The following is a 72,089-nucleotide window of genomic DNA, read 5'->3' on the forward strand; positions in this document are numbered from 1 at the left end:
TTTGAGCTGCAAACAAGGGCTGGAAATCACGGTTTTTCTGGGGTAATAGAGGGCCGAAAATTCTGCTGAACATCAACCCAAAGTAAGTGATGATCCACTCTTGGAAACTTGAAGTTTGGAAGCTATCTTACCTTGTTAAGTTCATGCATGCATTTGGTTAGCTTGATATGGATGTAAAATGTGATAGTGGGCTCTTTGTATTCCCACACTTGGGTTGTTGTTGCTGATTTGAGGATCAATGTTGGATTTAATGGTAGTTTAATGGTTATAATGATGAATTTATGGAGTGTTATTGTTGGGAACTCAAGTAGAGGTCATGACCAGAAATTGCCGAATCTGCCCCTGTTTTGTTCGACCATGATAAGGCCCATTTTTGGTGATTTATTGGCATGATCCTGATGTGTATATGTTATATTATGTGTGTAGAAATTTTCGTTGGAAAACATTAACGATTGGATGGGCAAATGAATTTATTCATGAACTAGGCATGCTGGAAAATTATTTTCGGGTAAAACTGTCCAGTGGTCGTATTTTGGCCATAACTCTGTCCTCGGGTGTCAAAATCAAGTGCCGTCAGTGGCGTTTGAAACTAGACATTCCTAGCTTTAATTTGAGATAAAATGCACGTTCTGATTCTTTGTGAGTGATCCGAACCAAACGTTTTAAGTTAGCTGTCCTGTCTCTCGGATTTGCTGGAATGGCTTGTTGAGGCAGCAACTTGAGGCTCAATTTTGAGCTGGTTGCTTGCCGAATTTCAGAACATTTCCTTCTGTGAACTTTTAGTCCCGTGAATGTATTTTCTAACGCCATAAACCATGCCTCATTCCGAGTTAAATTGATTGAGTTGTGACTAAAACAAGAGGACTGCCCTGTTTTGGAAAAACGTAGTATTTGGACTGATTTGGGGCAAAACTTGGGAATGATTTTATTAATTGAAGTTCTTGTTGGAATGTATGCCCTAAAACAATGTATTTGTTTTTATCTTATACATTCCTTATTATATGTTTTGTATTTTAATAACTTCTTATTTATCTGTTAAATATTAGATACAACCGATAAAGTCCTTATAATATTACTAATGTGATGATAGTCACAAGAGTTGGTGACTATGAGATATCAATCACATTTATAGTAATATTATTAAAATGCCCTAGTTTTTGTACTAATGAAATAGGACATCTTTAGTACGATAAAACTAGTACACAGTTAGCCTCTAATTAATGTAATTAGTGGTTGTTCTCATCAACTATGGTATGAAGATACTTAGGCTAATGTGTAGATGATTTGAAAAGTACAAATGCATTGGATGATCCGTTTAGAGATCCCGTTAGGATATCTATCTAGTGCCAATGGTGTATCTCTAGTGAAAATTGTGTAAGTGATCCTACGACTTGAGATCACCATAGTATCTTGAGTGTGAATCGCTACATTTTGACTCTATTTACTTGTTACTCTTCGTGAGTACCTTAAAATGTAGAAGTTGGATGTAGTGTGAAGCACGTAAAGAAAATGGGTGATCAAGACAGGATTTACCACTCTGATAGAAGGAGTTGATATCCGGATGGCCACTAGTGAGAAATTAACCCTAAAGTCGACTATTAGGTAAATTGAAAAATGTCTTCAATTTAACCTAATTAAGGGTAAATTTCGGGAACTAGAAAATTTAATTAGTCATCAGGGAATTGGCACTTATTCCTTATTCCTGACTAATTGGATATCTTTGGTGAAAGGATAATAATTACACGGTAATTTTTCACGGAAAGGTTAGGTCAAATTCCCTTGACTAATTCCGAATAATTGGGCAATCACGATGTGTTGCTAGACACCGCTCGTGATTTATAATTATGGGTTAATTATTTATTATAAGTTATGATAAAATAAAGTCGTTTATTTTATCTAATTATTAAACCATAATTATTACCAATACATTCGGGACCTATTGGGTCACACGCAATAGAGATTTAATCCTGGATTGAAACTATGTGAATTATCGGGGTTTAATTTTAAAAGAAAATTAATCCCAGGCCTATTTGAGCAGATAAGAGTAAATGGTTATCTCTTATCTATCAGATGATGATAGATAGAGTCTTGAGTGAAGAGAAGTCTTAGGCTTTTGATTTTGAATCAGACAAGGAGACTTATCATCATATATTATCAGGTATCCCTCTCTCTCTCCGTTAAATAGTTTTTTGGCTGAGATACGAGAGGGTGAAGGTAACAAATAGAAAAAGGGAGAATCTGTGAGTGTCACATATTTTTCGAATAAGAGTAAGAAGGGCTAGCAACTTTTTCTTGCTCTTCAATACATAGTTCGTGAGACGACTCAGGGTTGCTCTAGCGTGGATATCAGTAGAGGCAGGACGATTGGACTGCTCAAGGGCTGACCATCCTCAAACAACGCTGCAGGGAGACGCTGCTTGGATTAAGGTAATCCTATAACCCTACTTTTTATACATCATACGTAAAATCTAGGGTGATTCCTGGATGGTTTTAGGGAAAATTTTTTATTTTTCCGCTGCGTAGTGTCCCTAAAACCCAACAGTGGTATCAGAGCCATCCCTAAGAATTTTACGTATGATTTTAGGCAATTTTGGATTCATGGATTAATACTACTGATTGGATTTAATTAATATGCGAAATTATGGAAAAAATTAACTTTCGTTTTTCAAAAAAAAAAAAAAAAAAAAAAGGGTTTTCATGAAAGGTTTTGAAAACCTGCGTTAAGTGCATGAAGCAGCCGCGGCCGCAGCTGCAAGTTTTCACAAGCACCTGGTTTCCCCTTCTTTCGTGGATTTGGGTCACCCATAGTCATAGTTGATCATCTGCAAAAGTTGCAGGATGATCATTGAAACAAAAAAAAAAAAAAAAAAAACCTGCAAACTTGCAGATGCTGCGATATCGCGGCTGCAAATTGCTGTCACCGGCCGTTGCTGCCAAATGAGCCATGGTAGCTCACCTTGGTGATGGAGAGAGGTTAAACCCCTCTTGGAAGTTGCTGGGTAGAAGAGCTATGAGCTCTGTGGGTTAAAAGAGCAGCGGCCAACATCTGCAAGGAAAATTGCAGCATGGTGAAGCAACCGTGAAGTTGCGTCCTGTGACCACTTGGTGATGCCGCTGGGAGTTGCTGCCATTGATGGTCAATGGAGACCTCAGTGGTGGTGGCTAAAACAGTGGTGGCTTGTGGTGGTTGCCGGTGCTGCTGGAAAAAGAAGTGCAGCAACAAGACAGGAGCAGCGGAAGCATGGTGTTGCAGCCGAATGGTTGCTTCCAGTGAACACCCTGGTGGCTGCCGCTGGGAGTTGCTGCCATTGATGGTCAGTGGAGACCTCAGCGGTGGTGGCTGAAGTGGAGGTGTCCAGTGGTAGCTGCTGGTGATAATGGAAAACGATTGCAGGAGAGGTTTAAGAAAAAAAAAAAATTTTTTTTTCTTCCCTGAAACTTGAAGTTTTGAACTTTTGGCAATCTTCTGAATTAAATCCCATTTTAATTGTTAAAATGTATTATGGAATCATTTATTTCATATATTATTAGGTTGGGAATTAATTTAGAACTAATTTGATTAATTTGAATTATTTTCCCATTATTTCCTCAAATTAGTTGAGGATAAAGTTGACCTAATAAAATTTAATTTTACCAATATTTCTTGCGTATGCATGGACCCAAAATTTGTTTGGGACCTTAGGAATTAAATCCAATTAATCCATGAATTGAGATTGCTTATTTTACATGCTTTTCTTTTATTTAAAGTTGTTTAAATCGTGAAAATGCATGGTGGATGGTTGTGGATATAGTACGCAATATGATTGTGGTATTTTGGATGGTTGCAATCATTCTAAGATTGAATGGTTGTAATTAATTTTAAAATAGGGCCTGCGTGTCCTGCCTTTCTTATTTTCTAATTGTAAATTCTTTTCTCATCTAAATTCCCCCCGAATGTAACTCGGGGTTTCTTCTATACTATTTGTAATGTACAATAGATAGGAATAGATGATAGAAATTTATATTATTTATATAGAAATTGTAACTTTGAAAAGAAGAAAGGAGGCATACTACAACGAAGGGGTTCGTCGCGGTATTAAAGATTTTAGTCTCATGCTAATTTTCCTAATGGCCGGGGAAATTAGTCTAGGAATATCCACAACCATCCACGATTTAAATTCATGTTTATAAGTTTGATATGGTTATATGCATGTTTATTGATGAGACCAAATGAGCAATTTTTCCAAAATTTAATTATAAAATATTTTTGGAAAAAAGGAGACAAATCCCTCAACAATAATATTAAATCAATAAAATGCCTTCCATCATTATAGTCTAAAACTAGAGTAGTTATTAAGTGCTAGTTTGTTGGGATTCACCCAAGGCTGCCTTACTTACTATGTGTTTTTGCTATGCGAAATGTTCTCAAGAATGATGGGTTTGATTTAACTAAAATTATGATTTGTTGGGATTCACTCAAAATCATTAATTTTAGAGGCAAGTGTTGGGTTGATTCATAGAGATTTAAAGTCAAGAGTTGACACCCAACTGATCTAGGAATTACAATAAGTTGTAATTGGTAAAAGTACCTACCTTTCATAATTATTTTCGATTTGTTGGGACACACTCAAGGTCGAAATAAATTAAGATAGGATTCTAGCCACTATGGAATTTTAGAAATTCCCGAATCAATTTTGGAGGGTAATTGATTTGAAAAAAAAATAGTGGAAATAAAATCATAATTTTGAAGTTTTTATGATTTTATTAAACAAAACATTTTTCTAACAAATTCTATCCTTCATTTTGTTGTAGAATGAGTAACAATTTGAGCCTTCGTACTATTCTTACTGATTGCAAACTCAACGACACAAACTTTCTTGATTGGCATCGTAATGTCCTTATCGTTCTCACTCATGAGAAAATTGAGTATGTACTTGATGGTCCTATGCCTCAAGAGCCTGAACCTACTGCACCTGCTGCTGTTAGAAATGCTTATAAAAAACATAAGGATGACAATAGGGAAGCTTCATGTATCATGATAGCTTCTATGACTCCTCAGCTTCAACAGCAGCACATGAACATGGGGGCGTATGATATTATACAACACCTGAGAGAGTTGTTTGAACAACAATCGAGGACGGTTAGATATGATACCTCTAAAGAATTGTTCAGGTGCAAGATGACGGAGGGAGCACCTGTTGCTCCGCATGTCTTAAAATTAATTGGGCTAATTGAAAAACTGGCCGAATTAGGTTTTAAGATGGATCAGGAGTTGAATGTTGATTTAGTGCTCCAATCTCTGCCAGATTCTTTCTCACAGTTTGTTATGAACTATCAGATGAATAATCTGCAGCACACTTTGTCTCAATTGTTGAATGTGCTGAAAACTGCTGAGAAAGAAATCAAAAAGGGAAAAGGCTCTACTGGTGTGCTTGTTGTTACTTCCTCTAAGAAGAGGAAGAGGCAAGAAAAGGGATTTAAGAAATCCAAGAACAAGCCCACCCAAAAGCCCAAAAAGGCAAAGGCGGACCAGTCCAAAGCAACCTGCTTCCATTGTAATCAAACTGGACATTGGAAAAGGAACTGCAAGTCATACTTGGAAAGCCTGAAGCAAAAGAAGCTTGCTGAAGCTTCATCATCAGGTACATATATGATTGAGATTAATGTGTCTACTTCCAAATCAGACTCTTGGGTATTAGATACCGGATGTGGTTCTCATATTTGCACATCTATGCAGGGTCTAAGGGACAGTAGAAAGCTGGGAAAAGGAGAAGTCACCCTACGTGTGGGCAATGGAGCAAAAGTTGTTGCTTTAGCTATAGGGACTTATTATATCACTTTACCCAGTGGATTGATTTTAGAATTATTAAATTGTTATTGTGTTCCAGCACTTACTACAAACATCATTTCTATTTCCTGTTTGGATTTAAATGGGTTTCGGATAACCCAGGAGAATAAATGTTGTTCTTTTTCTAAAAATGGTGTGTTTTATGGTTCTGGAAGTTGGAATAACGGTTTATATATTCTAGACCTTGATCATCAAATTCTCAATGTGAGTGAAAAAAGAATGAGAACAGATAAACTAAATAAAACCTACCTCTGGCACTGTAGGCTTGGTCATGTAAATGAAAAACGCATCTCCAAGTTATACCAACATGGATACTTGGATTCATTTGATTATGAATCGTATGATACATGCGAAGCTTGTTTACTTGGCAAAATGACCAAAATGCCCTTTACTGGAAAAGGGGAACGAGCCAGTGATTTACTTGGGCTAATACATACTGATGTATGCGGTCCAATGTCGATCACTGCTAGAGGTGGTTTTTCATACTTCATCACCTTCACAGATGACCATTCGAGATATGGTTACGTGTATTTAATGAAATACAAATCTGAATCCTTTGAAAAGTTTAAGGAATTCAAGAATGAAGTAGAAAAACAAACCAATAAAAGTATTAAGACACTACGATCTGATCGTGGTGGAGAATACTTAAATGACGAGTTTGGAGTTTATTTAAAGGATAATGGAATAGTTCCACAATGGACTCCTCCAGGTACACCACAGTTAAATGGTGTATCTGAAAGGAGAAACCGAACCTTATTGGATATGGTTCGTTCTATGATGAGCCACTCAAGTGCCCCAAAATCGTTTTGGGGATTTGCATTAGATGCAGCCTCTTATACTCTTAATAGAGTACCCACTAAAGTTGTCGACTCCACACCATATGAGATATGGAAAGGAAAAAAACCAAATCTGTCTTACATGAAGGTTTGGGACTGCCCAGCTTATGTGAAGAGGGCAGAGTCAGACAAGCTTGAAGCTAGATCTGAGAAATGTTTGTTTGTAGGGTATCCAAGAGAGTCTATAGGATACTATTTCTACAATCCAATTGAGCAAAAGGTGTTTGTCTCAAAACATGCTATTTTTCTAGAGAAAGAATATATTCTAGAAAGAAGCAGTGGGAGTAGAATAGATCTTGAAGAAATTCAGGATCATCCAACAAACATTGAGCGACCTGATGAAGAACAGCTTCAACCACATAATGATGGGGCAGATATTGAAGCTGTTGATACACAAGGGCTTCGTAGGTCAGTAAGAACACGCTCAACTCCCAAGAGATACCAATTTCTTGTGAGTCATAGCAATGATGTTCTAGTCATTCAAGATGACGAACCTACTACCTACCAAGAGGCAATAAGCAATCCAGACTCCTCTAAATGGTTAGAAGCCATGAATTCCGAAATGAATTCCATGTATGACAATAAGGTGTGGACCTTAGTTGATCCACCTGAAGGGATAAAACCTGTAGGGTGTAAATGGATCTTCAAGAAGAAGACTGACATGGATGGTAATGTGGTTACCTATAAAGCTAGACTGGTAGCCAAAGGCTACAAGCAGAAAGAGGGAATCGATTATGATGAGACTTTCTCACCAGTAGCTATGCTTAAATCCATTCGGATATTGCTTGCCATAGCAGCATATCATGACTATGAGATTTGGCAGATGGATGTAAAGACCGCGTTCCTTAACGGGACATTGCATGAGGATGTGTATATGACACAACCTGAAGGCTTTACATCTACAAATCCTAGTCAAATATGTAAGCTACAAAAGTCCATTTATGGACTTAAGCAGGCATCTAGGAGTTGGAACATCCGATTCGATGAGACGATCAAAGAGTTTGGATTTCTCAAGAATCCGGATGAATCTTGTGTGTATAAGAAAGTTAGTGGGAGTTCAATTGTTTTCCTTATTTTATATGTAGATGACATATTAATAATGGGAAACAATATACCGATGTTACAATCGGTAAAGGGTTGGTTGTCGAAGAACTTTTCCATGAAAGATTTAGGAGAAGCGGCCTATATATTAGGCATTAAGATCTATAGGGATAGATCTAAAAGGCTACTGGGTCTTTCACAATCTACATACATAGAGAAAGTGCTAAAAAGGTTTAGCATGGATCAGTCTAAGAGGGGTAATTTACCTATGACTCATGGTATAAGCCTTTCTAAAAACATGTGTCCAAAGACACAAGTTGAGACTGACAAGATGCACAATGTTCCATATGCTTCAGCAATTGGATCAATTATGTATGCTATGTTATGTACAAGACCTGATGTCTCCTATGCTCTGAGTGTCACAAGCAGATTTCAAGCTAATCCAGGTGAGGGTCATTGGATAGCCGTTAAGAACATTCTTAAGTACTTAAGAAGGACCAAAGATTTGTTCTTAATATATGGAAAGGGTGAGTTAGAGCTCAAAGGCTATACTGATGCGAGTTTTCAATCAGATAAGGATGATTGTAAATCACAGTCAGGCTTCATTTTTACTCTTAATGGAGGTGCTGTCTGTTGGAAGAGTTCCAAACAAGACACCACAGCAGATTCTACAACAGAGGCTGAATACATTGCGGCCGCGGAAGCAGCTAAGGAAGCAGTTTGGATCAAAAAGTTCGTAACTGAACTTGGTGTGGTTCCAACCATTGTTGATCCGGTCACTTTGTACTGTGATAACAATGGAGCTATAGCTCAAGCCAAGGAACCTAGGTCTCATCAGCGATCCAAACATGTGCTTAGGAGATTTCACTTGATTAGAGAAATTGTTGCTAGGAATGATGTAAAGATAGAGAGAGTCTCCACAGAGGATAACATAGCTGATCCTCTTACTAAAGTTCTTCCTCAAAAGAAGCATGATAGTCATGTATTATCTTATGGGATGAAAAACATGGATAATGTGTTTTAGTGCAAGTGGGAGATTGTTGGAATGTATGCCCTAAAACAATGTATTTGTTTTTATCTTATACATTCCTTATTATATGTTTTGTATTTTAATAACTTCTTATTTATCTGTTAAATATTAGATACAACCGATAAAGTCCTTATAATATTACTAATGTGATGATAGTCACAAGAGTTGGTGACTATGAGATATCAATCACATTTATAGTAATATTATTAAAATGCCCTAGTTTTTGTACTAATGAAATAGGACATCTTTAGTACGATAAAACTAGTACACAGTTAGCCTCTAATTAATGTAATTAGTGGTTGTTCTCATCAACTATGGTATGAAGATACTTAGGCTAATGTGTAGATGATTTGAAAAGTACAAATGCATTGGATGATCCGTTTAGAGATCCCGTTAGGATATCTATCTAGTGCCAATGGTGTATCTCTAGTGAAAATTGTGTAAGTGATCCTACGACTTGAGATCACCATAGTATCTTGAGTGTGAATCGCTACATTTTGACTCTATTTACTTGTTACTCTTCGTGAGTACCTTAAAATGTAGAAGTTGGATGTAGTGTGAAGCACGTAAAGAAAATGGGTGATCAAGACAGGATTTACCACTCTGATAGAAGGAGTTGATATCCGGATGGCCACTAGTGAGAAATTAACCCTAAAGTCGACTATTAGGTAAATTGAAAAATGTCTTCAATTTAACCTAATTAAGGGTAAATTTCGGGAACTAGAAAATTTAATTAGTCATCAGGGAATTGGCACTTATTCCTTATTCCTGACTAATTGGATATCTTTGGTGAAAGGATAATAATTACACGGTAATTTTTCACGGAAAGGTTAGGTCAAATTCCCTTGACTAATTCCGAATAATTGGGCAATCACGATGTGTTGCTAGACACCGCTCGTGATTTATAATTATGGGTTAATTATTTATTATAAGTTATGATAAAATAAAGTCGTTTATTTTATCTAATTATTAAACCATAATTATTACCAATACATTCGGGACCTATTGGGTCACACGCAATAGAGATTTAATCCTGGATTGAAACTATGTGAATTATCGGGGTTTAATTTTAAAAGAAAATTAATCCCAGGCCTATTTGAGCAAATAAGAGTAAATGGTTATCTCTTATCTATCAGATGATGATAGATAGAGTCTTGAGTGAAGAGAAGTCTTAGGCTTTTGATTTTGAATCAGACAAGGAGACTTATCATCATATATTATCAGGTATCCCTCTCTCTCTCCGTTAAATAGTTTTTTGGCTGAGATACGAGAGGGTGAAGGTAACAAATAGAAAAAGGGAGAATCTGTGAGTGTCACATATTTTTCGAATAAGAGTAAGAAGGGCTAGCAACTTTTTCTTGCTCTTCAATACATAGTTCGTGAGACGACTCAGGGTTGCTCTAGCGTGGATATCAGTAGAGGCAGGACGATTGGACTGCTCAAGGGCTGACCATCCTCAAACAACGCTGCAGGGAGACGCTGCTTGGATTAAGGTAATCCTATAACCCTACTTTTTATACATCATACGTAAAATCTAGGGTGATTCCTGGATGGTTTTAGGGAAAATTTTTTATTTTTCCGCTGCGTAGTGTCCCTAAAACCCAACAGTTCTTGATGCTCATCACTTACCAAAGGTATCATGGATGTGTCTTAGACCTTTGTTTCACAAATAAACCATGTTCGGATAGTTTTCTTGGTTAAACGATTTGAAATTGTGAAATGAAAGTCACAAGGCAGATTGCCTTAGAATTTTTCCTGAACTTTGGTTGACTAATTAACTACCTTCCCGAGGGTATTTTTCCCTGAAATTTGATAGAGGAATACCTTGCATATAGGAGTAAAATACTGCCAATTTTGGCACGAATTCAAGTTCGTTTCGATACCGAATTAAATTGCTAGTGTTGGAGGTTCAAAACTGGAAATTCTTCTTCAGTCTTGAATCTTCCTCAACTTTGAGCTACCGTATCTCGGTACTCGAAACTCCGATTCTTGATCCGCTTGTTTTGTTATAAACCTCACTTGTAACACTAATTGAGCTGTAAATTTTAGAGGCCGGTTTACAACATGTGAATCGTGCCGAATTTCCAAAGTTGGCCGAAATCCAACTTAATTCTGCCTTGTACGCCGAACCTGTACCTTCAAGCTCATTTTTGAATACCTTCCACTTAGATTCATGGAAAAGTGTCTTTTAAGAACTTTTAGTACTTTCTAAGAGGTTTCCAACGGTACCAAGTTTTATAATTTTGGACCTACTGAGTGCAAGATCTGATATTTCTAAATTTGACGCGCAAAGCTGAAATTTGCTGATTTCTTAGAAAATGAAAATTTGAAAACTTGTTACTCCTTCTTGATGATAATTGATCGCTTTAAACTTGATTTCATGAAGGAAATCAGTTTTTCTTGTGTTAATAAAACCTCACTTTTGAACCTTTATTTTGAGTGGCTAAGGTTCTTGGTTTGAGGTATTGACTAGTCCAAATAAGCGTAACTCCTTTCTTGATTAATACGTGATTGTGAGTGAAAAATACTTGTTAATTGCTTCAGGTGCTCAAGCGAGTCTTGAAAAGAATCCCGGAGGGGACAACTAAAGATTTTCTCGCTCAATTACTTTTGAATTGGTGAGTGTCAAGTGCATGACTTGTCGTGTTTACTTGATTTACCTGCTTATATACGTGAATATCACTTGATGAGACGAGTGTGTACTTTATCGCACTCGCTCTCCTTTACTTGAACTTTACTTGTATTAACTTGGTTTTCAAAGTCGATTGAGTGAATCTCGTCGACTAAAATATACCCGTTTTCGTGTGCGTGTCGTGTTGCCATGCATGTCGTGTATGTCGTGCGTGTCTTGTTGTCGGGTGGAGTGAACCTCCTCGACTTATGGGGACGCCCAATTCTCTTAACCAATCCTACAACTCGAGCCGGCATGGGCTTGGTCGAGAAGTTTGATAAACCAAGAGAGTAACAAAACACAACTTGATCTTTTGAGATCTTGTTCGGCATACTCGTGGAGTATCGCCCTTTCCGTGCGTGTTCAAAAATCAAAACTTGATCTCTTGAGATCTCGTGTGGTATACTCGACGAGTATCGCCTTTTTCGTGCGTGTTTGGTTTCGGATCCGAGAGGGTGGAATGTTGGTCGGAGGAAGTAATAAGTAAAGTTTCTACGGATAAAATACCCACCAGGATAACGGAGTGTCATCACGAGGGGGTATCGGATCGAGCCGTGGCGAAGCAAGAGGAAAATAGCTCCTGAGAGCTCCTATATCCTTGAATTGTTTCTGTTTATTTTTCTCGCTCGAATTGTAAATTACTTGAATATTGGGATTGTTATTTGGACAACGTGCTTGCATGTGTGTTTTCTTGGCCTCACGAGCGTTTCGCTCACCCCGTAGATTTGTTTTCCTTAACAGGAATGGATGAAGTAAAACTCGTTGGAACCCTTTGGATGTACTTTTGTATTAGGGTTTCAATTGTAATTGACTAGATATTTTGGCTATTGTATATATTTGGGAATTGATGTATCTTTTGGATCCTGACGTAAGAATTGGATAACGGATGTATTTTGAACACGTGGTACAAGACTTGGATATTCGTTTATGGAAGCGATTTTTCCTTATTAGACTGGTATAAATTGTTATATATTGTTAAGTTTGAATTGATTTGTCTCGAGTCCTGGCGAGAGCTAGGCAGGCGTTCCGCGGATACCCTTGGGTTCGCCCTTGGGAGAAATGGGGGCGTCACAGATTGACACTGTAAATATATTTAAATCTCTTTTATTTACCTTCCTCTTTTCATTTACTTGTCATACAGCTAATAACACCTTATCCTTTCTATATTATATCATTGTGCTCAATTTGAATTGATTTTTTCATATTTGTTTGAATCGTTTTAAACCGGTAAAAACATGGTTAATTTTCATCGCTTTTTTTGGATTACTCTGGTATAAGAAAAAGAGAAGTAGAAGAAGAAAAGAGTATCACGATTTTAGATGCACTTTCAATCATAGCCATCCATGATATTGGGTTGAATTAATCTTGACCACATGTGGCCCCCCATCTACTATCCACGTGTCCGCCATTTTATAATATTAAAACCGCTTATTGTGCTTGGAAATTGGTAATTAGCAAAAATCAGTGAATTGGGCTCATTGTGCTTAGAAATTGAAATATTTGAGGTAATATTTGCTTTCGTCTAAATTTTAGGGATTAGAACCGCTCATGTTCTAAATATTTGGAAGAAAAACTGCAATTCTCCCAACAAAGAATTATATAATAATTTCGATCCTACCACAAGAAGGAAGAAAAGAAAGACGGTTACACGTGCCCATTTGTTTTCGCTACGCTAGTGCTCCTTTCAGGTCCAGACACATTACAGTAGGACGCAAATGCAGATGAAACAATAAACCCCATACCCCATTAAGTTGAATATGTTCAAGAATTCTACTAGCCTGCCAAGGCCCACAACCAACCAAGACAATAGTGGAGATTAGTTTTCATTTTAGGTCCTGTCGGTACTAAGTTGTCTGCAAAAGTAAAATTTTATACGAAAGTTTATGCAATTCAAGGGGTGAATGATAATGTTTGAATTTTATGATGGGTCTATCTTTTATATTTTATCTAGTGCCAACCTAAAAAAAAACTTTATTTTCTTCATTTCATACTTTCCATAATTCTTATAATTGAGTGGGACAAGCTCCAATTTGCTTCCCTACACTTGTACTACTTTATCATTGTATATCTTAAACTTCAATTTTGAGCATTTTGAATACCAAGTTTTTAAATTTGTCTCATTTAAATTCAATCAATAGCATTGGTAGCAAAATTGGCAAAATGGATAGCCAAGTACATTAATGAACAGTCGGTGAAAGTAGTAAAAAAAAGTAAAGAGATAGTAGTTATAATAAAACGATGCATTGTCATTTATTTGAACCATCCTTTTATCTTGTCAATTTTATTAACAATATTAGCGATTGGATTTAGGTGGGTCAAATACGAGAATTTAGAAAGCAAAGTGTTCAGAAGCTCGTAGAATTAGTCCTAATTGAAAACCTGTTTCTTTAAAACTTTGTCTTCTAAACAGTGTTGACTTGAACATCAGAAATTCTCCCTGAGATTCCCTTGGAAGCTTACAGTCAGATGACAGACAGGCATGCAAGTGGAGTTATTTGGTTTCAGTGACCTTTTCTTTTTGACATTAAGTAGGCCGTACGTGAATCTGTAATTGTTGCATAGGCCAGGCAGAATCATGCTCCACAATCTTCCACTTTTGGGCGGCAATATTTTTCTAGGCTCATGCATTTTCCCCGAAATTCAGAAATCGCATGAATTGAACGTGATGTACCTTCCAAACAAATTTGTACACATTTATATTGAAAAAAAAAACTCGAAATGGTAAGAACATGAGGGTTTTGAATTAAGGATCGAGTATTTAACTTTTGAATGTTTAAAAAGCAAAAAAAATTCTAGTATATTCTTTTGAGAGAAAGTATTAATAGTTGATCAAACTCAAAGTGCTTGAAGTCAGCATTTGGCAAACCATATGATTCGGAGTCTGTTTGGTACCCCTGTTTTGGGAGTGTTTGATAAAATACCATCTACAATAAACTATAAAATATTCACAAGTTAAAAAAAAGAAATAAAATATACTAAATATGATACCAGCAGCGGAGGTGGATAGTGGTGGTGGACGGTGGATGGTAGAGAAAGGCAAATGTTTCGAGAAAATAAGATATTCAGGACAAATACCAATATATTTTCTATAATAATTATTGTAAGTGATAGTAAAGTTTTAGACAAATAATCAAAAAAATATGCTAGCCTTTTCTTTTCTTTTTGTTTTTTAATTGATAATCGAGTAGTATTTTTGGGTCAATATTTGACATGCACCGCTATTTAGATAAGTAATAGAAACTTTATGTGCCTAAATAAAATTTAAAAAAGGCACAGCTAGACACCACAATACATCGTGGCCTAATCGCGTTAGCAAATAATTTGATGGACCAATAATTTTTTGAAACTTTATTTACCTAAATGAAAATTATAAAAGGCTCAGATATACACTATAATACCTTGTGACAAAATAGTATTGTTAAATAATGTGATGGACCAATTATTTTCTATCAATCAAGATCTAGAAAGTTTCTTTTGTCAAAAGAAAATTCACCTAGAAAATTCGAATTCACCCTTAGTAAGTTAGAAAAGTATTGGATCCGTTTGGTTAGCATAATTTGCAAAAAAAAAAAAAAAAAAAATCAAGTACATGCAACTTACATCATAAATACTATTTCTAACTACTTTATTATTTTGCATATATTACACTATAAAAAATATTGTCGTATTATTTCAAAATTTATTCCAAATAATTTCGTATCCAAATTGCTTCTCTCGTTATACCAATCAAAAACTTGTTTGTTTGTTTTTACTTTTAGAACAATATAAAGTCATATAACAGCAATTTGACTTTTCTTACTCATTTGTGGGCAGGAAATGTAGTAAAAAACTAGAAGCCCTTATGCGCACCGCAATAGCCAACGACGGAAAGCGCGAAGGGTCAAGTTATGATGAGGTTCCGTTAAAAGCCATGCCTTTTTGCCACAACAAAAGATGCAACTGAAATTTTGGCGTCTGCGCTCTGCACTTTATCGATGGCTAAGCGAAAAGGCAGAGTTCAGACGAAACGTAGCACATATTGTCCTCAGAAAATTAATCTTATTACCTCAATATTCTACATTTGTGATGAAAGTCTAACTTGGCACAATTGTGTGGTGGACACTGTACTAGTTTGCCAAGCGCTAGTTAGAAACTCTACTAGTTAGAAACGGCCCGAGTTCTCTCTCTCTATAAATATATATATATATATATATATATATATATATATATATATATATATATATATATATATATATATAGGGAGATAAATTTCACTATCAAGCGCTAGTTAGATAACCACTAGTTTGCCGAGCGCTAGTGAGGTTTCTGACAATTTCACTATCCTCCTCTGAAATTTTAAAAATATCACTTATCTCCCCTATAAGTTATTTAGGATTCAATATTTATCTCATGGATTGTTAAATGACTTTATTATCCTTATAACTTAACAAAAATTATGTTTTTATAGGGAGATAAACAATTGAGTCATTTGTACTAAATTAACCATGATTTGGAAAATAAAAAATTTAAAAATCTTGAATACTAAATTTTATAACGGTAATTGTTAACATTTTAAAATTCTTTTTCTGTATTTTAGTAGTTCTTGTAATTTCTTTCTCCTAAAAAGGATTAAAATTCATATTAAAATATTATTGTTTCATAAATTTTTTATAAGAATAACAAGTTGTATATGTAAATTTACAAAAATAGGGTAAAGTATTAAAATATGTTTACAATTAGATTTTATTAAGTTATAGATAAAATGCAACTGCACATAATCTATTCTTTCCTTTCTTTTTCAAAATATTTGGTGTTTTTTTTCTTTTGTTGGTATACATCCAAACAAGATGGTTAGAAAAAAATTTTCCCATTGATTTATTTGCTTTTCCATTAAAATCATACCCTTTCTATTAATCCAAGCATTGCTTGAGAGTTGTTATTTTTTTTAACTACAAATGATGGAAAATTCTTGTTAATCATGTGAAATAATGGACCTTATAATTTAAAGAAATAAATCAAAAAATATAACACATTTTTAGCATATTATATATATATATATTATCATTAGCAATCTATTGTAATTTTTTTTCTTGAAAAGGCCATACTTTGTTTTGTTCAATTCTTGTTCAAAGTCTTTCAAATTCTAATACCAAGAGTTTAGGAATTTTATGTGTAAATCTTGACTCCAAATTAACAAGTTTTTCTCTCGAATTTGATTTTTACTATTTTATGCAGTTCTATGGAAAATAGTCATTATTACTAAACTTTATTGTGCTCATGCTAGAGTTTAGTCTTTATTTTCTATTTGTGACTAATATTTCATTTTGATTCTAAATCAACCAACTAGTAATACGTTGAGCGGTACTTTTAGTATAAAATATTCTTCTCACTCTTGAAATCGTTTTTTATTGTTGATTGTTTTGAATTGGACTAAATTGTTACAAGAACATTAGTTTTAAGAGAGGTTAATGATATTTTTAAAACGTTAGAGGAGGGCAGTGAAACTGTCAGAAATCTCAGGGGAGATTTCTGAAATTATCCCTATATATAGTTAGAAACTGTACTCGTCAGAAACGGCCCAAGGTCTACATATATTCCATTTTTGGAATGGTTGTCTTTTCCATTTTCAAGATGGACCCAATATATCAATGCACCATCTCAAGTACACAATGTTTATCGAATTTGAAATAGAATTAAAGGAAAAATGGCTCGATCCTTTTATTTTAATTTGTGGAACTGAAAGATTTATGAATCCAAATCTTGATGCACATAACTGGTCCAGCGGGAAATGTCCTACGTACGTAGGGTTCACTTATCTGTAAGATGGTGTATTGACAATTTGACACATCATAACAAACCATCTCCTTCAAATATGGAATATTCTTACTCTATATTTAGTTCCTTTTCCAAATACTAATAATTGCTTTCTTCAAAAGAAAATTATTATAGAGATTATTTGAAATAATTACTGTAACATTTTTTATAATGTGATGTTGTGAAATAAAAAAGTGATTAAAAAGATAAAAAAAAATGTGTTAAAAATTATGTTTGTGATGCAAGTAAATAAATTTTGATCAAATAATATCTATTCAAACACACTCACAGCATTAATTACTTCCTTTCAAGAACTTTATATCTAAGAAAAGAGAAAGAACGATTGCGTTATCCTTTTCTACACCAAATGCTTGACTTTACTTAGTATGTCTTTTCACATTTCAGGAAACAATTACGTGTCCTAAAAGTGTTTCCTAGACAATGTCAATCACAAACTAAAACATAATCAAACAACACATAGATTGATTAATTCAGTATTCATATTGATTGATACTTCGTTCGTCCTTGTGCTCTTACCATGGCTTTGGCAAGCTTTTACTAATTAAATCTAACCTATATCACATATAGAACCTAAAAATAAAAAAGATGAATTTGTACCTTTAATGTCATTGAATTGAGAAATTGTACGAGAAATCATTGTGAATATTTGCATCGATGATTATTTGGAAAATTTTTTAAATAATATTATTGTATTTTTTTTGTGATATGCTGTATATAAAATAAAAAGGTGATTAAAAATATTAAAAATTATGTTTATGATGTAATAAAAGTTTTTTCTCAAATAACTTCCTTTTTAATTGTGACTCTCTCAGTTCCATTTGTGATTTTAATTTCTATATTTTAGGATATTTCTCTATTTTAATTTCTCAGTTCCATGTATACATCAAAGACTAGCAATTCTATTTATGTCACATCATATCTTTTCTTTGATTCAACAGTTGTCCTATAAAAATTTTGTAATCTAGCGCTCATTCCAAGCTACATTGGCGAATGAGTGATTCTCTGCGCAAGTGTATGAACATGTGATCCGAGAGACAATTCGATGAGCTACAACCAGATATGGAAGTGACTCCAGGCACCACCAAAAGGCCAAAACCATGGCTTCTTTAACCCTCTTCGTTTCCTATTAGCCGCCCCGAGTTGAGAATTGTGACCCTTTCCATTTTAGTTACCTGGGGGCAGTGGGTAGTTTCGTAGAGGGAAGTTTTATGTCGGCGTGGAGAAAAGTTTTATGTCAGTCCGACATAATTATTTGAAAGATCTAATAATTATTTTAAGACCACTAAAAAATTTGTATATAAACATACAAAGAATTCACTTGATTTTGCTTAATGTGCCAAATGAAACTCATTTAGTATATGAATTAATAAGTGAGAATTTTATATACATACGTAAAATTTTTCTATTAATCTTAAACCAATTATTATTAGAAATGTTAAGTAATTACTGCCTATGGACATAAAATTTCTTGTTCTAGGAAGTTTGTCGAAATGGCGCATGGAATTCCGGCCCATTGTTTCGAACATTGGCCATTGGGTATCCCATGCGCCGCTTAACATACGCGGAACATGTGGCCTTCAGTTAGCCTGCCTGTTTGCCTCAAACAAGCTTCCAACGATTTGCCTCGAACGAGGGTTAGGTTACCCTTTACTGTTTGTTGAAAGTTGGCAATTTGTTCAAAGATATTTTTGCCCTCTTATTGGTTGGCGATAATTAAGTCTGCATTCAGACCAAACTTATAATTGATTACTACCAAATTACAGATGGGAATCTGATCAACAGTAATGGATTAGTCTATGCATGTGCCGATTCCTTTGCGGTTTACTTTAGCTGTTATTTATTGTTTGTTAAAAATTTACTAAGGATGCCTAGTAGACTCACATTTACTTCACCGTCTAGTGTTTAGAAAGTTTTGTAAATTAATACTTCCTCCATCTTATTTTGATTAGTTTTGTTTTTCATTTTTATTTTTCTCAAATTATAGTTTACTTTTCAACTGAAAAATATAGCTAACTTTGAATTTCTTTAAAATACTCTTATTTAATATACTATATTATTAGTAAATATAACCTACTTTATTTAATAATTATTTTAATGATTATTATCGGTGAATATAACATACCTTATTTTATGTAGCTTTTTATTACCATTATTGTTGTAATTAATGTAAAGATTTAATGATTAGTCGTACTTCTAATATTAATGTAATTATATTTTAGGAAAATATTAGACTAAATTTACTCTTTCAATAAAGTTAATTAATTTTTTTCAAAATATATTAAAATATCTAAAACTATAAAAAAAGGATGGAAGGAGAAATTGATTACTATGATAATAACATGGGTACCTGATCAACATTAATGATTAGTCTATATATGTGTCGAGTCCTTTGCGGTTTACTTTAGCTGTTATTTATTGTTTGTTAAAAACTTTATTAGGATGCCCTGTAGACTCACATTTACTTCACCAACCAGTGTTTAGACAGTTTTTTAAATTAATAATACTTTTATATAAGAAAAAAAGTAGCACCCCCATTAGCCAAATACATTTATAATCATCTTAATGTTCACTCAAGAAGTGTGTTTGGATGGAAGATTACTACCAAGTAGGTGAGTTTTGATATGAAATTATTTGAAAATGTTTTTTGAAATAACCTTTTAACACTTTTTGTTATTTGATGTATTTAAATGAAAAGTCATTCAATAAAAATATAATTAAAAAATGTATTTATAATGCAATCATAATTTTTTCTTCTAATAATAGCCTATACCGACAAATCTTGTGATATCTTTTTCTACTGCATGTCTACATGATTTTCAGATGATGACTTGTAATCCTATTAATCTTGGGGAGTGTAACGATTTCTTTTTCTAAATAGAAATATACATGATTAATCGTCGAAATGAGTACTTTTTAAAATGTCATTTTGAATAACTGTTGTAGGACTTCTATAAGGTGTGTTCCTACATTGGGTAGATTGGAATTTCATATTACAGGTCCAAATTTTATTGGCAATTTGGACAGAATTTTATTTACTTTGGATTTCAAATTCATATTAAAAGCCAAGTTTTTAACTTATAAAATTAGGTGATATGAAGTCACCAATTTAGTTTTTATTCAAAGTCCACTCCAGCAGTGCATCATCCAGACTTCCAGTAGCTTATTCTTAATCTCTCAGTCCAACCTGTATTCCAATTCCTTTGTTAAAAATTCATTTGTTTCCTCAATACGAAATTTGATTTAGGAGGGATTGGAAACTAACCACAGAATCCAATTGAAATGCTTCCGAAAATCAAGTCGATATTTATACTCTTAACCATTATGCTTGTACTTTTCTTCCCCCAAGAATTTTACTCTTGTGTTTCATCATCATGATAAACAATTTAAATTTTAATTATAATTCTTGGATATGTTTACACTTGAATAGTTGTTTCAATTTCCTTTTCTTAATAAAAAAGGATAATTTCATTCTAATATTTTGCAATAATGGCAGGATGTACGTCAAAAACTGACATAGATACATAAAGATCTGAAATCAATCCATACAGCATATTTAAAAAACAATAAACATGATGATGACATTATAACTCTAAAAGTATCTCCATCAAATGAATATGGCTACAATCCAATAAATTAGTGTGCATGTCTTCTAATAATCAAATATGATAAAAACTACTTCAACGCCAAAGGGAATTTAGATATGACATAGTATATGTAAGAAATTTCAAATTTGATTTCTCAAATTTACCAAATCTCTCAGATCTCACATAAGAAAAGATATGGAAAAAAAAACTCTCGCTAGAATATTCAAGGAGAGAACAAAACTAGGAGAGAACAAATTATCATCAGAAAACTTTAGAAGAGCTCTTAATAAAACACCTTAGAAAAATACTTATTCAAACAAATGAAATAAAACTGGAGAGACGGTTCCTTTCATGAAGAAAGACCAAATTGTCTAGCCTCTTTCCCATGAGAGAGTTGAATGAGATTTTGGCTAGAGAAATTTTAAAGAGAAGGAAGAACGAATAAGCTTTAGCGAGAGATAAAGAAAAAGCAACTGTTTCAATTTCGTCTAACGTCATCTTTAGATTAAATTATTGTCTTTGGCAAAATATCTATAAACTGCGATGTCACGATACTCATTGGAAGTTGAAGATGATTCGTCATACATGCGGTGCCTTTTTTTTTTTTTTTGGGTATATCATATTATGGATATCCAATGCAACAAATGGAAGGGATCTCCCATCAAACTAAAAAATCAACACAGAACCATTGGATAGCCAAATCTTCATTTTCAATTTTAAATAATCTTTGTAGCAAAACAGATGTGTGCCTTCAATAGCCATATCCAAATTGATGTTACTCGAAATCAGATAACAGGAATTTAGATGTGACAAACAAAAGCACCAATTTTGAGAGAGAGAGAAGAGAGGAACGTCTTAGCCAAATGAATTTGTTATATCATTGAAGTAATGCATTAACTTCAGTACAAAATTCATTACCCTTCCATGGTAACATGATAGTAGAATGGCTACGAACAATTAATATTAGGGCATCATATAGATAAAAGAAATATTGAATCTCTCCTGCTTTATATCCGTTGAAGGGATAATAGAAGTAAATGCACATACAAGTTGAAAAATAATTTGCACAAGTTTGGAAATTGATTATATAGTGTGCGCAATGTTTTGGACGGTATCTACATATTCATCCCTCTAAGTTTAGTTTGTACTTGAGCTGTTATGATAATTGACACTAGTATTTAAGGCAGAAAAATAAAGAGTAGTATGATTTTAAATTGAAAATTTGTGAATTTAGCTCCTTTACTGATATTTCAACATATGGCTCGAATCTTACGTATAAAAATTTTTAGGGTTAGATTCAAGAAGACACTATATGTACATGGAATGATGACAATTGAACCCTGTTACTTTTAGTAACTTCTACATTGTTATTTTTTTTTACCTAATTTTTCATCTTCAAGTACAAACTAAAGTTCAAACTTACTAAAATTTTTCATGTTCAAGTACAAACTTCTTCAAGTATAATCAAGTACAAACTTACACAAGTAATGACTATGTTTTGGTTGGATTTTCTCTGATGGGTGCAGACACTGATTAGTAAATTACACTAAAGCTGCTATGTGAATGCACATATATACAATTATTTGCACCACTGTATTTAAATGATGTCCAAAATTAATGTTATTTTTGTGAAAGATTAACGTCTGATACTCCCTTTTAATGGGTGCTTGGGGCATCCATTAGCTAAATCCTTTTTAATTAAGACTTGAGAATATGCAGTACACATCTGATATAATCTGAATTACGAATAACACAAAACTATTAGAATCTTAATTAAAAGTGTCAAATGCCCGGTCTATTATTCCTACATAAAAAGTCTTAAATCTCGTTAAAAAAAAAAAAGAAAATTAGGTCCGAGTAACTATCGACTTCTTAAAATAAGTATACGTGTGCGCTAGCTGGAACATAGACTTCATCAACCTATGGACGGGGTATCTTTGTAACAAATGCAAAAAATTTCAAAATGATTTAATGTAAAATTTTAGTTGCAATTTCTACATAAATTATTAACTTTTGTAGCAGGTGTATTAGTGCCAATTGACGGTTACAAATGAATCTATGTTTTGTAACAAGTATATTAAAAAAATAGAGTTATTTCTCGTCCTGATTTTCACATAATTTCGTAAAGATTAGAATTCTAAATAATATGAATAATGATTGAGAGCAGATTTTATATATGTCTTTATATATGTCTGTGACAAAGTTACAACGTCTATCATGCTACAGAAATCCTTACGCTTAATAGGACTGAATTGTTGCAAACTCAAATCCTCCGTCTAAAAATATGAGTCACAAAAAATGCCTTGGGAGAAAAGTAAATGACAAAGGAGACAAAAAAGCGTAATTTACATTAATAGATTAATTTCCTATGGCTTTTGTTCAATACAGATGGGGTCCTAGTTTGGACTAAGGCAGACAAAGAGAGTCCCCGGCGTCTCTATATAATGGATTGGCCATTCTTCAACTTTGCTTGCTCAAGCAAGTTACAGAGAAAGAGAACGAAACAAAACTCTCTTCTTTATTTCTCTTTTACCGGTCACCAATGGCGGCCTCTGTCGAAAACCGGCAGTTTCATCACCTTGAACCCGCATTGCCACGATTCAGAGCCGGTCCAAACCACCGGTCTGATTCTCCTGTTGGAACCTTCAACATCCATCCTAACAAACCTACTGTTAATACTGTCACTTCCAATGTTCACGGTAATTACCCCACCAGCGACGACGAGGAAGAGAATGATGAGAACGGGTACGAGGATGCAATCAAGAAGGGAAAAGCCGAGTTGGAAAACTCGGTTTTGGATGCAAGAGATGAAGGAACGGCTGATAATTGGATCGAACGCAATCCATCCATGGTTAGGCTGACCGGAAAACACCCGTTCAACGCCGAGCCACCGCTAACGAGGCTGATGCACCACGGTTTCATAACTCCGGTGCCATTGCATTACGTCCGGAACCACGGTCCAGTCCCTACGGCCACCTGGGATGGCTGGACTGTGGAGGTCTGTGGGCTGGTGAAACGGCCAATGAAATTTTCAATGGAACAGTTGGTTAACGAGTTCCCATACAGGGAGTTTCCGGCTACACTCGTCTGCGCCGGAAACAGGCGGAAAGAGCAAAACATGACGAAGCAGACGATTGGCTTCAACTGGGGTGCTGCTGCGGTTTCTACATCCGTCTGGCGGGGAGTGCCTCTTCGTGCAATTCTGAAGCGTTGCGGCATTTTGAGCCGCAAGAATGGAGCGCTGAATGTTTGTTTTGTGGGCGCTGAGAACTTGCCCGGCGGAGGAGGATCGAAGTATGGAACCTGCGTCAAGAAGGGAGTTGCCATGGATGCATCCAGGGATATTATTCTGGCGTACATGCAAAATGGGGAGCTCTTGACTCCTGACCATGGATTTCCTGTTAGGATGATAATTCCAGGCTTCATTGGTGGGAGAATGGTGAAATGGCTTTCTAGGATCATTGTGACTACTCAAGAGTCTGATAGTTACTACCATTTCAAGGATAACAGGGTCCTCCCTTCCCATGTTGATGCAGAACTTGCCAACTCCGAAGGTACAATCTACAGCGTAACTACTTCCACTTTGGTCTTTATGGTCTATGCTTTTCTTCCTTATTGTCTTTCTTTTCTATAAATCTTTTATGCAACGGTTGTATATGATAGTACATGAGTTAAACGATATAGATATATATCATATATGTAAATTTAGTGTTTAAATTCAAATTAAGATGATGTGACATAAGTCTAAATCTGTTAGTATATATATTGACAATGTACAAAATATTACTCCATTTTTTTGTGGATCCAAAGTTGTATAACCAATTTAAAACTTTATTATAATGCTGAATAGTTATTTTTGTTTGGATGGAAGATTATGTGCGAAAATTTTTGGAATATTCCCTTAGTACAGATCTTTTGATTATTCAAAAATTGTGTAAATTTAACTAGATTTAAGCAACTGATAACAGAACTTACGGCATGCAGCAACAATTTGGGTAGATCTAGTCTTGTAAATTATATGGTCTAAAATTTATCATATCTTCAATTTTGAGTTGATGAAATAGCGTAATAGAATTTGGATCACATGATCTATATAAATCGGTCTATTCAAGTGTTACCCAAGTGTTTGTCATATCATGCAAGGGTTGACATTTCAGTTTTTGCAAACCAAGAGAAATTTTTCCTCTTCTTAGATTGACTGGTATGAATTTTCACGGACAATAATATCTTACGAGGATGGTTCAAAGTTCAAGTCACATTAAATAAGTTGTCTTTTCGATGCTTCGATGGTGGTTAATCATTGTCAGAACTGTAATAATATCTTGGTTGATGATGTTTAACATAAGCTGAAATTTTATTGCGTATGGTGATGCATACAGCGTGGTGGTATAAGCCTGAATTCATCATCAATGAGCTAAACATCAATTCGATGATCACAACACCATGCCACGACGAGATTTTGCCTATCAATTCGTGGACGACTCAGAGGCCTTACACGTTGAGGGGCTACGCTTATTCTGGTGAGCTTTCATTGCAAATTGCAAATAATACTACGGTTGCTGAATTCTTTGCTGTGTTTTTATTTTAAAAAAATATATTTCAAGTATAAAAGTAATTCTAAAGTTTTTTGATGGCTATTATTCGTTAAATTTAGGATTGTTTTTGTGTTTTAAAAAATGAAAAATAACTTTAACCATATATCATAAATTTTAAGTAATGAAAAGACAAATATGTTTTAGAAGTTTTGAAGGATATATAAGAATGTGCTGAGTACTTAATAAATATTTTTATTAAAAAAAACATCTACCAATTAAAGTGCTTTTTTGATAAGTTAACACGATTCCATACAAACACTACTGTGCTGATAAATAAAAGTACTTCAATAGTAACAAAATTAATAAGGTAATTATGCATTATGTGCAGAAGACAAATAAGTTGTTGAGTTATAATTTCAACAATAGGGGATGGCAACTTTAAACATGGGATGAATCAAGAAAGAAATACGACATCGAATGTGAGAATGAGATGAAAAGGAAAGTAATGTTATAAATCGTTTAAGTTTATAATTAAGTTGATATTTTACTTTTTCCATGTACTTTGGGGGACTGATTTGTCTGAGGTTAGAACTTAGACGTATAATTGTTTGAAAAAAAAAAACTTAGATGTATAATGGCGTTTAGTAATTACTGGCTCAGTTGTAACCCTCCCCGGTTGATGGGCCACTGTTGGGCTGTGGAAACTTCTCCAATCGCTCCGAATCCACGACTTTTGTTGCATTGTTGTCGGATTCCCCCAATTCCCATGGTTTATTCTATTGATATTTGGTGCTGGAAAGTACATCGTACCTCTAAACCGGGTGTATTTTAATTGACCCTACAGGAACTGCACAAACGATAGAAGAAGATAAATAAACTATATAGAAGGATATGATTGGCCTAAGGGCATATGTAATCACTGGTATTGGTCAATACTTAGAGGAGAGCTATTAGAATTCCAAGGATGTAGGAGAGAGGTGAATGGATAAAAAAAAGATTAAAAACTAAACATTCATTTTTTAAGAATTGATAATATTTACACTATTTTTAGTTCTAAAATAAAGCCATACATCATTACACACCTTTTAGATTTTACTGAATGTACGAGAATTTAAAATTCTAAGTTATAATCAAACATGTATCTAATGTTTTGCTCGTTGACTGGCTTGCCTAAACGAGTTAGGTGGATAAAGGGTAAGGTACACTAAAAAATATCCTCGAAAAAAGAAAAAGAAAAAGAAAGAGGTGCAGTAAAAGAATAGGTGAGTATCGGGCTTAGGATGGACAACTACGACAATCGTTTCCTCTAGATAGCTAAATCTTCACAATTGATGGCCCATAGATTGGGTATTACCAATGCAAAAAATTTAAAATTTGATTTGGTTCCACCTAATTTGGACATAACTAACATGTATAAATTCACGTAAAAATAATTAATTAAATCAACGTGATAAAAATATACAGATACTTTGTGATAAATTATACACATATAAAAGTTTGGATAATCTTTTTTACAATATCAATATATATACTAATAGATCTGGATATATATTATATTATTTTAATTTAAATTTGAACACTAAACTTTATACAAAAAATTTACTTTCTAAAATTTTTACATCAACCTGAGAGAATTATACTTACAAGTGTTATTGTCCCTTCTCCCGATATGACTTCTCATGGACTAGCAGAAGGCAGAGCTTTTCTCATTCTGAAGAGCCGTTCTAAGTGAAAAGACTAATTTATCCTTTTGTCGTGTATGACGTCATAATGTCGCCCACTTGAAGGCAGTGCGTGCTCACCACTCTCTTACGAAGTTGCTTGGTTTCTTCCTCAACAAACAAGTTGTATTGGATTCGTCTTCTACTATTTGTTAATTATTCACGAAAAGTTGAGATCGCTAAAAGTGACATAATTTAGCAACAAACATTTCAGAACAGAAGGAGTATTGAATTAAACGACAAAAGAATCACTAGTGGTGATGGCGACAAGTTTTAACTCTTAGTTCCAGCAATCATATGGTTTCTTGTTCCTCCATCCACAAATAAAATTATGCCACAATATTTTATTTTACCAATTAAATTGCTTTAACATCAATTGGGTTTGATCCAGTCAAAATATTGTGGCCGTTATGTATCCCATAATCTTTTTCTTGAGAGTGATGTTTCAGTCCCATGATAAGGAGCATAAGATGTTTATACTTGCATCATATTATATGCATTTTCTTGGATTCTATGGAAAAGGATTTAAATGACAAGCAACTTAACCTCCTTTAAAGATAAGCAAGCAACTCTTTTGTATGATCAGATGTGAACTGCAGATTAACGGTCCTTATTTCGCATTCTTATTTGATAGAGTAATCCTCCTCCCTCTCACTTCTTCATCATCTGTTCGCCTTTCAAAAATTATCAAAAAGAAAATGTATTGAAAGGAAGAGGGAAAAAATGACTAGTTAACTAGAACTTCGTTTTTTTAACCAAAAAAAAAAAAGAAGTTATTCTTTTGAAAAGAAAATGCTTATCATTCTCTTTGTACGTTTTTTAAATCACCTGTTTATTTTATCTTATGTATTACATTAGAAACTCATTTTGGTTCTAGCTCTTGACTATATGTGTATCATGAACAGGTGGAGGAAAGAAGGTGACACGTGTGGAAGTGACAATGGACGGCGGAGACACGTGGCACGTTTGTGCTGTGGACCACCCTGAGAAGCCTACCAAGTATGGCAAGTACTGGTGCTGGTGTTTCTGGTCTCTGGATGTTGAAGTCCTGGATCTGCTTGGTGCTAAAGAAATTGCAGTTCGAGCTTGGGATGAGAGCACGAACACGCAACCCGAAAAGCTCATTTGGAATGTCATGGTACGTTTTTTTCTGAAAAACACTTGTTTGTTTTTTATTCTTTATGGACCGGGATTTTTTACTTGCAAAGTTTTGATGAATTAATTTCGATACACATAATTAAGGTGCATTGCATGTATTGCTCGAATTCGGATATGAGAAACTCGTAAACACAAGTACTGTAGTGCGAAAACAAGAGTCATGCGCAGACACGACAGAATAAAATGAAAAGTGGAGTAATACAACATCGACTCTTGCAATAAATATACAATTTGTGGTAAACAATAAATCTTAGGATTAGTTGCACTTTACCTCCTTAAACTTGGATTGAAGTGGCACAACTTATATTCTAGGTCCAAAAACATGACTAAATCACGTTATTGGCCGTAGGAAAAGGCTTTATGTCTATAAAAGAGGGAAAATGGTCATAATATTTTAACATAGGGTATCTGGAGATTTCCATTTCACATGAATTTTCATTGAATTATGTAAAAGAAAGTAATTTACAATAAATGAATTGTTTAAAGCGGATGGCTACATTCAAAAGAATGCCATATTGTAGTAGACACAAAAATTGTAAATAAATATGAAAGTCTCTAAAAATTACCAAAATAGATATTTTTATAGCCACACAATGTGAGAACTAAAATTATTTAAGAATTGGATATTCATATAAAACGCAATTATACTCTACTCCTATAAAAGCTCTGCATAGGCAAGTATACCGGTGTAATGGGTTGGAAATTTGGTAGTATATTGTTGTATCTAATTTCAAGAACATATAAAAGATCCTCCTTGGAAGTATCTTGTACTGACAAATTTTGACGTGTACACTTCACGTGAATGTCCCGTGGTTGCGGGCTCCTTTGCTACGTCATGATGAAAATGTCATCGTAAGGTCATTCTTTGTTTTTGATTGGGGTGCGGTCGGGTTGGAAAAGTGAAAGCATTTCTTGGAAGAGGTAGAACGTGGAAATATAAGGTTGTGTTTGGATTGCATTTTTCGTTATTTTTCATGAAAAAATTACTGTAGCGATTTGATATATGTGAAAGAAAAAGGTAATAAAGAAATGTGATCACGGAAAATGATAATATTTTCAGACGAAAACAAGCAATCCAAACAAGGCGAAATTTAAAAAGAAGGTGAAATTTAAAAAGTGCAGACGAAGAGAAGGATTTGAATTTAGCATCTCTCCGTTTTCAAACAAGGCGAAATTTAAAAAGAAGGTGAAATTTAAAAAGTGCAGACGAAGAGAAGGATTTGAATTTAGCATCTCTCCGTTTTCAAACTGTAACCGTAGTTACTAGTTCAACACTTCTATGACGAATTAATATCAGTGTGTTTCTATCAAAAACAAGGCATTTAGACTAAAATATTTATTGCTTCCTCCATTGTTAATCTTATATTTTTTTTATTTTTTTTATTTTAAAAAAATAAAAGTTACTCTTTATTTAAAGTCAAGAAAAGATAAAAATTTCTTTTTAATTTTATCATTTAAGAGAGAAACTTTATACCAATCTCAGTACACTCTTAATATACCCCTAAAACCATTTCATGAAGACATAGTGATTGAAAGAATTTCATGAAAAGTTAGATCCCAATAAACAATTATAAATATGTGGTCGATGGAGTATTTCATTGGTTTTGCTAAGAATTGCGATACTCAAATGAAGATGGGGCCTTTTAGTTGCTCATATTCCTGGGGTTTGAGACCTGAAATCTTGAGTAGAATAAGACTATGCACGTTGCTAAAATTGGTAAATGATTAATGTGTACGAATTAAGCTAGAATTCAGAGCATCTTTGTTCTCATGATTTCATTGCAATGTGCAGGGAATGATGAACAATTGTTGGTTCAGGGTGAAAACCAATGTGTGCAAACCACACAAAGGAGAAATCGGAATTGTATTTGAGCACCCAACGCAGCCTGGAAACCAATCTGGTGGATGGATGGCCAAGGAGAAACACCTCGAAAAATCTTCCGACTCGAATCAAACCCTGAAGAAAAGTGTCTCATCACCATTCATGAACACAAGTTCAAAAATGTTCTCAATGTCTGAGGTTAAGAAGCACAACTCAGCAGACTCTGCATGGATAATTGTTCATGGCCATGTTTATGACACTACTCGTTTCCTCAAAGACCATCCTGGAGGTTCCGATAGTATTCTTATCAATGCTGGCACAGATTGTACCGAAGAATTTGAAGCCATCCACTCTGATAAGGCTAAGAAACTCTTGGAAGATTTCAGGATTGGCGAGTTAATAACCTCAGGTTACACCTCAGATTCGTCGACTTCATCACCTAACAACACAGTCCATGGAGCTTCAAACGCCAGTCACTTAGCCCCGATCACTGAAATTGCCCCTGCAAGAAGCATTGCGCTAATTTCAGGCCAGAGAATCCCATGTAAACTTGTGTCCAAGACCTCAATCTCCCATGATGTGAGAAAGTTTCGATTTGCATTGCCCTCAGAAGAGCAAGTCCTAGGATTACCAATTGGGAAGCACATATTTGTATGTGCTACGGTTGATGAAAAGCTATGTATGCGAGCCTATACGCCTACAAGCGGGGTAGAAGAAGTCGGGTATTTTGAGCTAGTGGTGAAGATATACTTCAAAGGGGTACACCCTAGATTTCCAAACGGAGGGGTTATGTCACAATACTTGGATTCACTTTCTCTGGGGTCATTTCTTGAAATTAAGGGTCCACTGGGTCACATTGAATACAAAGGGAAAGGCAACTTTTTGGTGCATGGCAAACACAAGTTTGCCAAAAAGTTGGCCATGCTTGCTGGTGGAACAGGAATTACACCTATATATCAAGTAATGCAAGCAATTTTGAAGGATTCTGAAGATGATACCGAGATGTTTGTTGTCTATGCCAATCGGACTGAGGATGATATCTTGCTTAGAGATGAGCTGGATGCATGGGCTGAAAAGTATCCTGAAAGAGTTAAAGTGTGGTATGTAGTGGAAAAATCCATCAAGGAAGGGTGGAACTACAGTCTAGGGTTTGTTACCGAGAGCATTTTAAGAGAACATGTTCCTCTAGCGTCAGAGACAACCCTAGCACTGGCTTGTGGCCCTCCTCCCATGATCCAGTTTGCAATAAATCCAAACTTGGAGAAAATGGGATATGATATAAAGGACTCTTTATTGATCTTTTGAAGAAAGCAACGGGATAATAATGTAGATGTCAGGTTTTGTACATAACTTTTAGTTGCCCATATTATGTTTATCATAAAAACTAAATAGTCTTGTACTTCTTCTTCTTCATTGATTTTCTTTCTTTTTTCAATCTTAATATTCGTGAATTGGTCCTTAAATCTTTCGGAAAGAGAGAAAATGTTGTATTGCTTAATCCTAACAAATTTGCTTTATAAATTTTAATTGAAAGGAAAATTCTGCAACATGGCATATAGGACATGCAATCAGACTTGAGCCACTATTCAGTTGGAAGTAAAGATAACCCCACTAAAGCCCAGGGGAACATTTTTTGCAACAAAATTTCATCTAAAAGAAGTCAACTGAAAACTATAGAATATGAGTTTGTTTGGTAGATCGTAAAACCCTATTTTTTCTGAAGAGAAAGCGATACTAACAATTACTATTGTCACTTTTATACTGATTAGTGAAATTGATAATAAAAGTATTTTTATCTTATTACTCTTGGTATTATCTTAAAGCTAGTAGAATCCTGGGGAAAGATACACAGAACCTGCACAGCCAAATATTCGATTTCTTTATACGAAGCATTTTTGGTTAATTCCATGGATATTCAAATAAACTTCACGAAGAATCCCTCTAAGAAGTTGTAAAACTCCACGAATATAATACCAAGTGCCTCCTAGCATGTAACATTTACGTAGTATCAAGGGATACTCCAAGGGATTGAATAAAGCAAATTTGATGAGTGCTAACTCTTTTGCATTTGTTTAACCAAATTAATTTAGAAATTTATACACGAAAAACCCTAGGGTAACCTAGAAAACTCACGATCAAGAGGAAGATTAAAGTCAGATGTTTTTCATTCTTTTTGGTCAATTTTGATTCTTTAAGGCAAATATATGCAATTCATTTCCAAGGTAAAACAACATATGTAACTATTAGCTCAATCATTTAAAGTTTCGTATGACAAATATAGTTACTAATGGTTTGTTGGGTGTTGACAGTGTGCTTATGAATTGACAAAGCGGCAGATTGCTCACTGCTAAACCAAAGATAATCTGAAGGTCATGTGGTGAAACAAATGGATAACAAGGTTATTAGGTTAAGAGACATCGAAGTAGTTAAGTAAGCTTGAACTTAATAAAAAAGAATAAAAAAAGCTTTCAATTTTTATTTTCGTCTGTTTTCATCATTCTAAAGAGAATTTCTTGTTGGATTCTTTGTTAGCTTTGAACATACTTGAAATTTCTAACTATATAGGTTGACCTCTGCCTGTTAGTACGGGTGGTAATTTTTAGTACGACGCGATAACTTGACTCGAATACGACTTGAAATTAATAGGTTTTAGCACTATCCAGACTTAAGTGGATCAGTATTGGATTAACTTGTTGGTGACACAAATATAAGTGGGTTGGGTTGGTCAACCTGTGGGTTAACATGCTGACTCGATAAAGTGCTTACTTTATGATAATAATTAATTACTACAGATGCCATATTTGAGTATTTAGCAAAAACTAACAATGATTAAATTTGGCTTGAATATTTCAATTAGAAGTTTAAAAACTCACATATTTTGTATCTTATCACATATGGAACTATCTGATTGTGTTTCTAAAAAGTTAATTGGATCTCATTTTTTATAGAGTTTTTGGAGAAAACTTACTTTAGCACTTTTTAAGATGTGATGTATATGAAATAAAAGGTAAAAAGAAAAATGTGCAAAATGAATATTCACAGAAAACATAGAAAATTTTCAAAAAAATAACACTACAAACAAGCCTGACTTTGATATTATGTTGGGAAAGCTTAATCATCTATTTTTAAAAATATTTGAAAACTTTAAATTTATGATAACTATGTATTTTAAAAAATTTATTGTGTTCTAACAACAGCAATATTGAGTCAATTACATGATCAAATGGGTTAAAAATAAGTGATTAAATGCTAAAGTGTTTCTAGCAAAGGTCAATAGTTCGATTTGGCAAAATAATGCATCATATCAAAACTATTTTAATCGTATAGAATATTTACCGGGTTACATGAGTTGGATTGAATTAACCAGTTAACAAATGGATCATGACACGACATGACACAAAAGTCTAATGGGTTGAGTTAGGGTTGAGGTTTTCATACACGAACATGATAATAACACGACAAGCTAAGTACAAGATAGGACCCATTGCAATGCCTACCTATTAGAATGAATCTAGATTGTTTTATTTACGGTAAGTTTTGAGTCTTCGTCAAGTTAGTCCAAAATAAATTTTCAAATATCTTTTTATTCCTTCTATATGTTCTAAGTCTTTTTTTTGGAGTCAAAAATAAAATTTGAAATCGGGAAGGTCAAGTTGTGACCAAAATATGATTTATCTGATTTCCTACCATATTTAACTTGATGCTCTTTTATTTCTAAGATCTTTTTTTTTTATTATTTTGGAATGATTTTAAATCTGTTTCTTTGTCTGAATTTTAAAGTCATCTCCTTAGTCTTATTGAAGGACTAGACTCGTATTATGTTTTCGAACTCCAACAATAACTTACCATAACTATTCTTCAAATCAAGTATTTTGTATCCAACAAACACATTCTTTCTTGAGTTAAACGCACACTTTTCTTAGGTTGTTGATCATCTCTATATATTTGTCGTCCATGTCTTTCAAGTGAGACTTTTCCAGTGAAAGGAAATCTCAGAACTTAACTAGAAAACCTCGCTACTAAATTCGTTGGATTTCCTGTAAAATACAATTAAGAGTTAGTTGGAGTCATCTTGTTTTATGAGGAATTTAGGCAAGCTGGTTGACTGGTAACTATAATAGACTAGGCTTGTGTGAGATCCTATGAGTCCTCTATGTAGAGCACCATAGAAGCAAGAAGTGGATTGGTTGTATATGAGCCACTATAATATTGAAGGCGCAGGTGGAGTGAGATGGGCATTTGAGAAAAAAATGTAAAGAAAATCTCAGTAAAGTGGTTGTGCTTGATCCACTCTAAAAGCATAAGCACTAGTGATTGTACTAGAGGTGCTGGAGAAAGAAGAACAGTACACTACCAATCTTATTGAATGCGGGTTTCAAAGTTCAAACGGGGAGAAAGACTTTTAGCAGTGGATGTAGGCCTTTAAGTGTCTTGCCACTAATCATTTGGCCCTCTCTATTTTGTTTATTTGCAATTTGATTATTCTACTGCTATCTATTTGATTGTAATTCAAGTTTTTTTTTTTTGGCTTCTATTGCGCTTACTTTAATTTTATATATCTTATTTGACATATTGGAAGGGGTTATACTTGAAATTTTGGAATTGTTTTGATTCAGCTTATTATGCTAGAAAATTTTCATGTCCAAATACCCTCAAAACTTAGAAAAAAGTCGCATATCAAGCTCTTCATACCTCTCTAGGTTAGCATACTTGGGACACCAAGTGGCATCAGAAAAGTTTCTCTTATCATTTGTAGGTTATACTACCTAGAGTACGATCTGTTATGGACAATCATTCCAAATTTGATATGTCTTATTTAGAGAATAGTTCCTCAAACTGTCCTTCTTTGTTCACTAGTTCAAATTATTCATCTTGAAAAAATTGTATGAAACTCTATTTTGGGTTTCTAAGATATGACCTACGACAAATAGTGGAAAATGGTAATTATATTCTCACGAAGACTAATGATAAAGGTAAATATGTTCCTAAAGAGTTGGATGAATATACTAATGGGAATGGTATATTGATCACTATAAATATGGCTGCTTTAAATTTATTCCACTATGTACTAACTCAAGATGAGTGCAATCGTATTTCTCAGTGTAGATTTGTCAGGGACTTACAGAGAACACTCGAAGTAATCACATGAAGGAACCAATGATGTGAAAACCTCAAAGAGGATATTATTGGTCCATGATTACACGGTGTTCGCTATGGAGTCAAAAGAAACCATCATAAAGATGATGAAGAGATTCATAGGCTTCATCAACTCTTTGGTAAATACCAGCAAAGAATGTTCACAAATTGAACTCCATATAAAAATATTGGGTGCACTACTAAAGGCGTAGAAACCGAAGGTTATTACAATATAAAGGTCAAAAATCTCAGTACCATGCCATTAGAAGAATTTGTTGGTTCTTTAATGGTTGAAGAGATTGAATTGTAGAAAGAAAAAGTGAAAGAAGAGAAGGAAAACAAAAGGAAAAAATTGTTAGCCTTCAATACATTTACATATGATCATAAGTCTGATATCAACACCAATGACGACAAGGAATTCACTACGATTACTAGTGTGAATTTAGTTTTAGGGAGAATTGTAGTTTTAGTCCCCAATGTATTACCCATGCGCGGACTTGATCCTCAATCTATTTCAAAAAGTAAATTTGGTCCCTAATCTATCCAATTTTGCGTAAAATTGGACAATTAACAGATTCCTTCCAATTGAGTAACGGAATTTGGCGCGTGCAATGCACTCACTGTACCAGAACGTTCAAGTGGTTCCAATTTTGCTGGCCCCTGCAACGGGGCAAAAAGGAAATAAGAAAGAAGAATTGGAAGAAGGAGGGTATATAGCAGGCGGGAGTAATCAGAAAGAAAAGAACCACACACTAAGTGTACTAATATTCAAGGCATCCATTATGAAATCTTTGCTCGACATATAAATTGAGATGAGAAGGCGGTCACCTTGCTCTCAAGAATTCTGTAACGTTGGCTTCCAGTTCCGGACCGGAGAGAGGTGAGAAGGCGGTCACCTTGCTCTCTTCCAAGTTAAACACAAAAAGGAGAAGCGGCCGAAGGAGAAAGAGGAGAAGAATAATTCAAGCCAACTTTGGTCAGTCCCATCTCAGAACTCACATACCATTCTCTGTTTTTTCTTTTTTTTTTTTCGGCCTTTCTTTCTTTCTTTAGTGAAATTTTCCAAGAGCCCCTGAGTTCTTCTTCTGCAACAAGCAACATTGAAGAAGAAAAAGAAAATTTAATCAAGATGGTTGAAGGGGGAGTCTCAAAAGCCGGCAGAACTGAATTCACGAAGTGCTGGCGCACAATATGGAAGACACCCTACATCATGAGATTGGCCTTATCCGCTGGAATTGGAGGTCTCCTCTTTGGTTATGACACAGGCAATCCAGAAAACCACCCCACCCACCCCCCTCGTGCTTCATTCACAGAAGATTGCATCCCTTTTTATTCGCCTCTTTTAAGTTGCATCCCTAATTTGCTGCAGGAGTTATTTCCGGTGCCCTCCTTTACATTAGAGATGACTTCAAAGCTGTTGACAGGAAGACATGGCTCCAGGTACCACGACTTTCTTCCACTTTCCATCATCCTCTCTCAAGAATTTCTCCTTGTTCAATTACTACTACTCCAGGTAAACTGTTCTTGTTCAAAAATTTTCAGGAGACAATTGTCAGCATGGCTGTTGCAGGAGCTATTCTTGGTGCTGCATTTGGCGAATGGATCAATGACAAATTCGGTCGCAAAATCTCCATTTTGGCCGCTGATATTCTCTTCTTTGTTGGAGCTATCGTTATGGGCGTTTCTCAAGCTCCTGGATGATCATTGTTGGGAGAATATTTGTTGGCTTAGGGGTTGGGATGGCATCCATGACTGAGCCTCTTTACATTTCGGAAGCCTCACCCCACAGAATCAGAGGTGCTCTTGTTAGCACAAATGGTTTCTTAATTACCGGAGGCCAGTTTCTTTCCTATCTTATCAATTTGGCTTTCACCCATGTAAGAATTGGCCATCTTCTTGCTCCGTTGTTGTCCAATGCATAAAGAGAGAAGCCGCTCTTTACTCGATTACATTTTTATCGCCTCAATCTACTTTTGCCTTTTGTCATTTGTGACTCCCCTTTGCCAAACAGGGTAAAGTTGACGAGGCCAAATCCATATTACAGAGGATTTATCCTACTGAGGAAGTTGAGGAGGAAATGCAGGCCCTGAAATCATAAGTTGATGAGGAAATGGCCCAACAAGGTTTTGTAGGAGAAGGCAGCTTGCTTTCAAAAGTAAGGCAAACCTTGAGTTATCCTGTTTTCCGGAGGGGACTATATGCTGGGATTACAGTTCAGGTGGCTCAACAATTTGTTGGCATCAATACTGTCATGTATTATAGTCCAAGCATAAAATAGTTCGCTGGTTTTGCTTCAAACCGGACTGCTTTGGCACTGTCCCTCATCACTTCTGGTCTCAACGCAATTGGGTCCATCATCAGTATGTGTTTTGTTGATAGATATGAAAGGAGGAGGCTTGTGATCACTTGGTGTGTGGTTCTTTTCTTTCTGATTCCTCCCGCCTGTTATATACCCTCATTCTATCAATTCCTCTTTCTTATTTCCTTTTTGCCCCGTTGCAGGGGACAGCAAAATTGGAACCACTTGCACGTTCTAGTACTGTGATAGCACGCGCCACGTTCCGTTGCTCAATTGGAAGGAATCTGTCAATTGTCTAATTTTACGCAAAATTGGATAGATTAGGGATCAAACTTACTTGTTGAAATACATTGAGGACTAGTTCCGTGCATGGGTAATACATTGGGGACTAAAACTACAATTCTCCCTTAGTTTTATTACTCAAATTCTTTAGTTGAAAGTGCACAGGTCATATACAAATGTACATGAGGATTAGAAGATTTGAGTGTCAATCTCACAAGAAAGGTATAATCAATTACCAAAGTTGTTCAAGCCACTCTTTTATCTAGTCAATCCTATATTGTAAAAAGACTACAAATTACTAGTAACAAGTTCACAAAATTAATCAAGAAGAATATAGTAATTTTGAGAAACAAAAAAAATAAAAATAAAAGACAGTTTTGATTTCCCCACTTGACCAAGATTAGAGTTTTAATCCAATTCATTGAATTTCTTCAAGTTATGTCAAATTATAGTGTAATTTCCAAATACATGCAATATCCACTCTGGCCGGTATACTTAATATACCAATAGTTAGTTCATAATTACTTTCGTGATTAAAGACTATGTACAAAGTTCATGACGATTTGTGAAATTGCTTAGTGTAAAGCACAAAGACGTAACTCTATTTTTGTGAGTTTACAACTTTTGGTTCATGCTTTTACAAACTAATATTGAAGTTCAAATTTATTCTAATCATTCAATTTTTTTGATGGTTTACAATTAGTGTCTGGTTGATTGAAAACATGAAACACAAAAGTATGAACTAGTAAGTATGTAATATAGCATCAATCAACTATATTCAGTCATATATCATGTTGCAGGTGATTCCATCTCCCCCTAGGAAATAAAAGTTTATCTAGACATAAAAAGATTGAGAGATAAAAGGACAAAAATTCTCTTATTCCACAAGTGAAGGTTAAGCTCGTTGTCCGCCTTCCTCAAGCTTGTTCTCAAATTCAAATGTCAAAAGAGTACTTTTGTCAAACCCCAAATTTTAAAACCTAAACATCCTGAATTCATGGTTGACTAGCAAATCCAGTTACAACCAACAAGACTTAATGAATGCATCTTCAATAAATCCGTAACCTAATAATCAAGTTACAAGAGGTTATTAAACAAAAGATTTTACATCTGAATCACGGATGCAAATATTTCATTACTTAATAAACCTAGAAATTCAAACTAAAGGTCTTTAATAATACCTGGCACCCAATTGCATAGCTTCATTCAATTCTTTAATATTTTAAACAACAATAATAACAGCAACAATAACAACAACAACAACAATAACAAGAACAACAAAAATAATAATAGTAATAATAATAATGAGGTGACCTTAATAGTCAAATAAGTGGCTAAATTACTAAGCAGTTGGATCAAGAAGCAAAATCAAACAATATGTCAATGACTATTGAAGTTTATACTATCAAGTAGCCAAGTTTTCAGCAATTAGACCTTGTTTATAAATATCCTGTTAAACACTCCAAACAACTCTTACTTAACAACGCAAGGAAACCTGGGTCACAAGTCTGGCTTAACCCCCTAGACTTGATTCTAGTGCTATTAAATGAAATAGGAAACTCGCGAGCTCGACTTGACTTGAATCTTAAAGGCTTAATCTTAGCTCATTTATTTGAGAAAACAAATCGAGTTCGAACTTGGTAAAAACTCGATCAATAAACAAGCTAAGTCGAGCTCGGCTCATCAGCTACTTGAATGGGCTCGTAAAGAAGGGCATAATTGTCAGTACCAATCCAACCCTATGTTAGGTCTCCAATCTCCATTTCTATTTTCTCACCAAAATCACCGCTCATTCTTTCCTCTCATCCTTTGAATCTTCTAGTCATCTTCTTTAGTAATAAGCAGCCACCACCACTCAACCACCCAACCATCATCACATCCCACCTTTTTACCACTGCCACTAACTCATAACCCAGTGATGGCTAATAGCTAGTCACCTTCTTCGACTGACTAAGCATTGAGTAGCCACCACCATTCAACCAACCAACTACTATCACAACCCACCTCTTCACCACTACCACTGACTCACAATCTACCTAATCCGCTTCAGTACCTACCACAAATTTATTCCTATTATTGCGGATATGTGGCCACGACCATAATCTTCACTACCCACCCATCACTTGGTAGCAGCTAGTGGTTGGCATCACCATTCCTGAACTACCTAATATTGTAAGAAATTATTACTTTGTTAGGTTCTTTTTCTTTCTCTTTTTTTTTTGTTTTCTATTGTGCTGCTTCTGCAATTTTCTTTCTATCTAAAGCTAATGTTTGCAAGAGATATTGCAATAAAAAGAAATGCACTCTCAAAAGAAAACCTTCAAACATTAACCAACCAAGAAGGAAAATGTCGATAGTTAAAGAAAATAAAATGAACCGCTTATCAGATTAGGTTGCAATAGTAATCCTAAGACTACCATGATAGACCTTGGAAGTTAATCAATATATGTAGAACTGAGAATAACTTAATGTGTAACTTGAAATTTGATCAATCAAAACATCAGCTTAATTTGGGATAGATATTGATCAAGTGTTACATAATATTTTATTCTGCATTAACGAAGCAAAATAATCTCTTCTTAGGGATATCTTTTGTTCCCTAGTTTTCCTTCTTAATTCATGTATTAATTCTGTAAAATTTAAGTTGGTAATGGCTAATCTTGTGTGATGCCCCAAAAGAAGAAGGGTTGTATTCTATATATATGAACGTGTGATTGTGTATATCAAGTGTAATTGTGTGAAATTATATATCTCTATATATATATACCTTTGTTGGAAGAGCGGATGAGAACAACGTTTGAACTTGGAAAGTAAAATTTTTGGTGGAAAGGTTTTGGACCAAATCCGGCCGCAAATCCGGCCAAGAACTGGCCGGATTGCTTGAGGGATTTGAAAAAAATTGGTCAGCCACTGCCTTGAATCCGGCCTGGAATCCGGCCGGAAATCCGGCCAGATTCCAGCCGGATTGTGACGTCACCTCCGGCGGTCAACTTTGACTGGCTGCTTTTCTTCATTCTTATCTTGTTTTTGGCTGAAATATCTTCACTTTTTGCTCCTTGCTTGGCCGGCTGTTTGGGAGAGAAATAAGAGAGAAAAGTTCTTCATTTTCTAGTTTTACTTTCTTGCTCAAATCTTGAGATTTCACCGTTAGTTTTTCAATCTACTCCGTACAAGTGCTAGCTAAAGAGGATTAAAGGTGGTAGTGGAGTGATTTTTGAGGGGGAAGTACTAAGCTATCATTTTTCTAGTGTTTCTAAGGTAACTTGTCAAGAACCCCTCTTTTACTTCTAATAATTGTATAGTAGTGGGTTATAGTTGTTAACTGCGTAGTTTTGTGAGAGATTTCTTGATTTAAAGTAGTATTATGGTAATTTTCTGATTTTTGGGGAATTTTTCTGTTTTCACATGATGGTTATGATTAGCCTTGGATTGATAGCTCTAAATTGTGTTAACTGGAGCTTTTGTACGTTCATTGCGGTTATTTGCGTGAAATTTCAGATTTGTGCGGAAAATTTCAGATTTAGGGTTTTGATTTGGGGCTTTCTTATGATTGGTTCTTGTGCTCTTAATTGGTTAAGATTTAAGGGTATTGTGGCCCTAATTAGGTGTATTTTATAGGCTATGGTTTGTATGTGAAAATGTGGTTGAATTGAGGTATATTTGGTATTGTATTGTAATATGGAAAACAAGAAAATTAAGGGGAAATGCTGTCCAATCTTTGAGAGTATTCGATTGTTTTGAATTTGAGTTGATCTTGATTAATTTTTATGGAAATTCTTATGATTTGGAAGTTAGGAGGAGAAGTTCCATATTAGTGATATTTCTAGACTTGATCTAAGTTATTTCCTCTTTGATTTTGGCATGTGTATGATTAGTGGAATTTATTCTAGTGTTAAGGTGGAATTTCTAGCCTTAATTGCTATTAGTAGTGGTTATATGCAAAGGTTGGTTTAGAAGTGTACTTTCAGTCTTACCTTGTTTCTGGACCTAACGTGGACTGCCAATTTCTCTATATTTTAGACCGAACCAACTTTTGCTCAAAACATGGAAGTTGTAGACATTTGAGTTAACTACCTACCTGCAAAATTTCAGATTGATCGGAGTACTGTAGCTTGTGAATTGACCGAAATACCCTTGACTGTTCATAGACCCTGTTTTGCAGACAGTTTTCAGTCCTCTCCGAGATTTCGATATTTGACCCTAAAAATGTATGATTTCGCCTTGGAGGTCTTCATAAGAAATGTTGGTATATATCTTAAATTCATAACGCCATAAGATTTGTTTCAATCCGATAAGTGTAGCTTCAATTGTGATTAAAGTGCCAAGGTGATAGAAGCTTGATAATGTTAGAATTCCTTTGCTTGACCTAATATTTGTAATCTAGGGTTTCGACTTGAGCAAGGCAATGATGTATGATGGATAAGGTTCGTGAGTCGTGGTTGGTGAGTGATCCCTCAACTATTTCCAAAAGTTACTTTTGAAATAATTCTTGCATTGGTTACTCGATTGCATATCATTGTGTTCGTGTGTGTGCCATGACATTTTGGCTCCGATGAGTTCTTGGGAAAATCTTGTGCTTAGAACCAACGTCTCCACTACTGTTTACACATTCTTTGGAGCACGATGGCTCCTTATTCCTGTTTATCTGTTACCTGATCTAATGGAGCGTTGGATATTTAAGTACAAGGATTTCACTGGCTCAAAAGAGCAATATACGCATATTTGATCACTGATTCTTGATATCATTTAAATACACTATTGTAAAGCTTATTCGATTTTCGATGTTACTGGTCACTCGCTGAGCTTCTAGCTTATCCCAAATGTTTTCTTCTCCCACAGGGATCGAGGCAAAGGAAACGCTTGTATTACGTTATTCGTGTGACTGGATGGTATATATCTTGTATAGCTTAGATTTGGATTCATTTTGTGTAATAGTTGGGCTAGTGTGACTGTTTGGAATTGAAATGGATGTTTGGATTTGAATCGGATGTATGTGTACGTTCCACGCTTGGGAATTAGTTTCCGCTTCGCTTATGATATGTAATTCTTGGAGAATTTGATGTAATATTTGAGTTGTGCCTTGTAATTTATTTGAGGACTATAGTGAGTGAGTGAATCCCGGCGAGAGTTGGGCAGGCGGTCCGCTGAACCCTTTGGTTCGCCTTAGGGAGAGGTGGGGCTATCACATCTTGTCTTCGCAAATTTGTTAGAGAAATTGAATACTTGTAGTAGTTGAGCCCTATAATTGTCTCTTGGATTTGGAAAAGTTGTAGACTTTAGGAAGGTTTGATTTTGGTTAAGTGCAAAGAGCTATCTTTTTGCTTTGAAAAAGATTTAAATGGGTACATAAGATTGCATAGAGTAGAGGTTGGCCCTTTTAGATACTCTAGTTTAGTTATTAGTAGTTGCTTTAGATTATTTGCTATTGTTATTTCAAGTAGAGGTTGGCCAAACTGAAATTCTCATAAGTCATTTTGCATCTATTGGAATTGGAATTTTCAGCTTTAATATTATAGTCAATTCTAAGTTAAATTTTGCAGTACATTGTCATTAATTCTATTTTTATTGTATGAAAACTAGAAATGAATTTCATCTTTAGGTTGTTAAAAACTAATCCCTATTTCTTTTCTTGAAAAATAGTATGTATAGCCCTCTATTTCATTCACACTAAAGTTCATCCTCAAGTCCTTTTATGGAGAAAAACAATGAAGGTGTACATTAAGAAGTTGACATTTAAGAAAATGCAAATGAGATGAGTGAAGAAGAGTTGAGGAAGAGAAGGGTGAAAAGGTGATGATGAAGGAGCATGGCCTTCGATATAAAGCAACAGAAAAGAAATCAAGCATATGGGATTGACATGACACCTGTGAAGTTGGACAATGAAACATTTAAAATCCAATACAATCATTGCATGAAGTTGTTTGCCAAAAGTATACCTGAAACTATATCTCAACACAAGCACCACTTAAATTTTTGTCTACAAAGAAAGCTGGCCATTGGGGAGCAGAATAGAAAGAAGGAGCAAGTCTTGTCCTTTCTAGAAAGACCATCAAATGGTATTACTCTATAATTAACTTTTCCTATTATCATACCAAGGAACGACAATTTGCATGTCATATATTTCTTGTACATGAGTATCCATTTTCTATGATGGACCATGTTATTTTCAATAAATTCATGAAAGCTACATCCCCATTTTTTAAACAGATCAATCGGCAAACTGTTTAGAAAGATTGTATCACTACTTATACACTTGAAAAAAGTCAAAAAATTGAATATATAGTTGTGATAGGATATTTTGTTGATTTTGATTGGGTGTTGCGAAAACCTATGTTGAATTTTTGTAATGTCCTACCTCTTCATACAGGAATAATTATTGCAAATGCTTTTTATTGATTGGGGGTTGAAAATAAGATTTCTAATATAACTGCAGATAATGCTTCTTATAATGATGTACACATTAGGAGCCTTATAGAGGATATTTCTCTGAGAAAAAAGCTAAGAAATAGAGAAAAAAATTTCATGTCAGGTGTTATGCACATATACTTAATTTTTTAGTGCAAGATGGTCTTAATCAACTTGGTGATGTGATTGATATTGTTAGAAAATGGATCAAGTACTTAAATAATTCAGAGTCTTGACTCATTCAATTTGTCAAGATTAGAATAACAACTTTAGTTGTCTCTAGAAAACTAATGTTAGCTTCAGTAGTAGGGTTCAAGGATGCCTTTTCAAGATATAAGGACATTGATCCTAGGTTTCACTATGTTCCGAATAAATATGAGTGGGTAAAAGTGGAAGAGGTGTACTGACATGGTTTAGACTTTCAAATTATAAATTCCTAATTATCAATTCAATTAAACCCAATTACCTCAATTTTTCACAAGGGTCAATCGAGCATAGTGATAATTACGGTCGATCTTATAAGGAAAATTGTCAACTATCGGTGGTTTTCAAATTCCTTTATTATTTAGACTATAACAAGTGAAGCAAGTGAATCTACACAACTAAAATATGATAAAAGTAGTAAAATTAACAAGAAAATGCATCTAAGGTGATGGAATTTCATGCAAATGAAATAATTGATCAAATGAGTTCATTATCTTAGTTAGTTATGGCATAATTTCCAAATATATGTGATACATGCTTTTGCCGATGTACCAACATACCTATAACTATTTCACACCTGCTAACATGATATAAAACTAGTTAAAGATTCATTCAATTTGTGAGAACCCGTAACTTTTCCATTTTCTAGGTTTTATTATCTTTCTAGGTTTTCTTATCTTCAATGGCTTGTTTTCTGCACTTTCTGTATCCGGAAAATTTTCTAGATAATTTTTATGAGTAAATATAGTTTTTAGATGATTTTTCTAGTATCGAATAGATTTTGAGAAATTACGAGCGTATACCGGACGTGGGACCCACTGGTGCGAAAAGTTCGGAAAAATTCGGCCAACTAGGTTAAGTTTCGGATACTGGGTTTAATTTACCGGGTGTTAAGAGATAATTAGAGGAAGCTATTTGGATTTGGTGTGAGAGGGAACAAAGTGATAGACTTGCATTAAATAAGTGACAAGTGTCACCATTTGACTGGAGGAACTTGTAAGACCACTATTCATTTTCTTACCATTGACCAAATAAATCAAAAATTCACCAAAAATTCCTCATTTTTGTCTTCCTCTTGGCCGAACCTCTTCCTACAAGAAAAGAAAGAAAAGCTTCCAAGTTTCTTGCTCCAATCTTGCCCAATCTCACAAACTAACCGTTTCATCTTGAATTCCTTCCATAAAACCTCTTCAATTAGTGTTAGTGAGTTGATTTGTGGAGTTATTTGGAAAGCTAAGAGGACCTATTGCTCTCTCTCTCTTGTTTCTAAGGTGAGTTGTGAAGAACCACCCTCCTCCCTTAATTGATGCTTAAATCATGATTAGTGGTAGTATGAGATGCAATATTATGGATTATTTCTTGATTTGTGGTTGAAGTGATGAAGTTTTATTATTTTTGGGGATTTTTCTGTTTTAATATAAGCATGATTGTGTGGCTATCTGTGATGATTGGAAATGGTATATAATGATTCTAGAAGGTGGAAAAAGTGATTAATTGCAACCAATTTCTGGTTTGGAAGAAATTTCAGAAAATTAGGGTTCGAGTGGGAGCATTCTGCCCGAATTTTTAGCTCCGAGTTAGAGGCCGAATTTGTGAGAACCCGTATTTTCCCTAATAATTTTCCAAGGGTTTTTCCCCTTTAATGGCATGTTTTCTGCATTTTCTGGCTTAGGAAATTTTCCTGGTGAATTTTATGAGTAATTATAGTTTTTAGATGATTTTTCTAGCATTGGATAGTTTTTGAAAAATTACGGATATATAATGGACGTGGGCCCCACTAGTGCGAAAAGTTCGGAAAAATTCGGCCAATAAGGTTAAGTTTCGGATACTGGTTGAAATTTATCGGGTGTTAAGAGATAAGTAGAGGATGAGATGTGATTGATGTGAGAGGAAACAAAAGGATAGAAATGCTTTAAATGAAGTGACAAGTGTCACCTTAAGAGTGGTTGACAACTATTCACCTTTTGACCTATTTGACCAATTGAGTAAATATCTAAAAAAAAATTACCACAAAAATCACCATTTCTTACCTTCATTGTGGCCGGCCACCTTGAGCAAGGAAGAAAGAAAAACTCTTCAAAGTTTGGCATCCATCTAGTGCAAATCATCCAAAGCAATCACCTAGACTTGTTTCTACTCCATAAAATCTCTTCTTTAGGTGTTAGTAAGTGGTTTGGTGAAGTGTTTTAGGAAGCTAAGAGGACAAGCAACTCTTCCTCTCGTGTTTACTAGGTGAGTGGTGATTGAACCTTCTCTTTCACTTAATGATGCTTAATTTGTGCCTAGTGGTGGCTAAAGTGATGAATTTTGTGATTTATTTCTTGGTTTGAGATGAATTGGTGAAGTTTTCAATTTATTGATGAATTTTCTGGTTTAATGTGATCATGATGTTGTGGCTATCTATGATGGTTGGAAATGATGGTTAATGACTATAGTAGGTGTACATGATTGGTAATTGCAAGCAATTTTGGGTTTGGAAGGAAATGTGGAAAGTTAGGGTTTTATATCCCCAATTCTGGCCGGTTTTGTATCTCATGGTTAGAGGCCGAATTGGCCTTGGCTTAAAACATGAAAGTTGTAGGTATTGATGTGTTAGAGGTGGCTGTAAAATTTCAGATCAATCGGAGTAGTGTAGAATGAGATAAGCTGAAATTACTATTGCTGTTCTGGATTCTTCCGAATGTGAGAACTGCGTCTGAACTTGGTTGTTTTGACTGGAATTTTTTTGGATTTGGTTGTTGAGGTCTTCTGATGAAATGTAGCTTGATGTCCTAGCTATCATATGCCTTTGGAATTTCTGAATTTGGACCTGTATAGACGGAGTTGTACTGATTACAGCAGAATGTAGTTTGTGAACCTGTTATTGTGGTCCTGGTTTGGTATCTTGCATATTTGACCTAGTTGTACTGGGAATTGGACTGAGTGACCTTCTACATTGTTGTAGCCCTGTTTCTTAGCTTCGAAACGGTGGACCTTACACCCTCATCCGATAAGCATAGTGCAATTTGTGCCATTACCGCAAACTGAGGACAAAACTGTTTTTTTTTTCAGGGCCAAGTTAGTTACATTTCTGAAATTTCTGGTTACCTATGATGCTTGTATATGCTTATGAAACCCTATTGGGGTTGTGATTGGCATTGCTTTATGACTCGTTATCGAGTCTCATTGTATTTGTTTGTATGTTTTAGGACGTGACGGGGGTTCACGACGTCCTTTTAACGACGGTGCATGAAACATCACCTACTTGATTGGTGAGTATACTACTCACTTGAATGTTTATAATGTGGCTTTGCTATATGTGATTGTGAAGCCTTGAAGGCTTGTTTGGCTATTGGAAATGACTAAGGTGAGGGTGTACTTGACCGCCCTCATCCTTTTTATCTTGGGAATGACATTTTAGAGGTGCCTACAAAATTTCAGGTCAATCGGAGCAGTGTAGAATGAGAAAAGTCGAAATTACTATTGCTGTTCTGGTTTTACCCGAATGTAAGAATTGCGCCTGTAATTGGTTGTTTTAGCTGGAATTGCTTCCGAATTGGTTGTTGAGGCCTTCTGATGAAATTTATCCCTATTTCTTAGCTTTTATCTGGTTTTGGAATTTCTGGATTTGGACTTGGAGAGCCTGAGTTATGATGTTTCCGCTAGAATACGTTCTGTGAATCTATTTTTGTGATTCTGGTATAGTATCTTGCATTTTTGACCTGGTTACACTTGAAACTGGGTTGAGTGACCTTCTGTAATATTGTAGCCCTATCTCTTAGCTTCGAAACGGTGGGTCTTGCACCTTCATCCGATAATCGTAGTGCCTTTGGCACCATTACCGTAAAATGAGGACAAAAACTATTTTTTCAGGGCTAAAGCTAAATCATTTCCGGATTTTTTTTGGTTTCCTCTATTGTTTGTGTATGCTTAGGGAACCCTATTTTGGTAATATGTAGAATTGGTTTATGACTTGTAATCGAGTCTTATTGTGTTTTATTTGTATAGTTTAGGGCTTGACTTTCATATCCGGTTATTTCCTAGCTAAATTTTGTACTTGAACGCCATTAAGCCTAGTGAATGGCTTTTGGGAATGAGATTATTTTTGTACGAGATGTTGGGACTGATTTGAGGAAATAATGAAGCCATGATGGCCAGAAAATAGGTAAACACAAGGGATATGCTGCCGAAATTTTACTTGAAGGCTAGTTGGATTTACTTGTGATTTGAGCGAAGGACTTTTGGGTTGTTTAAGCCTAGGTCTTCATTTTACCTTTTCGTTTCAAAAAATTCATGTTTTGCACCCTCGCTTTAATCATTATTTGGCGAGGCATACGACTGGTAGTCGAGCCTCACATGTGCATTCTGTATACTCGATTTTGAAAGTGGAACCTTCAATTGTTTTCCTTGGATTATTTTAGGGTTTCTTGGTGATTAAAGCTCTCTTTTGGGAGATATCTGTACTGACCCCGGTGAGTGTTCCACTACCTGCTACCCGTTATATGAAATATCTGAATATCTGAATACTTGATTTATGACTGTTTGAGCCAAATACTGTTTTGATAAAAGGGAGGCGAGGGTGTACTTTATCACACTCGTTCTCTGGTCTGTTCATATGCCAATTTTGAACGCGTATCTGAATCTGCTATCTGTATCTGTATCTGTATCTGTTATCTGTATCTGGATCTGAATCTGTTCTGACGTCGTTTGGAAGCCTGTGTCCAACGACCTTTCTGTGACCTCTGAGCTCAACACCTGTGGCCAGTTACTCGAGTCGGGCCGGCAAGGGCCTGGTCGATTAGATAACGAACCACGATAGTCTGTTTTGGGATCTTTGGGTATTGAGACCCTTGATTCCGGGTATACTCGAGTATTACCATTTCTGATCTGATTGGATTTCGGGCCCGGTGGGGTATGTGAGGTGGAAGGAATCGAAGAAAGTGGAGTCTACGGTATTGGTTACTCCTTTAGCGTTGACGGAGTGTCAACTATTATTTCGATCAAGCTTCGATGATGCTAATGGGAATTTGGCTCCTGAGAGCCACCTGTATCCTTCTGATTTGAATCATTGGTTCCTTTACTTTACATCTGGCATGTGTACCTGATTTGTTAAATGTGAAATGCCATGATTTTACTGCTATATGTTTGGTACCTCATTGAGCGCAAGCTCACCCCTTTCTGTTTCTTTTGTTTTCCTTACAGGAAAATAAATAATTTTGGACTGCAATTGATAAATGGTTGCCGAATTGAGCTAGTTGAACATATCTTTTGTATAGCTCATATATTGAAACCCTAAATGTACTTTTGGGACCGTTTCCCTTTTGACTTGGCAAACCAGACTTGTATCCACTTTTGAATACTTTTGTATGCCACTTTGGCTTGTAAATGCTAAGTTTCAAGATGTGAATGTTTGCTTGATATTTGATTGGGTTCTGACGGGTCGGTTACTATTCATAGCCGACTTCGGTTTCATTTTTTTTTATTTTTATTTTGACATTTTGATTTGTTTACCCGCGTTGGTAAGTTCCGGAATGTATTAGCTCGTTCTATCCCGAACCGTTAGTCCTGGCGAGAGCTGGGCAGGCAGTCCGCTAACCCCTTTGGTTCGCCTTAAGGGAAGGTGAGGCTGTCACAGGTGGTATCAGAGCCACTTCGCGTGGTCTCTGCACGGAGTGAGATTGGGGCCAAGTGTTGTTATGGTCCTGCTTTCGTGAATGCGTCGAAAGGTATAAGTGCTCTTTTGAGCGTAAGCAATGAATTGTGCATGTTATAAGTGTAAGGATCATTATCATGGGACTTGAGGAAGTTAGGTATGTATGCCGGGTAGGAATCTTTAATATGGATGATTTACGCTTGGGACCGGCCGACTCGAGTTGTGAATTATCTTAGATGGGATTCTTGCGCCCGGATACAAAAGAAATGAGAGCCTGTGTTAGAAAGGATTGGGCGAACTAGAAAGGCGATTCTATGGAACTTCGTGTGGTTTGTTCGGGTATGGTTAAACGTGATCAACCTTGATTAAGATATAGATGGTGTTGTTGTCGTGGATTATGGATGTAGCTCTAGAGGGGAAAAGCTCTTCGTGAGTTAATTTGTACTTGTGACCTAGTCTGTCTGTATTGCTTTCGGATAATCCCGCTACTTTCATGGATCTCTCACATTTGTCTTTAATTGACTGCTACTGTGTGACTGATTTGGTCCAGTTGTGTGTATATATGTTTTTGATCTGTGTGTACCTCATGCTTATAATTATCTTTACTATTATCTTTGCACCCCTAGATTGACTAAGATTAATGGAAGGCACACGTAGTGGACGGAGGCGTGGGTGCGGGAATAGGCAACCTACGCCTGAAAGGGGCACTGGGGAAACCTCCTCTGGACCTAACCCTGAACCGAGAGTTGACCCCAACGTGCAGATAGCTGCCGCTATGCAGCAAATGACCAACCTGCTGGCACAAGTGGTGCAGCAACAATGCCAAAACCCAAACCCTAATCCTGGAAACCCGGGCAATCATGTCGAAAGTGACGATAGGGCACTTGAGAGGTTCCAGAAGTTCGCACCACCGAAATTTATTATGGAACCCGATCCGGATGTCACCGAAAGGTGGCTCGAGAAAATGGTAGACATTTTCGCTGCCCTGCACTACACCGAAGAACGGCAGGTGACTTTCGCCATTTTCCAGTTGGAAGAGGCGGCCCGTTCCTGGTGGAACGTCATACGGCAAAAATGGGAACGGGAACAGACGCCCAGGACTTGGGTGAATTTTATGCGGGAGTTCAACGCCAAATTCTTCCTTCCTCTAGTTCAGGAGCGGAAGGAAGATGAATTTATTCAGCTTCGTCAGGGGGCCCAATCTGTAGCGGAATACGAGAGCCAGTTCACCCGCCTATCCAAATTTGCCCCTGAATTGATCATGACCGAGCAGCGACGAATAAGGCGTTTTATCCAGGGCTTGAACGTAGAGATTCAGAAGGACCTAGCGGTGGCCCAGATTAATGCTTTTAGCGAGGCCGTAGAGAAGGCGCAACGAGTAGAAAATGCTAGGCTGCAGGTGAAAAACTTTCAAGCCAAGAAAAGGGGCTTTCCTGGGAGTAGCTCTGAGCAAGAAGGTACAAGTACGCCCCCTAAGATGGGAAAGGGAAACGGAGGAGTACGACAACCAGGGGTGTCACGTGATGTCCCTCAGGGAGGACCGGTCTCTGCTACTCGTGGTCCCTGTGGATATTGCGGAGGGCCAAATCATACGGAGGCAAATTGTTGGAAGAAAGAGGGAAAATGTCTGCGCTGCGGAAGTGCCGATCATCGGATTGCTGACTGCCCAATTCGATTGCGAAAAGGAAAAGGGACCCCGCAACCAACTAAGACTAACCCTGGACAGTCGGAAGAGGAAGGGACTGGATCCAAGGCACCGGCTCAGGTGTATTCTTTAGAACACCATCAGGATCTTGACTCGTCTGAGGATGGAGAAGGTATGGTCCGTTGGGTACCTTAGATTTGATGGATTCCGTTAATAAGAAAATTTCGAGGGCAAAATTTCTTTAAGGGGGAGAGAGTGTGAGAACCCGTAACTTTTCCATTTTCTAGGTTTTATTATCTTTCTAGGTTTTCTTATCTTCAATGGCTTGTTTTCTGCACTTTCTGTATCCGGAAAATTTTCTAGATAATTTTTATGAGTAAATATAGTTTTTAGATGATTTTTCTAGTATCGAATAGATTTTGAGAAATTACGAGCGTATACCGGACGTGGGACCCACTGGTGCGAAAAGTTCGGAAAAATTCGGCCAACTAGGTTAAGTTTCGGATACTGGGTTTAATTTACCGGGTGTTAAGAGATAATTAGAGGAAGCTATTTGGATTTGGTGTGAGAGGGAACAAAGTGATAGACTTGCATTAAATAAGTGACAAGTGTCACCATTTGACTGGAGGAACTTGTAAGACCACTATTCATTTTCTTACCATTGACCAAATAAATCAAAAAGTCACCAAAAATTCCTCATTTTTGTCTTCCTCTTGGCCGAACCTCTTCCTACAAGAAAAGAAAGAAAAGCTTCCAAGTTTCTTGCTCCAATCTTGCCCAATCTCACAAACTAACCGTTTCATCTTGAATTCCTTCCATAAAACCTCTTCAATTAGTGTTAGTGAGTTGATTTGTGGATTTATTTGGAAAGCTAAGAGGACCTATTGCTCTCTCTCTCTTGTTTCTAAGGTGAGTTGTGAAGAACCACCCTCCTCCCTTAATTGATGCTTAAATCATGATTAGTGGTAGTATGAGATGCAATATTATGGATTATTTCTTGATTTGTGGTTGAAGTGATGAAGTTTTATTATTTTTGGGGATTTTTCTGTTTTAATATAAGCATGATTGTGTGGCTATCTGTGATGATTGGAAATGGTATATAATGATTCTAGAAGGTGGAAAAAGTGATTAATTGCAACCAATTTCTGGTTTGGAAGAAATTTCTGTGAATCTAGAATACGTTCTGTGAATCTATTTTTGTGATTCTGGTATAGTATCTTGCATTTTTGACCTGGTTACACTCGAAACTGGGTTGAGTGACCTTCTGTAATATTGTAGCCCTATCTCTTAGCTTCGAAACGGTGGGTCTTACACCTTCATCCGATAATCGTAGTGCTTTTGGCACCATTACCGTAAAATGAAGACAAAAACTGTTTTTTCAGGGCTAAAGCTAAATCATTTCCGGATTTTTTTTGGTTTCCTCTATGGTTTGTGTATGCTTAGGGAACCCTGTTTTGGTAATATGTAGAATTGGTTTATGACTTGTAATCGAGTCTTATTGTGTTTTATTTGAATAGTTTAGGGCTTGACTTTCATATCCGGTTATTTCCTAACTAAATTTTGTACTTGAATGCCATTAAGCCTAGTGAATGGCTTTTGGGAATGGGATTATTTTTGTACGAGATATTGGGATTGATTTGAGGAAATAATGAAGCCATGATGGCTGGAAAATAGGTAAACACAAGGGATATGCTGCCGAAATTTTACTTGAAGGCTAGTTGGATTTACTTGTGATTTGAGCGAATGACTTTTGGGTTGTTTGAGCCTAGGTCTTCATTTTACCTTTTCGTTTCCAAAAATTCATGTTTTGCACCCTTGCTTTAATCATTATTTGGCGAGGCATACGACTGGTAGTCGAGCCTCACATGTGCATTCTGTATACTCGATTTTGAAAGTGGAACCTTCATTTGTTTTCCTTGGATTATTTTAGGATTTCTTGGTGATTAAAGCTCTCTTTTGGGAGATATCTGTACTGACCCCGGTGAGTGTTCCACTACCTGCTACCTGTTATGTGAAATATCTGAATATCTGAATACTTGATTTATGACTGTTTGAGCCAAATACTGTTTTGATAAAAGGGAGGCGAGGGTGTACTTTATCACACTCGTTCTCTGGTCTGTTCATATGCCAATTTTGAACGCGTATCTGAATCAGCTATCTGTATCTGCATCTGTATCTGTTATCTGTATCTGGATCTGTATCTGTTCTGACGTCGTTTGGAAGCCTGTGTCCAACGACCTTTCTGTGACCTCTGAGCTCAACACCTGTGGCCAGTTACTCAAGTCGGGCCGGCAAGGGCCTGGTCGATTAGATAACGAACCACGGTATTCTGTTTTGGGATTTTTGGGTATTGATACCCTTGATTCCGGGTATACTCGAGTATTACCATTTCTGATCTGATTGGATTTCGGGCCCGGTGGGGTATGTGAGGTGGAAGGAATCGAAGAAAGTGGAGTCTACGGTATTGGTTACTCCTTTAGCGTTGACGGAGTGTCAACTATTATTTCGATCAAGCTTCGATGATGCTAATGGGAATTTGGCTCCTGAGAGCCACCTGTATCCTTCTGATTTGAATCATTGGTTCCTTTACTTTACATCTGGCATGTGTACCTGATTTGTTAAATGTGAAATGCCATGATTTTACTGCTATATGTTTGGTACCTCATTGAGCGCAAGCTCACCCCTTTCTGTTTCTTTTTTTTTCCTTACAGGAAAATAAATACTTTTGGACTGCAATTGATAAATGGTTGCCGAATTGAGCTAGTTGAACATATCTTTTGTATAGCTCATATATTGAAACCCTAAATGTACTTTTGAGACCGTTTCCCTTTTGATTTGGCAAACCAGACATGTATCCACTTTTGAATACTTTTGTATGCCACTTTGGCTTGTAAATGCTAAGTTTCAAGATGTGAATGTTTGCTTGATATTTGGTTGGGTTCTGACGGGTCGGTTACTATTCATAGCCGACTTCGGTTTCATTTTTTTTTATTTTTATTTTGACATTTTGATTTGTTTACCCGCATTGGTAAGTTCCGGAATGTATTAGCTCGTTCTATCCCGAACCGTTAGTCCTGGCGAGACTTGGGCAGGCAGTCTGCTAACCCCTTTGGTTCGCCTTAAGGGAAGGTGGGGCTATCACACAATTCTATGAAATTACATGGAACAAGTCACTAAAACTATAAAGGTGTAACCCCACAATAGTGATTTAACTCTCTAGGTTTAACAATTTCAGGAACTAGTTTTAGATCACAATGGTTATTGATGAAAGAACACTTTTGGATAATTACAACTAATGGTACTAAGTTAATCATGATTGTAATAATAAAAGTGTTAAATAACTTGATCAAGAAATAAATTCAAACAACCATGAAAACTTCACTTAACAATCATAGAAGTTCATCCATTCCCTAGGTTTACAAACTAGCAAGACATAAAGGTAACACAAACAAGAACTAAACTTGTATTTTTCACTAAACATGAGAATCAATACATGAAATAAAGTTATAGAAGAGATGTTAGCCATGTCACTTGAGCTCCAAACTCTCCATCTTCATCCTCATTGTTGATCTTGGTCCTTATCTTTTGATGTTTACAAAACAATTGGATGATACTAATATCTCTTCAAAAAGAAATCCTTTCAGATATGAAGCAACCTGACTCGAAGAGCAAGAGCAATTGAATGAGATAAAGGAAGTTGAAAGCTGTCGGATGGTCGTGAAGACAACACCGGACGTTCGATAATCAATGCAGCACTTCGGACGCATGAAGAACTCTATCACCAGATGTCCGAAAGAATTAAGATATTCCTTCTAACTCACTGTCTGCTTTCGGACGCAAGCATTAGAGGTACCGGACGTCCGAAAGAATTGAAGAAGATTTTGCAAACTCACTGTCTGCTTTCAGACGCAAACATTAGAGGTACCGGACATCCGAAAGAATTGAAGAAGATTTTCAAACTTTCTACCTGCTTTCGGATGCATGTTTCGGAAGTACCGGACGTTCGATACTCCCAACGGCTAGTTGACTCTTCAACTGCCTTCTATCCGTTGGAAGCATTAATGAATCTTTTTTTGGCCTCATATAAATAGTACATGGTCAGAAACTTGAGAAGAACTTTTACACACTAAGAATACAAAAGATTAAGAGTAGTTTTAGTGAAAAAACACTCTACAAGGAAGAATTGTACTCTTTGTGGTGTAAGATTCGTGTGAGCTTTTTCTTGTGTGAGAAAAATACTTCAATAGTGTAGATTTATGAGGGTTATCCTGAGTGATTGTAAAATTTTCTGGCTTAACCGAGTGTAGCTTGGGGCAAGGAGGAAGTGAGCCTTCCTTTGTACACAAAGATTGATTGTATTTCATCAACTTGAAGAAGTTTGTTCCATAAAGTGATCTACAAGCTCAAGAGGAGTTTGGTGGTCAAATTGATTTGCAATTTCTCTCTTTATTTTATTATCTTGTGAATCTTAATTGTTTATCTCTTCTACTCCCTAGTGATATTGCTCTCTTATTAATTGATTCATTGAGTAATCACCTAGAAAAGAAGGTAAATTTCATATTGAACAAAAAAGTGTCACATAACTTGATTAGCTTTTAAATAACCTAATTCATCCCCCTCTTAGGTTGTCTTCGATCCTAACAATTGGTATCAGAGTTTGGTCTCCTAGAGATTAAGCTCAATCGGCTTAGAAGTAAAAATGACAACCAACAATGCCATATTTTTTAAAGGACAATCTCTCACTAGACCTCTAATATTTAATGGGTCGAATTACGTGAGTTGGAAAGAAAGAATGATTATCTTCTTGCAATCGATTGATATTGAAATATGGTTCATTGTTGATGAAGGTCCATACGATGTCTCGATAATTGATGAGGATACTCATAGACCAAGACCAAAAATCAGAAAATGAATTGACTGGTGATGATAGAGCTCACCTCACCTTGAATGCAAAAGTTATGAATGTGTTATATAGCGCTTTAGACTTAAATGAATCTATTAGGGTCAAAGGCTGCAAGTCAGCTATGGAAATTTGGGATTAATTGAGAGAAATTCATGAAGGTAATGAAAATATTAGAGAACAAAAGAAGTCTATCTTGGTTACTAAGTATGAGTCATTTAAGATGGAACCTCATGAAAAAATTGATAATATGTATTGTAGGTTCAATAATCTTATTAAGGATTTAGAGGTTCTAGAAAAGGAATACTCCTTAAGAGAGAAAAACAGAAAAATTTTGAATGCTTTGTCCAAAGATTGGGAGAGTAAGGTGACTACTATTGAGGAGGTTAGAGATTTGAATTCTATGTTTATTGAATCTCTTATTAATTCTCTAACCTCTTATGAGCTGAAACTTAAGACTAAGGTATAAGAAGAAGAAGATGCAAAGGTAAGAAGGAGCGTTGCTCTAACAACATCTCAAGATGAGGATGACTTGGCTTCCTAGGATAGAGAAGATATGGATGTTGATAACAATGATCTTGCTCTCATTACAAAAAGTTTTAAGAGAATTCTCAACAAAAGGAGATTCAAAAAAGGAGGACCTAGCAATTCATTTCCAAATCAATTCAATAATGCAAGAAATAAAGGAAAGCAAGAGGCAAATAAAAAATAAGGTGACAAATGCTATGAATGTGGCCAACTTGGACATTACATGAATGAGTGTCCAATGAAGAAGAAAAAAGAAGGAAAAGCTGAACGAAAATCAAAATTCAACAACTTTCAAATCACATAGAATGAATGTAACTCAGATGGTGACATTGAAGAGGAAGAAGAATCTGCTCAAATGGCCTTTATGGCCATTGGCGATATGAGATAACAAACTACAACTCTCAACTTGTTAGTGATGATGAAAGTGATGATGATATTGATTACTTCATTGAGAGACTACATAATAGCTTGAAAGAATCTTATGTTAGAAACAAGGAATTAAAACAAAAAATCAGCTTTCTTATTCAGGATAATGCAAACCTTTTTCAATAAAATAAAAAGTTGAAAACTAAAAATGGCTACTTTAAAAGGAGTGAGACTGATCTACACATTGAACTTGATAGAAAAACAAAGTTTTGTGAAATGTTAAAAAAGGAACAAGGTGATTTGGAAAGAAGGATGGACAATCTAAATGAGTTACTCTAACACAAAAAGTAAAACTGTTTTCAAGGCAATAAATCAAAGCCTTATCTTGGAACTATTGAAAAAAAGTTAAATTCTAATGTAAATGAGTTTACTATTTATAAGAGAAGACAAATAACATTTGTTAAACCAGTCCATACAAATAACTCCTTGACTATGTGTAGTTTTTGTTGTCAAAAAGGTCACATGAAAAGTAATTGTTATGTGAAAAAAAACATGAGAAAAGGCATGAAATGCATGTGGATAGTTAGACATGATACTAACTCACGTGGACTCAAAAATTAAAAGGGTATCAAATATTATTTTGTGAACTTGTGTGTAGGTGAACTTGGTGAACATCATTAACGAATCAAAATGGTTCATAGATAGTAGATGTTCAAAATACATGACCGGTGATCCATCACAATTCATCAAATTCAAGCCAAAATCAAGTGAGAAAGTAACATTTGGAGATGACAACAAAACCAAAATAATTGGAATAGGAGATGTTGGTAAGAATGGTCAGACTTTTGTTCATAATGTTCTTTTAGTTGATAATTTGGGTTATAACTTGCTAAATGTTAGTCAATTATGTGATAGAAATTTGTTTGTCCTGTTGAAAAAGCACGAGTGTCTTGTTCTTGATTCAAAGTTTAATATCATTTTCAAAGGAAAAAGAATCAATGACATCTATGTAGTTATTCTTGAAAATGTCGATTCCTCTAACTTTAAATGCTTTAAAGTTTCAAATGAAGATCCTTGGTTACGGCATAAAAGACTTTGTCATTTCAACATGGACTTGTTAAAAGAAATTTCAAAAAAGGATCTTGTTAGAGGTTTGTCAAAAATTAAGTTTGAGAACGACAAAATTTGTGATGCATGTCAATTTGGAAAACAAATCAAAGTCTCTTTAAACCCAAAAAGTGTGTTTCTACTTCAAGACCATTGAAACTTTTACATCTTGATTTGTTCGATCCTACACAGATTACTAGCTTGGGTGCTAAGAGATATTGTCTAGTCATTGTTGATGATTATTCTAGATACACTTGGATGATTTTTCTTGCTCACAAAGATGATACCTTCAAAAATTTTGTTTCCCTATTTGCCAAAGTTCAAAATCTGCTTGGTTTGAATATTGTTAAAATAAGGAGTGACAATGGTTTGGAACTTAAATTTTGTGGCTTTCCGGAATTTTGTGATCACAATGGTATTACATATGAATTTTCAATTGCAAGAACCCTTCAAAAAAATGGTGTTGTTGAAAGAAAGAATAGAACTCTTCAAGAGGCCGCAAGAACCATGTTAAGTGAATGCAATTTACCAAAATACTTTCGGGCCGAAGCCGTAAATACGGCTTTGTGACGACTGAAAAATTCGGTCATATTTTCTTAAAATTTCCTTTTATTTTGAATCAATTACTTTATGATAGTTTTACAACTCCTTTACTCCCTCAATAGTTGGAATAAAGAATAGAATTAAGAGTTTTCCCTTTACTTTTATAGTTAGGGTAAACTAGGCTTTTTGTGTGAGAACCCGAAATTTTCTAATTTTCTAGGCTTTATTTTATTTAATTGCACGCCTTTTCTACATTTTCGTTATTAGAAAAATTTTCTAGATAATTTTTATGAATAAATATAGTTTTTAAATTATTTTTCTAGTATCAGTTAGTTTTGAGAAATTAAGAGTGTATACCGGATGTGGGACCCGCAAGGGGCGGTAAGTGCGGTAAAATTTGGCCAATTAGGTTAAGTTTGGTATACTGGGATTAAGTTTGGTATACTGGGATTAATTTTTCAGGTGTTAAGAGATAATTAGAGGTTATCAAATGGATTGGTGTTGGAGAGACAAAAGGATAGCTTTGCATTAAAAAGGGTGACAAGTGTCACTTTGTGATTTAAGTTGGACTTTGACCTTTGTACCAACTTTACTAATTAATCAAAAATTGACCCAAAATCGCCTTCATACATCTCTCTCTTGGCCGACTCTCTCAAAGGGAAAGAAAAGAAAAACCTTCAACTCTCATCTTCTCCAACTAGCTCAATCTAGCAAATCAACCGTTTAAATTTCCGATTTCTCCATAAAAACCCTTAGTTTAGTAGTAGTGAGGTTGTTGGTGAAGTGGTTTGGAAGAAAGTGGTGCTAAGTTGTGTCTTTTCTTGAGGTTGCAAGGTGAGTAGTTAAGGAATCCCTTCTTTGGTTTTGATAATGTGAAATTAATGACTTGTGTTAGGCATAGAGTTGGTTTTGTGAAAGATTTTGTGACTTTTGGTTGAGATTAATGAATTTTATTTTATTCATGTTTTTTTTTCTGTTTTTATATATTTAATGTTGGTTGGCCATGGATGATGACTTGGTTTGGTTTAGAATGAACTTATGGAGTGTTAATTGTAGCTATTTGCGGAAAATTTCGGTTTTGTGCGGAAATTTCAGCTTTAGGGTTCCAATTTTCCCTGTTCTGTCCGATTTTATTTGAGCATGTTAAAGGCCGAATCAGGCTTAGGTTAAAACATGAAAGTTGTAGAAAATGATGTTAACTAGCTGCTTACAAAATTTCAACTCAATCGGATCAGGGTATCTTGTGAAATGACAAAATTACCCCTGCTGCCCTGTTTCTATCAAAAATGATAATCAGCCTCTGTAAGTGGTTAGTTTGACTAGGAATATTACCGAATTGGTTGTCAATGTTTTCTTAAGAATTATAGCCTTGTATCTTAGCTTTCAAATGGCTTTGGAATTACCTGAATCGGAGTTGTGTGTGCTAAGATATGATTGAATGAATCAGGACTGTTAGTTGAATTTCACAGTGAGCTTTGAACTGGAAAATCTGGGGCTGTTTTGGTAAATTTGACCTAGTTAGGGTGAGAACTGGACTAAGTAGTCTTCATCAAAGTTATAGCCCTCTGTCTTAGCTTCGAAACAGTATAACTTACAGTTCAATCCAATAAGCGTAGTTTCGGTTATGTCCGATACGCTAAGTAGCGGTGAATCTGCCTTTTTGGTTTCTTAGCTTAAAGTTCATTTCCGGTCATTTTCCTAGCTAAATCTTGTACTTGAATGACTTTGAGCCTATTGAACGGCTGTTGTGATGAATTTATATTATGTATGACTTTGGGATTGATTGAGGAATGTTGGCCTTGGTCCCTTGCTTTTGATGTTTACAAAACAATGGATAATACTAATATCTCTTCAAAGAAATACTTTCAGCTATGAAGCAAATCAGATTCAAAGATTAATCACATTTGAAAGGGACAAAGTATGCTGAAACTGTCGGATGCTCAAGAAGTCAGATCGGACGTCCGATAATCATTGCGACACTTCGGACGCAGAAAACCAGCCTACTGGACGTCCGAAAGAATTAAAGAAAAATTCCCAATTTTACATCATACCTTTGGACGCAGAAAACCAACCTACCGAAAGTCCGAAAGAATTAAAGAAAATCTCTTTTCCTCATTGCTTGCTGTCGGACGCAAGAAACAAGACTACCGGACGTCCGATACTCCAACGGTTAGCTGACTCTTCAGCTACTTTCTATCCGTTGGAAGCATTAATGAGGCACTATTTTGATCCTATATAAATAGTGGTTGGTCAGATACTTCAAACAACTTTTGCACACTGAAGATACAAAAGATCTAGAGTGATTTTAGTGAGAAAATACTCTTCAAAGAAGATTTGTAGTCTTAGTGGTGTGAGGTTCATTGTAAGCTTTTCATTTGTGAGTGAATACTTCATGAGTGTAGCTCTGTGAGGGTTGTCCTGAGGGATAGTAAAACTTTCTGGCTTGACCGAGGGGTGTTCGGGGTAAGGAGGAGGTGAACCTTCCTTTGTATGCAAGAGTGATTGTAATTTATCAACTTGAAGAAGCTTATTTGAATTAATCTACAAGCTCAGGAGGAGTTGGGTAGTTAATTGGTTTGCAATTCTTTCCTTTCTATTTATTTATTGTTACGTTTGTGATCTGTACATTGTTTATCTCTTCCACTTGGTTGTCTTCGATCTTTACAATTGGTATCAGAGCTTGGTCTCCTTGAGATTAAGCTCAATCAGTTTTGGAGTAAAAATGACAACCAATAATGCCATATTTTTTGAAGGACATTCTGTCATTAGACCACCGATGTTTAATGGGTCAAATTATGTGAGTTGGAAAGAAAGAATGATTATATTTTTGCAATCAATTGATATTGAATTGTGATTTATTATTAGTGAAGGTCCATATGATGCCTCTCTTATAGATGAAAATACTCATAGATCTAGACCAAAAACAAGAAGTGAACTGACTGTTATGGATAGAGCTCATCTCACCTTAAATGCAAAAGCCATGAATATGTTATATTGTACTTTAGACTCAAATGAATCTATTAGAGTCAAGGGTTGCATGTCAGTTAAAGAAATTCGGGACAAATTGAAAGAAATTCATGAAGGTAGTGAGAATGTTAGAGAACAAAAGAAATCTATTCTAGTTACCAAGTATAAATCGTTCAAGATGGAACCTCATGAAAATATTGATAAGATGTATTGTAGATTCAATGATCTCATTAAAGATTTGGAGGTACTGGAAAAGGAATACTCTTTAGGTGAGAAAAACAGAAAAATTCTGAATGCCTTATCCAATGATTGGGAAAATAAAGTGACTACTATTGAAGAGGCTAAAAATTTAAATACTATGCCTATTGAATCACTTATTAATTCTCTAACCTCTTGTGAGCTGAAACTTAAGTCCAAAGTGCAAGAGGAATAGAATGCAAAGGTGAGAAAGAGTATTGCTCTAAAAGCCTCACAAGATGAAGATGATTCAGTCTCCTTAGATGAAGATGACATGGAAGGTGATGACAGTGATATTGCACTCATCAGAAAAAGTTTCAAGAGAATTCTCAACAAGAGGAGATTCAGAAAAGGAGGATCTAGCAATTCATTCCCAAATCAGTTCAACAACTCAAGAAACAAAGGGAAGCAAGAGTTCAATAAGAAGCAAACTGGCAAATGCTTTGAATGCGGCCAACCTGGACACTACGCAAGTGAGTGTCCAATGAATAAGAGGAAAGGTGAAAGAAAATCCAGATTCAATAACTTCCAGTTCACATGGAATGAATGCAACTCCGATGGTGAAATTGAAGAGGAAGAAGAATCTGCTCAATTGGCTTTCATGGCCATTGGAGATGATGAGGTAACATCTTCTAACTCTCAATTTGAAAGCGATGATGAAACTAATGATGATCTTGAATATTTTATTATAAAATTGCATGATAGTTTGAAAGAATCTTGTGTTAGAAATAAGGAATTGAAACACAAAATTAGTTTTCTTTTTCAGGACAATACACGCATTTTTCAAGAAAATAAGAAGCCGAAAACTGAAAATGATTTCTTGAAAAAGAATGAGATTGATTTACAAAATAAACTTGATGGAAAAACAAGGTTTTGTGAAATGTTCAAAGAGGAACAAGGTGATCTGAAAAGAAAAATGGATAATTTAAATAAGTTACTCCAATGTAAGAAACAAAACTACTTTCAAGAAAATGGAGCAAAACCTCATTTTGACACTTATCAGAAGAAGATAAATTCTGTTGCAAATGATTTTGTCATTTACAAAAGAAGGCAAGTTAGATTTGTTAAACCTATTCATATAAATAATCCTTCGGTTATGTGTAATTTTTGTTGTTAAAAAGGTCACATGAAAAGTGATTGTTACGTAAGAAAAAACATGAGAAGAGGCATGAAATGCATGTGGATAGTTAGACATGATGCTAACTCTAACAAGTAGGAGATATTGGTAAGATTGGTGAAATTCTTGTTCATAATGCTTTTCTGTAATTTTTTTTAAGTTTCTGATGCTTAGAACTGAGTTTTCCTTGATTTTTTGAATATTACTGAATTTATATGATGTCAAAAGGGAGAGAAAAGAACAATTCTGATCTAATGATGATTTATTTTTGTTAAATTCTCTGTGATATATTGGTATGTTGGTGATTGCTGAATTCTGGTATCATTTCTCCGTCTTTGTTTGAAATATTGGATTTTCTATTATTATTGCTGGATTATGGTATGATATTTTTACTCTCATCTTATGATGACAAAAAGGGGGAGAAATGTGGATGCTATGTGTAAGGGGGAGTTATTTTGAGATTATAAATTTGGATGCAACGAGTGAGGGGGAGCTTATGCTCATATGCTCAATCTTTTTCTTTCTTCCATCCATTGTTTAGTCATCATCAAAAAGGGGGAGAATGTTGGCCTTGGTCCCTTGCTTTTGATGTTTACAAAACAATGGATAATACTAATATCTCTTCAAAGAAATACTTTCAGCTATGAAGCAAATCAGATTCAAAGATTAATCACATTTGAAAGGGACAAAGTATGCTGAAGCTGTCGGACGCTCAAGAAGTCAGGATCGGACGTCCGATAATCATTACGACACTTCGGACGCAGAAAACCAGCCTACCGAACGTCTGAAAGAATTGAAGAAAAATTTTCAGTTTTACATCATACCTTCGGACGCAGAAAACCAACCTACCGGACGTCCGAAAGAATTAAAGAAAATCTCTTTTCCTCACTGCCTGCTGTCGGACGCAAGAAACAAGACTACCGGACGTCCGATACTCCAACGGTTAGCTGACTCTTCAGCTACTTTCTATCCGTTGGAAGCATTAATGAGGCACTCTCTTGATCCTATATAAATAGTGGTTGGTCAGATACTTCAAACAACTTTTGCACACTGAAGATACAAAAGATCTAGAGTAATTTTAGTGAGAAAATACTCTTCAAAGAAGATTTGTAGTCTTAGTGGTGTGAGGTTCATTGTAAGCTTTTCATTTGTGAGTGAATATGTGAGGAACCGCAAATTTTCTACATTTTTCCTCAAAAAAATTCCCTTTTATTTGAAAATTATTTGGAAATTATTATTTCATGTTATCCATGGTTCAATCACCCTAGAAAAGTGCCAATGACCATAGGAAATTAGGGTTCTCCTATTCGTTTTCAATTCAAGGTGAAATCGGATTTTTCGTGTAACCGAAGTATAATTATCCGGTACCGAGTAAGGATCAAATTTGGTGCTTAAGAGTGACTTTTAAGTGAGAAATAATATGTGATTAGAAGCAATGATAAAAAGTTAGTGAATAGGAAGCAAAAACCCTAGTACGTGCGATTTAAGAGAAAACGCGTCACACCGACGTGTACCGTGCACTACCGTTTGAACCGACCACTTGACCGCCACTTACTTGTCACACAAGTTTATTACTAATGGAGTAAAATATCTCCTCTCTCATGATGACAGCTTGGCCGAAATTTGGGGCTAAAATGCAAGGAAGGAGAGAGAAAATTGTGTGGTGGAAATCAAGCCAAGTGTTGGCTAAACTTGTGGACAGAATTTGTTCTAATTTTCTTGTCTTCTTATAAGACCAAGTGAGCTTCATTCTTCCCCAATTTTTCTGCTGCATAGCCGAGCAAGGAGAGAGGAAAGGGAGAGCAAGAGAAAACCAAAATTCCTTCTTGATTTGCACCATCCAAGTGCAAGAAACAAATTCTAAACCGATTAAAGTGTGAATTGTGATCTTGGGAAGCTAGGGAAGCTAAAATTTTCAAGAGGAAGTGAAGTGGTACTCTTGCAAGCCTTGTTTCTTTTGAGGTATGTGCTGCTTATACTTGCTATATGGATGATCTATGTTGTATCTAAGCTTAGATAAGTGGTTATAGTGATGATGGGAGCAAGAAATCAAAATTCCAGATTTCTGGAAAATTTTCCCCCTTTTCTGCCCGATTTTATTGCTCCATGTTATAGGCCGAATTTGGCTTGGCACAAAACATGAAAGTTGTAGAGAATGGTATTTTATATATGCCTATAAAATTTCAGCTCAATCGGAGCAACGTAGCCTGTGAAAAGACGAAAATACCCTCGCTGATCTAGGTTACTTTCCAGAATTCCGCGTGGACAGTTTAGTCTCTTTGGTTGTGTTTGTTTACTATAATCCGTTCAGATTTAGCCAATTTTCAAAACATGAAAGTTTTATTACCCTGTATTAGCTTTTCAACGCCGCCAAGAACGTCTTAAACGGACCTCGGTAGACTGGGATATGGTCATTTGAATGCAGTGCGGTTAATTGACCAACTAGTTGGATTTTGGATCTGTAAAGTGGGCATTTGACTAGATTGCACTGTAAATCTGACTAAGTCATCTTCATGAGAATTGTATACATTTGTCTTAGCTTTCATATGGCTTTGGAATTATTGGATTTGGAGTTATGTGTGCGGAGATTAGAGTGGATGAATCAAGACTACCACAGTAAACCTCGAACTAGAAAATCTGGGATCATTTTGATAAATTTGACCTAGATACAGGGCAAACTGGACTGAGTGGCCTTCTTCAACATTGTAGTCCTGTGTCTTAGCTTCGAAACGGCTTAAGTTTCATCCCAATCCGATAAGTGTAACTCCGGTTGTGACCGTTATGCATGAACCCGTCAAAGCTGTCTTTTGTCAATTGCATTTCCGCACTTGTTATTCCTTTGATTTTGTTCTTATATTGTCTTGAGCCTATGAAATGGCTATTATGATGAGTTTGTGCTGTACATGACTTTGGGATTGGCTGAGAAAAATCATGAAGCCATAAATGGCTGGAAAATTAGGTAAACACAAAGGGCATGCTGCCCAAATTTTCGCCCGAAAGCTAAGGTTTATTTGAACTTGTAAAATACTATGACCGTTTTTCCATCTTAAAAACATGATCCTTCTTCAATTGGAAACTCCAAATGTTTACTTACTCTTACCAAATAAAGAGGAGTAGTTTAGGATTTTCTTGAGTATTTTGTCCTCTCTTTTTCATGAATTTCATTAAGACAATTAGTCTATAATATCTACTTGAATATAAGATAAGTTTCAACCACATAAACGATTCCGAAAACGGTATTTCCTAGTCTATCTAGTTGGATTTTGATTTGTCTTTAGTTCAAGTGTTTCCATTAGAAAATTTTATAACCCTTTTGAGTTGGTTTTATGTGTGGTCTATGAAACCCTAGTTATTTTTATCCACGAGTCCAAATGTCCACGTTCTACTTTAAAGTCTTTTTATACGTTTTACTCATCATGCGACGAGTCTCTTTGATTGCACCTAATTGGTTGTGACAAATGAGTGGTAATATTCTTTTCATTTAATCTTAGGTTTTCTCGGTGACTAAAGATAATATCCGGAAGGATATTTTGCACGTTGTTGTGCGTAAATAGGTGAGTGTTCTATATACCCATTGTTTTCTGTGACTACCTGATTACTTGACTATCTGTTTACTCGATTTCCAATTTATGTGATTACGTGATATCCGTGAATTACATGCTCCCATGAAATCAATTTGTATTGCTTACGTGCTAAGTGTCCACTTGATTACTTAATTATCATGAATCACATGCTATATGAAGTTGTCCATCATTGTTAGGCGAGTGTGTACTTTACCTCATTCGACCTATTCAATTGATGAATTTTACCATTTACCGTTTACCGATTTACTTGGTTAGTTGTGCATGTTGTAAGCTCTAAGCTGAACTTGGGCCCCGCCTCGGTTACCGACCTACTCGAGCCAGGACTGGGCTCGGTCGGGTAGGTTGGAACCCTGGACAACCGTCGGTATACTCGAGTATTACCACTGGAGGGATAAGGTGATGGCCAGTCAACCGTGGGGATTCGGAAGTTATAAGGTGCAGAGGACCGACAAAGTTCCACCGGAACACCGTATCCTTCAGTATATGGTTACCGTGTATCACGATAATTGTTCCATGCTAAAATGCCAACATGAAATCATGTGTTATACCTGTGATATGCTCCATACCTGTAATAAGTCCCAACCACTCATGAACTATACATAAGGTTTTCTGGATTAATTGTTATTACATGACTAATGTTCCTTGTTTAATTACTTGTTTATGTATATAGAACCTCACTGGGCTTTTTAGCTCATACCACGTCAATTGTTTTCCTTAGCAGGGAAAGGCGAGCAAGGACGAGCGTTCTGTATAGTCTAGTTGATCTAGTTCTTTGGCCTTGTAATGGTTCTCGCCCTAGTGCTTGGCACGGGCTGGTGGTATGAGGAATGAGAACCCTTGTATATTCGATGTTTGTACTTGAATGGTAAAAACTTTGAAGACTTCTGGTGTGTAGAAGTTTCTTATCTTTTACTTGAGCATCTATGTATATATTAAGTTGAAGTGGATGGGTTACTTATTGTCTATGGATGTACGCACGTGATACGAGTGACTGAGTCCTGGCGAGAGCTGGGCAGGCGGTCCGCCGAACCCTGGGGTACGCCCTAGGGGGAGGTGGGGCCGTCACAGGTGGTATCAGAGCCTAGGTTTCAGATTTCTGTAGTGTATCCTAGGCTTAAAGTTTGGGATGCCGGACTGTGGGATTTGATTTGATTTGAAAGGTAAGCAATTGAGGGATAAAACCTATAGCTGCTTCGCGTGGTCTTTGCGCGGAGTGAGCCTGGACTAAGTGGTGAATAAGTATGAAGGATTAAGTGTCCGTTCGAGCATAAGTTATGGATCATAAATGTTATCGGCCTTAAATCTTTCTCATGGTATCTGAGGACCATAGATAGGTACGTCAGGTAGGAATTTCGATTGTAGATAGTTTACTCTTGGGACTGCAGCTCGAGATGTGAATTATCTTATTTCGGATTCTCGTGCCCGAGTACTCCAGAGTTGAGGCGATGCTAGCTACTAGGTACTTGAGACTTGTATTTTGGAATATGAACAGGCTTTGTCCGACCAAAATGAATATAAGAAATCTACGGACATCTAGTGACTAGGAAGTGACGTGAGAGACCGGACGGGGTCATCTTAGCTGAGTCTGGAAAATATTGTAACCCAAAAGATCCTTGTGGTGAGATTGAAATGATTCTTAGTACGTGATCAACTTTTGAGAACTATTTTTGATCTGATTAGTGCGAGTTGGAATTTCGAGGTCGAAATTCTTTTAAGGGGGAGAGGGTGTGAGGACCCGCAAATTTTCTACATTTTTCCTCAAAAAAATTCCCTTTTATTTGAAAATTATTTGGAAATTATTATTTCATGTTATCCATGGTTCAATCACCCTAGAAAAGTGCCAATGACCATAGGAAATTAGGGTTCTCCTATTCGTTTTCAATTCAAGGTGAAATCGGATTTTTCGTGTAACCGAAGTATAATTATCCGGTACCGAGTAAGGATCAAATTTGGTGCTTAAGAGTGACTTTTAAGTGAGAAATAATATGTGATTAGAAGCAATGATAAAAAGTTAGTGAATAGGAAGCAAAAACCCTAGTACGTGCGATTTAAGAGAAAACGCGTCACACCGACGTGTACCGTGCACTACCGTTTGAACCGACCACTTGACCGCCACTTACTTGTCACACAAGTTTATTACTAATGGAGTAAAATATCTCCTCTCTCATGATGACAGCTTGGCCGAAATTTGGGGCTAAAATGCAAGGAAGGAGAGAGAAAATTGTGTGGTGGAAATCAAGCCAAGTGTTGGCTAAACTTGTGGACAGAATTTGTTCTAATTTTCTTGTCTTCTTATAAGACCAAGTGAGCTTCATTCTTCCCCAATTTTTCTGCTGCATAGCCGAGCAAGGAGAGAGGAAAGGGAGAGCAAGAGAAAACCAAAATTCCTTCTTGATTTGCACCATCCAAGTGCAAGAAACAAATTCTAAACCGATTAAAGTGTGAATTGTGATCTTGGGAAGCTAGGGAAGCTAAAATTTTCAAGAGGAAGTGAAGTGGTACTCTTGCAAGCCTTGTTTCTTTTGAGGTATGTGCTGCTTATACTTGCTATATGGATGATCTATGTTGTATCTAAGCTTAGATAAGTGGTTATAGTGATGATGGGAGCAAGAAATCAAAATTCCAGATTTCTGGAAAATTTTCCCCCTTTTCTGCCCGATTTTATTGCTCCATGTTATAGGCCGAATTTGGCTTGGCACAAAACATGAAAGTTGTAGAGAATGGTATTTTATATATGCCTATAAAATTTCAGCTCAATCGGAGCAACGTAGCCTGTGAAAAGACGAAAATACCCTCGCTGATCTAGGTTACTTTCCAGAATTCCGCGTGGACAGTTTAGTCTCTTTGGTTGTGTTTGTTTACTATAATCCGTTCAGATTTAGCCAATTTTCAAAACATGAAAGTTTTATTACCCTGTATTAGCTTTTCAACGCCACCAAGAACGTCTTAAACGGACCTCGGTAGACTGGGATATGGTCATTTGAATGCAGTGCGGTTAATTGACCAACTAGTTGGATTTTGGATCTGTAAAGTGGGCATTTGACTAGATTGCACTGTAAATCTGACTAAGTCATCTTCATGAGAATTGTATACATTTGTCTTAGCTTTCATATGGCTTTGGAATTATTGGATTTGGAGTTATGTGTGCGGAGATTAGAGTGGATGAATCAAGACTACCACAGTAAACCTCGAACTAGAAAATCTGGGATCATTTTGATAAATTTGACCTAGATACAGGGCAAACTGGACTGAGTGGCCTTCTTCAACATTGTAGTCCTGTGTCTTAGCTTCGAAACGGCTTAAGTTTCATCCCAATCCGATAAGTGTAACTCCGGTTGTGACCGTTATGCATGAACCCGTCAAAGCTGTCTTTTGTCAATTGCATTTCCGCACTTGTTATTCCTTTGATTTTGTTCTTATATTGTCTTGAGCCTATGAAATGGCTATTATGATGAGTTTGTGCTGTACATGACTTTGGGATTGGCTGAGAAAAATCATGAAGCCATAAATGGCTGGAAAATTAGGTAAACACAAAGGGCATGCTGCCCAAATTTTCGCCCGAAAGCTAAGGTTTATTTGAACTTGTAAAATACTATGACCGTTTTTCCATCTTAAAAACATGATCCTTCTTCAATTGGAAACTCCAAATGTTTACTTACTCTTACCAAATAAAGAGGAGTAGTTTAGGATTTTCTTGAGTATTTTGTCCTCTCTTTTTCATGAATTTCATTAAGACAATTAGTCTATAATATCTACTTGAATATAAGATAAGTTTCAACCACATAAACGATTCCGAAAACGGTATTTCCTAGTCTATCTAGTTGGATTTTGATTTGTCTTTAGTTCAAGTGTTTCCATTAGAAAATTTTATAACCCTTTTGAGTTGGTTTTATGTGTGGTCTATGAAACCCTAGTTATTTTTATCCACGAGTCCAAATGTCCACGTTCTACTTTAAAGTCTTTTTATACGTTTTACTCATCATGCGACGAGTCTCTTTGATTGCACCTAATTGGTTGTGACAAATGAGTGGTAATATTCTTTTCATTTAATCTTAGGTTTTCTCGGTGACTAAAGATAATATCCGGAAGGATATTTTGCACGTTGTTGTGCGTAAATAGGTGAGTGTTCTATATACCCATTGTTTTCTGTGACTACCTGATTACTTGACTATCTGTTTACTCGATTTCCAATTTATGTGATTACGTGATATCCGTGAATTACATGCTCCCATGAAATCAATTTGTATTGCTTACGTGCTAAGTGTCCACTTGATTACTTAATTATCATGAATCACATGCTATATGAAGTTGTCCATCATTGTTAGGCGAGTGTGTACTTTACCTCATTCGACCTATTCAATTGATGAATTTTACCATTTACCGTTTACCGATTTACTTGGTTAGTTGTGCATGTTGTAAGCTCTAAGCTGAACTTGGGCCCCGCCTCGGTTACCGACCTACTCGAGCCAGGACTGGGCTCGGTCGGGTAGGTTGGAACCCTGGACAACCGTCGGTATACTCGAGTATTACCACTGGAGGGATAAGGTGATGGCCAGTCAACCGTGGGGATTCGGAAGTTATAAGGTGCAGAGGACCGACAAAGTTCCACCGGAACACCGTATCCTTCAGTATATGGTTACCGTGTATCACGATAATTGTTCCATGCTAAAATGCCAACATGAAATCATGTGTTATACCTGTGATATGCTCCATACCTGTAATAAGTCCCAACCACTCATGAACTATACATAAGGTTTTCTGGATTAATTGTTATTACATGACTAATGTTCCTTGTTTAATTACTTGTTTATGTATATAGAACCTCACTGGGCTTTTTAGCTCATACCACGTCAATTGTTTTCCTTAGCAGGGAAAGGCGAGCAAGGACGAGCGTTCTGTATAGTCTAGTTGATCTAGTTCTTTGGCCTTGTAATGGTTCTCGCCCTAGTGCTTGGCACGGGCTGGTGGTATGAGGAATGAGAACCCTTGTATATTCGATGTTTGTACTTGAATGGTAAAAACTTTGAAGACTTCTGGTGTGTAGAAGTTTCTTATCTTTTACTTGAGCATCTATGTATATATTAAGTTGAAGTGGATG

At 35.8% G+C, this 72,089-nt stretch overlaps 1 protein-coding gene and 1 pseudogene across 1 annotated transcript; both read left to right on the forward strand.

Moving 5' to 3' along the window:
- Nucleotides 1–23,135: 23,135 nt before the first annotated feature.
- On the forward strand, nt 23,136–31,452 carry LOC113711630 (nitrate reductase [NADH] 2-like). Its single transcript, XM_027234783.2, has 4 exons — nt 23,136–24,357; nt 25,183–25,323; nt 27,965–28,197; nt 30,010–31,452. The coding sequence occupies exons 1-4, from the start codon at nt 23,346–23,348 to the stop codon at nt 31,342–31,344; spliced, it is 2,721 nt and encodes a 906-aa protein (XP_027090584.1). The 5' UTR covers nt 23,136–23,345; the 3' UTR covers nt 31,345–31,452.
- Nucleotides 31,453–36,304: 4,852 nt separating this feature from the next.
- LOC113711433 (inositol transporter 4-like) lies at nt 36,305–37,773 on the forward strand (annotated as a pseudogene).
- The last annotated feature ends 34,316 nt before the right edge of the window (nt 37,774–72,089 follow it).

Source organism: Coffea arabica, chromosome 10e (genome assembly GCF_036785885.1).
Source record: "Coffea arabica cultivar ET-39 chromosome 10e, Coffea Arabica ET-39 HiFi, whole genome shotgun sequence".
Taxonomy (NCBI): domain Eukaryota; kingdom Viridiplantae; phylum Streptophyta; class Magnoliopsida; order Gentianales; family Rubiaceae; genus Coffea; species Coffea arabica.

Coding starts and splice junctions, on each gene's coding strand:
- LOC113711630 (XM_027234783.2), top strand. CDS start 23,346: ATGGCGGCCTCTGTCGAAAACCGGCAGTTTCATCACCTTGAACCCGCA. Junction 24,358..25,182: donor AGAACTTGCCAACTCCGAAG/GTACAATCTACA, acceptor TGATGCATACAG/CGTGGTGGTATAAGCCTGAA. Junction 28,198..30,009: donor AGCTCATTTGGAATGTCATG/GTACGTTTTTTT, acceptor TGCAATGTGCAG/GGAATGATGAACAATTGTTG.